The sequence below is a fragment of the Martes martes genome, assembly GCF_963455335.1.
Source record: "Martes martes genome assembly, chromosome: 15".
NCBI lineage: Eukaryota > Metazoa > Chordata > Mammalia > Carnivora > Mustelidae > Martes > Martes martes.
The window spans coordinates 59,510,516-59,571,463 of record NC_137903.1 but is presented as its reverse complement, the minus strand read 5'-3'; the positions used below and the strand labels follow the sequence as shown (position 1 = coordinate 59,571,463).

General features: G+C 48.2%; 2 protein-coding genes across 2 annotated transcripts; one reads left to right on the top strand and one right to left on the bottom strand.

Moving 5' to 3' along the window:
• Positions 1-487: 487 nt before the first annotated feature.
• DESI2 (desumoylating isopeptidase 2) lies at positions 488-43,962 on the top strand. The gene is made up of 5 exons (XM_080824738.1): positions 488-757; positions 28,915-28,987; positions 31,516-31,609; positions 33,893-34,034; positions 40,499-43,962. The coding sequence occupies exons 1-5, from the start codon at positions 716-718 to the stop codon at positions 40,730-40,732; spliced, it is 585 nt and encodes a 194-aa protein (XP_080680864.1). The 5' UTR covers positions 488-715; the 3' UTR covers positions 40,733-43,962.
• A 16,618-nt stretch (positions 43,963-60,580) lies between these two features.
• LOC308355960 (uncharacterized protein C1orf202) lies at positions 60,581-60,928 on the bottom strand (the record flags this gene model as incomplete). Its single annotated transcript, XM_080824511.1, has 1 exon — positions 60,581-60,928. One exon carries the CDS (start codon positions 60,926-60,928, stop codon positions 60,581-60,583), a length of 348 nt encoding a protein of 115 aa, XP_080680637.1.
• Between the last annotated feature and the right edge of the window lie 20 nt (positions 60,929-60,948).

Sequence of the window (60,948 nt, the reverse complement as noted above, 5' to 3'; positions counted from 1 at the left end):
CACGGGCTCAATGCGACAGAAACTAACAGCGGCACCGACGAAGAAGGGTTGAAGGTAGAGGACTTCACCTGCTGCCAAGGGCGCACCGCAGAGGACCGGCGCGGATCCCGAGCACTGCATGCTGGGAGCTGTAGTCTCCCGAGGAGGCCTGGTGCGGTAAGGAGTTGGGGCCCCCGCGGCATGCTGGGAGCCGTAGTCGTGGAAACTCGGCCTCCGCGCTTCCAGCCGCGAGCTGGGGAGTGGGGAAGGAGGTCGGGGGGGGGGGTCCCTCACTGCATGCCGGGAATTGTAGTATTTCTAGGACCCCGCTCCTGCAGCGTGGAGAGGCGCCATTTTAGGTCCCGAGGTGCGGCCGCGCGGAGCCAGAGCGCAGGCGGGCTCAGCCCCGGCGCCGGGCCGGCCCCGCCCCCGGGGCGCCTGGCGCCCGCCCCCCACCCCGCTCAGGCCCCGCCTTTCCCCACGTGTCCGCTGCCGAGGGGAGGCGCCTGAGCCGGAGCGGGCCCGCCAGCGGTCCGGCCCCGTCGGCGCAGAGGGTCCTGTCGGCGGCGCCCGGGAGCGGCCCGGCTCCCCGATGCTCCCGCGCCGGCTGCCGCGGGCCGGGCTGTGCGCGTAGTGCCCGGCTCCGGCCCCCTGAAGTGCCCGCGGGGGTGGGAGCGGCCTCGGCCCCGTGGAGACGGAGCGGCTGGAGGACGAGGCGGCGGCCGCGGGGAGGAGGATGGGGGCTAACCAGTTAGTGGTGCTCAACGTGTACGACATGGTGAGTGCGGCCCAGGCCGGCAGCCTCCGGCCGCTCGGCGCGGGGCTCGGACCCCCGGCCCCCGGCCCCTGCGCTTCCTGCCTCGCGTCTCCGCCTCCAGCTTAGTTCTCGGGGTGGGGGAGGGGAGCGGGAGGCTGTTGGAATCCTCGCGCACGTCGGCGGGCGGGCAGCGCTGCCCGGTCCGCCCGAGGGCTCCCGCTCGGGCTCGGGGCTCCTGGAGCCCCGGCGGTGGCCCCCGCGCGGCCCGGAGCCTGCGCCGGGCCCGACCCCCGGGCGGCGGATCGGCGTCCTTCGGGCGAGGCTTCCGTCGGGGGGTCCGACCGCCCTCTCCTGCCGCCCGGACGCCGGGCCGCCCCGTCCCCGAGCGCCGGTTCTCCCAGCCGCACACCTCTTCCTGCCCGAGACTTCAGAACTCCCAAGCCCTTCCAAGTCCCGAAAGTCCCATCTGGCGGTGCCGGTGCTAGAATCCCGTCCAAGGTGAACGGGAGCCAGCACCCCTTTGCCTCCAGGGCAACCTCGTTAACGCGAACGAGGCTCCCGTTTAGCAAGGCCAGCTGAATTCTGTGGGGGTCCTGGTGGGGCTCCTTCGCTGGCCTCTGAAGACCACTCTCCAGGTGATGCAACAGGTACCTGACGTGACCGCAGGAGAGGGAAGGGGAGAGCTTGTTCGTGAGGTCCCCTAACTTTGCAGGACGGCCAGCCCCCGGAACCGAGTCCCAGGACTGCTTTGTTAGAGTCGGCGGCTGAAGTTCCCGGTAGGGGATGGTCGTGGCGGTTAAGATGCGAGCTTGGATTTGTTTGCTTTCCCTTGATGCGTTTTTGCTTTGTGAAAGAGTCGCCTCTGCCTTCGAGGTGCGAAATCTCTTGGCAGAGGAGGAAGTCCTCATCGTTTTTGTTGGCTTAAAGATGCAGAAGAGCCGAAATGCTAGATGTCAGAAGTCATGGTTCTCACTCGCAGATCTGAACTTTTCATTCCCTGGCCCTGCGTCTGCATTTCTAAATTTACCCTGTCACCTCTTGGGTAGAGAGGAGCTCCCGTGTCCTAATCTGGGAATTATGTCGGGATGGGCAAGAGACTGCTGGGGACTTGAGGTGAGGTCTCCGTTGAGGTGGGTTCTGGGTTTGGAGGTAGAAGGAGGTAGGTTGACACGCTGAGGAAAGTGAAACATGCAGAAAAAATTAGAGGCGAGCGGGAGGGCCTAGAAAAGCAGGGCACTTGGTAAGGTCTTTGGCCTAGGTCACTGGTTAGAAATCATTCTCTAGATGTTAACTTCTTAAGGTACTGGATGCCTTTATTGTTCAAGACTTTTTACTGCCTTTTTACTGTTTCATTGCCTGTCTCCACCCCCGTGATGTGCATTTGGTTTCTTGTTTATTCATGAAGACTATTACAAAATATCTCACAGCATATTTTCTTTTGAGAGCACAGTATGTTTTTTTCTTCTGGGTCACTCAACCCCTCTATAAATTAGGGTTATGCGATGGCCAGAGGGTCGTAGACTAAAATCTGAAAGTAGAGGTAGAGAGAAGTTTGGCTTTTTAAAATAAAACTGCCAGTGCATTCTTTGGCATGTAATGGGCTTCCTTACACTTCAGGGACTCTCGGAATCACAAAAAGCATTGCTAATTGTGGTGACTGTAGGAAAAGCTAGAGATGATATTGGTGTGCCGGGTCCTGGAATGAGGTTATCCACATATTCCCAGTTTACGGGCACACGTACACCAGTATATTTCAAAGGGAGGAGTGTTCTGAAAGATGTTAAAGATATTAACTTGTCTTTTAATAAAGATCGTATTCCTTACATCACTTTTGTAAAGTAGGTACTTTACAGAGGAGGCAGGTAAAGAAAGGGGTAAATTAAACCTGCCCAGGTAACTAAAAATAGGATCTAGAATTTCTGGATTCCAGTCTGATTCATTATCTCCTCTACTGAATAATTTCTGTGTTTATTTCTTATCAATTGCTTTTTCCTAGCAATAGGAAATAATTGAATATTATTCAATTGGTAAATAATTGAATTATTAGACTTCTAACAAACTTGCCCTTGCATGTTCTCTGGAGGGCTTTCAGGCTGTGGCTGTTTCGTGTCACTAATTCAGCAGCCTGCAATTATTATGACCTTGGAGAAGTCACAAAAATGATTGAATTATCCTTTTTCCTTTGAGGAATTGAGACTGTCATAGAGGAGGTACAACCGTAGTAACAATTCGGAACAAAGTAGCATGATTTTGATGACGGAATGGCAGAAGAGGATGTGAAGGAGGAGACCACATGTGGGTTGTAGAATTAGGGATTTCGGAGGGGTACCAGGACCTCTACTGGCAGAGACCGGTCAGCAGGAACAGTGGCGGGAGGAGAGCGCAGGTGGGACTGGGAAACAGCTGGTCCCCTATAACTAGTGTAGCCTGCGTGAAAGAGACAAAAAGGACAGTTTGATTAGAACTTTATTCGTTTGGGGCTGGGACAAGGGCTGAGGGGGGGCTGGTCTCTGAACCAGGGGAACCATCTAAAGTTTTCATGGTAGGGAGCAGGGTGATCAGAGTTCGTTTTTGAATGAAGACCAGTGTGTTGAGGTAGAAGATCATATCTTTGAAACTGCTCTTTCTCAAGTTGTCTTGGTTTTGAAACGGTTCTGCTTGATGTCAAGGTCAAATCTCTTTTATCTTTGATTGTACTGCTCATGCATCATAGGTGCCTTTGATGGGGATCGCTGTTGTCTGTGCAGGCCTCGTCTAGCAGAGTCCATCCAGACTAGACTTTGCAAACATCAAAATCAACCCCTGTTTTTCACTCATAATCAGTTTATAGAGACCCTCTGCCTTGTATCCTTGTGACTCTCTGGGAGACTGTCACCTGCTCCAGCTCGCACTGCATTTTTCCTGTTCCCTAGATGGGGAATTGCTGATCATTTCTCTTCTTCCAGAACTGCTGCATGTAAGAAAGAAATCGTATCAGGGTCACCTGTATTAACTTCTTCTCATGGAGGGATAGGATAATCCTTAAAAGGTTACTTAATCTTACACAGTGCAGCTAAATTATTGCTTGCTGCTTTCTCAGTGATTATGTTCCTCTTTGTACTTTGGGGTAATCTGCTGCCAATAAAACATGGCCTGGGTTATTTCCGGGTCCTGGAATGAGGTTATTCATAGGTTCCTAGTTTATGGGCACACATAAAGCAGGTGATTCAGCCGGGGGTCAGGTGCCGGGCCAGTGTCTGGTGTAGGCTCTCTCCCACGAGGGCTTCGTTTGCCAGAGTCCCCGAGTTTGTGCCATTTCGGATCATCTTGGCCACTAATGAATTTTTACAAAATACCAACATGCAGTAGCACGATAATACTTGTAGATTCATTCAGTAAGCTGCTTTCTTCCTATTTTCAAATAGTATCTGTACATCTTCAGAGCCTTAATAGAAAAAAAAAAAAAAACAAAACACTAAGACTCTTCAAATAAGGAAGTTTGGGTCTGTATTTCTTTTGACCATCCCGCTTCTGTCTGAGTCCTCTAAGAGCATGTGAGGGCACACGCATGTGACCTGACTTCGCATGCATCTGTGGTCTAATTCAGACTTTTTAAATGAGTTCCAGGTGCATCTACATACACCCTTCACCTAAATCAGCGTGCGGCATGCTCCCTTCCCTTCCCTTCCCAGCTCAGACCTCACCCCTTTACTCGACCCAGCACTGCCCACCCCCAATCTTGGATTATAATTTTGTCTTGGATGACAAAATTCTGGCTTGGTTTCCCAAGCCAGAATGCTGGGAGGAAAACCACTGCTTCTTCTGTATTACGAGCCCATTAGAGTCCAGTCCCCAGGCCCTGCTGCTCGTAGTTTGGTTGATATTGTCTGAAAGCATTAGCTTGACCATCAGTAGCTTAAGCTGGAGGGATACTCCTCTTGACTCCAGAGATAAATGATCCCGGGTTAGTTCAGCAGCTCAGCGGGGGGGCACCAAGGACTGAGACTTTGCATCCTTCGTGCTGCTGTCTGTCCCTTCCCTGTTGGCTTTTGTTCTGGTTTGTCCCCTCCTAGTTGGGAAATGACCATCCCGGCACCAAACAGAATGTCCTCCAGCAGGGTGTGAGGGAAGACAGAGGCGAGCCTTTTTCTCCTTTTCATAGAAAATAATTTGCCAGAGCCACCCTCCCCTCCCGAGGAATGGTCTGGAGTGGGCTCACCTGTGGCTGTGGAAGCGGAGAGAGGGGCCTAGCTGGCTTTCCTGGCCCGCCTGGTGAGCTGCGGCAAGGAAGGCAGGGAGTTGGAAATGGCAGTTAGCTGGAAGCCTGTGATGTCTGTCACATATTTTACCTTCTGAGTATTCCTTAAATTGGGGGCCTCATGCTCGTTTCCACTGTTGCATCTTAAGTTCGGGTTCTCGTTATCTCTGTAGGTATAACAGCCTTCTCCTGGTTGCGGTCTCTGGTCTTCATTTGAATCTCTCTCCTCTTCTGTTACCAAAGCAATCTCCTGACATGTGAATGATTGTGCCATTCCTCGGCTTCACATTCACCTGCGAGGTAGAGGCTAATGCCCCTGATGATGTGACCCCTACCTGACTATTAGAGGCCGACCTCCTACTGGTCCCCCGCTGGTTCCCACCCCAGCATAGACGCTTTATGCTCACATGATGGGATTGTTTAGTTATGTGAACAGGCTGTACTCTAGTAGTTCATGCCACAGTATCTTTACTCCTGCTGGTCTCGCCTGGAATGTTCTGTCCAGCGGCCACCTCCCACTCCTCCTGCCTGTAGCTTAGCCCACGGTCGGCAGACTCGAGTGAACTTCTGTGCCCTCTTTGTACTTTCCACGTACCTTGCAACGGATGTGTTACAGTTCCCTGCTTCCCACCAGACCAGGTTCCTTGACAGCAGTTTCTAGAACAGGATCTGTCGTGAGAACGTGTTCCATAAACATTTACCAAGTGGATGGGATTTCCAGTAGGCGGTTTTATTAGGAATGGCGCCAGTACTGAGAAATGGCTCAGGAAGGTCTTCAGATATCCCTTCTCTTTGGGCCCCATACCTATTTCAGCATTTGTCCCCCTACTTGTACTTAGTGTATTTCTGGATTTTAGCTTTTGATCAAACGAGGGGGGTGGGGATCGCGGGAAGGGGATGGGGAAAACATCACATATTCTTCTTCGACATAGTTTTTTTATTTTTTCAAACACTGTGGGCCTAGACTGAGGAAATGGGTGTTAATCGGGTTATCTTGTGAGGCGGGGGAGCGTGGACTCCTTGAGAGGCCCTGCTCGCCTCCGTGTTCCTTCCCGCGCTGCCCCCTGCGGACACCCTGCTTGCTGCAGTGACGGTCACTTGACAACTCTGAGGGACAAACCAAGAACAAGTAGTCCCTCCTCGAAACACAGTCTTTCTGAAAACATCGTCAGAATCTTAACGAGGAGTAACCAGTTAACGGGAGCTCGTCCTCATTCCCTCGGACCTGACGTTCTTCTGCTGCCTCGGCCGGCGCCCTTCGCCGCTTGACCCGGGACCCGTGAGTCCCTGAGTCTGGCCGAGGGAACGACAGCCCTGAGTCTGCCCCCCACGTTACCCGTGGCATTCTCTTTTCTTTGTCCCCGTTTAGTAGAGATGAGAAAAGAATTCAGTCTCTCTAGGTGTTTGCTTTCTATTGCTGCAGTAACAAATTGCCAAGATTTTAGGCGTTCAGAGCAGGGCACATGGGGTGGGCCTCGTGTGGGTCACGGGTGCGGGCGGGCCCCGCTGGCTCCTCTGCTCGGGCGCTCACACGCCGGAGATCCCCGAAGTGGCCGGCAGCCGGGGACCGGGCGGCCAGACCCGCCACCAGGCCCACCCAGAGGGTTGCCGGGACTTCGGTGCTTGTGGTTGTAGGGCCGTGGTGGGCCCAGTCCTTGCCGGCCGGCAGCGGGGAGCCCTTCTCAGCTGCTTAAAGCCTCTTGCCTGCCGGGTCTTCAAGCCAGCGGCGGCGCCTGGAGTCCGCCCTCTCACCTGCCACGCCTCCGCCTTCCCTTCTGCTGCGCCTCTTCCGCCTCCATCCAGAGGGACTTCTCCGCTCCTGATAGCTCGTGTCATTAAAGGGGACCCATGAGGATATGCCAGGGTAATAAGCTCCCTGTCTTCAGGTGTCTCTGGCTTATACGTCTGCAAAGACCCTTTGCCATGATTCACAGTGACCGATTCACAAGTTCTGGAAACGAGGGTATAGAGCCCTCGCGGAGTCATGTTCCATATCACACCATCTAGGAACGGTATTCTGTAAACCCAGAAATACCTTTCCGCCGTCCTTTGACTCGGCATGGAGTAAGTATTAACTCAATAACTTCAAGTGGAAGACTTGAAGTATTCAAAAAATAAAGCGTGGAGGGGTGCCCAGCTGGCCCAGTCAGAGGAGCGTGCGACTGCTTGGACTTGGGATCGAGAGTTCGAGCCCCGTGTGGGGTATAGGAATTACTTAAATAAGTAGAGTTTAAAAATAAAGCATGGAAACCTTTTGTGAGTGGCATGTTGGTGACCGCAGACCCTTCAAACCGCGGTGGTGTTTGTTCTGTCCGCCCTGACGTCACATCTGTGCTCAAGTTCACAGAATAGAATTCAGTGAAACTTGTAAATTAAATACTATTAAATACCAAGGAGAGCCGAACGTTGTAGGTGAATTCTTCCATTAAATAGATGTTCTTTTAAAACAGGACATACCTTTACTTTTCATTTGTTGACTGATTTTCTACAAGATTGTTTACATTCCAAAGCAGCAACTTCGTTCCAAGTCTCACCCAGTTGGTGAATAGAATGTAAAGGGAAGATGGCCAAAATAAATCATCGTAAACTATAAGAAAGGCAGAAAAATAATAGAGGGAGATGAGACACATGAAAATAACTTGTAAGTTTCAATTAATCTGAAATGGACTTGGGTATATGACTGTGACCGGCCTCCCAAAACAATAACTTAAAAACTGATTGACCCCCCCCCCCGTCATTTGAAATAAAAATCTTTGCTCACTAAATTAGGATGGCATCCTTGTCGTAACACTAAATTCTTGCCCGTACAGAATTGGTGAGTCTCATTCCTACACTATTTTTATTATAATTTCATGGCATATCTTTGTATATGGCTGGGCCAGTTTCCTTTCATTCTTTTTCCTGAGTTTTTTTTTAGCTGTTACTCATTTCCTTTTCTGGGCTCTCTGAAAAATTCCATACATTGTCACTTTGTTGTTGGTTGTTGTTTTAATTGTATTAAAATACACCTAGAAGTTACCGCCTTGACCGTTGATGGCCGTGTAGTTCAGTAGCGTACACTCACAGTGCTGTGCAGCCAATCTCCGGGGCGTTTTCATCCTGCGAAACCTGAAAACTCTGTATTCGTTAATCCCCACCCACCCACCCAGTTACCGCCATTCTACTTTGTGTCTATAAATTTGGCTAGACACCTCGCAGAAGGGAAATCCGGTAGTGCTCATCTCTTCATAGCTGACTGACTTCCCTTGGCGTAGTTTCCCCAAGGTTTATCCGTGTTGTAGCACGTGCCGGTGTTCCCTTCCTTTTCACAGCTGAATGATGTTTCGCTGTATGCATGTGTACCCACCCCATTGTTTATCCGTTCATGTGTCAGCGGACATCGGAGTCGCTCCCACCTTTTGGCGAATGGGAGTAATCATGCTGTGGACGTAAGTGTGCAAAGATCTGCTCACGTCCCTGCTTTCAGTTCTTGTGGGTGTATGCCCCGCAGTCTGTAGATTGTTGTTGTTGCTTTAATCGGAATCACACTGGGTCTTGTGCAGTTTAAGGTAACTTGGGAAGAACTGACATCTTTCCTGTTTCCATATTCTTTTCTTCCGCAATGACGAAAATGGGTTTGTTTGGGGTTTTTTTGCTCTTTGAAATTTTTAATCCAGAAAATGCAAATAGTTAATATATGCAAATAGTTAAATAGGTTCATTCCAAGCCCATCTATGTGAGCCATCTATTAACAGAATAAACTGAAAAAGTAAGTAAAATATTCTCCATCATTTCCCCATAAACATCTTTGTCACAGACATCTTTGCTGCCAACATTTTTGCCGCAAGAGTAATTGACTGTAAGGCAATTTGCAAAAAAAAAAAAAAAAAATCACAAAAAAATAAAAGAGGTACTTTCATTTGAAAGGACATAATCATGAAAAATGAGTAACAAAATTAAAGGACTTTATTGCGAAATACAACATATTTGAATGCATTTGTGCAAACAACTGATTTGATCTTGTGGATCGTACCAGGCACTTGTCTTCGAAGTCTTCAGTTTGTAGCAGTGCGCTTCACTTTACTTTTCTTTCCTTTTTTCCTTTTCTCTTTTCTTTTCTTTTTTCTCTTCTCTTTACTTTTTTCTTCTCTTTTCTTTTCTTTTTTTGGCACGTTGATTCATCGTACTCAGCATCACAATTTTGCTTCTTTCACTAAAGTTTCTTCCTGCATTGAGAGAGGTCTCAGTTGCCAGATACCGGGATGCACATGTGGAACTGAGCCTTGCGTGGCATTGTGCAAGCCTCCTACACTGCTGGTTTTTTGCCTTGGCGTGTTGTCACGTGTTCGTTGACAGACCTTCCGAAGTTCTCTGGGAAGCATGAAAGACCGCCAGTGCTGTGATGTGTTTGTGACTGAGCTTTGTTATCACGGTAACTGCGATGTTCTCATGTGCTAGCGCAGTACAGTGTGCAGTCTGGCTTTACACTCTGTATTTCACACTTCCAGTAGGTTCCATCACCGTATTTTTTATCAAGTCGATATATATATAGTTGTTACCAGCCACTGTTTGAAGAGCGCCACGTCTACGTGTCAATGTAGAGATCGCTAGCTAAGATTTATCAAACCTAAAAATAGGAGCTTTGTTAATGGAGAAATAATTGACAACTAGCTTCGGTACGTTAATCCTGCCCAGGGCACCCCATGCGCCCTTGGAGTAATGAAGCCAGACTGTCATCCAGTTATTTTATCTTCCACGGCCAAGATGCGTGCAGCAAAACTACGAGACATGAGTGAAGAATAATACGGTATGTTAAGTGGCATTAGGGCTAAACAGGAAAATAAACAGAGGAGGGGTAGGAGAGTGTAGGTGAGGATGGTGTAGTTTAATTTCTACTCCAGTTTCCACTAGAGTGGTCCAGAAAGACCCCACCAAGAAGGCATTCCTGAAAGGTGAAGGGGTACACCACGTGGCTGTGTAGGGAGAGAATGTTCCAGGCAGAGGGTATGCAAGTACAAAGGGTAAGTCAGGCCACGTGCCTCCTAAGCAAATCGTACAGCAAGAAGCAAGAGAGGTTTTGAGGGGAACTTCCGATGTTCTCAGGTTCATGAGGATCATTGAAAAGAGAGCAGGCAATACCAAAGAAGGAGCACCCCGAGATGGGGATAGTTTCCACAGAGCTGAAGAGCAACATTGCCTTATTGAAAACTATACCAGGAGATTGAAAACTAAGGAGAAAATAGCAAGATTAAGAAAATCTGTGAGCACTCTGAGTAGAAGGGGCAATGTGAGGCTCTCAGAGGATCGAGTGCCAGGCAGAATTTGCTACAAGTTGGGTACTTTCGTGGAATTTGAGAAACAAAACAAGGGAAGGGAACACAGGGGACGGGAAGAGAAAATAAGATAAAGATGAGAAGACAAACTCTGAGAGACTCTTAACTCTAGGAAACAAACAGCGTTGCTGGAGGGGAAGGGGGGGAGGGGACGGGGTAACTGGGTGATGGGCATTAAGGAGGGCACTTGATGGAATGAGCATTGGGTGTTCTATGCAACTAATAAATCACTAATCTCTATCCCTAAAACTAATAATACATGTATGATAACTAAATTGAATGTAAATTTTTTTAAAAAAATTTTAAGTCAAAAAAAGGAACATTCAGCCAAAGCCTGGTTTAACTTTTAAGTGTTAAGGATAAAGTAGAAGGTCCTACAAATACACACAGGCAAAAAAGTTACTCCAGTGGACAAAATCAAGCTAACTTTTTTTCATGACACCAAAGCCTACATAAAATGGAGCCTTGTCTACAGAGGGAAAGGGCAAACATTTCTATCTGAATGCTGTGGCTTCTTAAGTTCTCACTCGTGCAAAAGGACCTAGAGAGTATCAGGCACCTTTTGGGAAGCTGAAAATGACTCAGACCTTGAGAATGGAGTGATGACAGGGTGAAAGAAAAGTCTGGGGGCTCCACTTCTCATTTAGCAATGCTCTCTCCTATTATATGTATATATATTACATAATATATAATTATATTATCTATAATGCTATGTATGGTTCCAGTGCCAGTGTCCAGAATTGCTGTTCACAGAGAACATGATGTTAAGAGGATTAAGTCCCAGATTATGTTGCCCAAATCTTTGGTGAGAGGGAGGAGGTAAGTCAGCAGATGCAATTGGTCTGGGTTGGTATTGGAAAATTGTATGTGTACAGTTTTTTTTCATATAAATGTAAGTATTGTTGGAGTAAAGTTACATCTAGAGGCAAAACAGCAGAAAGAACACAGTTCATACAGTGTAAGAGAGAAAACAAAAAGGAAAATGTGGAATGAAGGCAAGTAGGACCAAATACAGAGATCATGAAATGACCGTAAATACATTAAATCCCCCTCGTAAGTTTCTTAAGCATATTTGCCTTCCAGAAATTTCAAATCCCACGTGGTCAAAACTGTTGTTGTCTTAGGACCTTTCTGGTTTCTGTCAGCCCTGGAGAGGCTTTCCCTGGTCTAAAATTACAGAAATAGGCTCCGTGTTTATTCCCAAGTGGAAAGCCAATTATCCCAACACTGTTGATTGAATGATCTGGAGGCTCATACCACAGTCATCCTAAACTAAGTTACCATGGATCTAGGAGTCTAACTTCTTGACTTGCTGGGCCAGCTATGTATTTAGCTGCCTCTTCCTGCTCCATTACCAGATGTGTAACTGCAGCACTCCAGCACGTTTTGATACTGGTGACGGAAGACTCTCTTTCTCTCTTTTGGAATTTTATGTCTCTCACACGTTAATTTTTCAAGTAAAATTTAAAATCAGTTTGTCAAAAAAAACTCACTGAAATTTTAAGTGCAATAACATTAAATTCACGAATGATTTTGGAGGAGAATTGACAGGTGTTAGAATATCAAGTCTCCCCATAATATAAGGACTAAGCTTGAGTGATTACAACATGCGAGCCCTTGCCCCATATTATTATCCCCTTTTAAGATGATGACACAGGTTTACCTGAAGAACCTGCTCAGAATCACGCCGTAAGTGGTGGCGCACAGTCTGGAACCACGAGCTCTGACAGTGAAGTCTGTGCCCTTAACCACCACATTATAGTTCTCCTCCTCCTCCCATCCCTGGAAGGTGCTGTTTCTCTATTAATTTGTCCTAATCTCACTGCCTCTCCCACCCCTCTGCCAAACTAACTTCCACTCTGTGCTTTCTGGAACTCATGAGTGGGCAGTAGGAAAAAAATCCCCTATATCTGTGATTATTTCTGGGATGGTTAATTTTATGTGTCAGCTTGACGAGGCCCAGCTAGTCCCCAGGCTTTAGTCAAACATTAGTCTAGATGTTGCTGTGAAGGCATCTTTCAGATGCGATTAGCATTTTTTAAAGTTTTTATTTAAATTCCAGTTAGTTAACATGTAGTATACTGTTGATTTCAGGAGTAGAATTTAGTGATTCATCACTTACATGTAACACCCAGTGCTAATCACAACAAATGGCCTCCTTAGTCCCCATCACCCGTTAGCCCATCCCCCCATCTCCCCTCCAGCAACCCTCAGTTTGTTCTCTGTAGTTAAGAGTCTCTTCATTTAAGTCAGTAGACTTTGAGTAAAGCAGATTATCTTCCATGTTGTGGGTGGGCCTCATCCAGTCAGTTGAAGACCCCAAGAAAATACTGAGGTCCCCTAAGAAGGAAGGAATTCGGCCTCCAGAGGAGCTGCCACATCAACTCTTCCTGGGTCTCCAGCCTGCCAGCTGGCCTTGCCAACTTTATGCTTGGCACCCCCGGAAGTCGTTTGAGCTGGTGCCTTAAAATAATCACTCCCTTACTATACCCTCATCTGAGTTAGAGTCTGTAGTCTGCCATCATGGTGTGTGCTCTGCCCTACCTCCTGTTAGTGGAGTGGGAGTCACTGCGTGCCCCTCCGAGGTCAGACCTCCCATGGTGTGCTAGATCCCAGCCCTGCGCCGCCCGCCGGGGCAAGGACTCCTCGCTCAGAAATTGGCCTTCCAGTTGGGATGCGCTTATGCTGCAGTCGGTGCACGTCCTCCTTTTCGAACTGAGTGGAGTTCCTTCCACATTATCCCCACTGGCCCTCCACCATCGTGTACCCCGCCCTCCAGCCCCAGGGTGTCTTTTTAATCAGCTTCTTTAGAAGCGTGTCACTTTCAGAAGGCTAGCAAGGAAGCACGCCGGAGCTGTGGGGTTTGAGGCCCCTTCATCCGTTCCAGTTGCTGTTTTCTGTGGGTATAAACAGTAATTCAGCAGTACACCTGTTGGTTCCTTACTCTACATGAGCTTGAGGGCAGAGACAGGGTCTTACTCTTTATTCCCAGAACTTGGTACTTTGTAATGACTTTTAAAAGGTGTGTTGGGTTCCCCTAGGACCTGTCATCCTGAAATGGTTCCCTTCTCCACTGTGTCATCTCGCTCGCAGCTGCTGCTCCCCTCGAGGGACCTGCTGCTCTGCGGTCCTGACGGACCTCCCTAGCCTGTCAGGTGGCACATGAGAGCCCCAGACACCTGCACTGGTTCGAAACAAGAGTATCGATGTGACAAAGAGCCACGACTAAGGCTTGGGACAGCCAGCCCTCCCTGGTCAGGCCTGCCATCTGCCGTCTGGAATCTGTTTTTCTAAGTAGTGTGTGCAGTTCTTTGTCTTTGTGGCGGAGTCTGGAATTAGCCCGCATGGATTTGTATCCCGCCTCCTGCTTTTTAACTGTGTGACCTAGGAAAGTTCCCTGCTAAATAGAGGGTTCCTTGCTGGAACGGAGATCATAGGGTATCAAGTCCGTAGGGTTGTACGATCTTGAGGCAACTTACATGAAATGCGCAGAATGGGACGGGGCCCATGATAAGCTCTAGAAAGTGTTAGCAGCGTGTTAGCATAGTTGTTGCCAGAGTATAGGAGCGAAATGAGCTGTCTGTTTGCACAGTCACGACACCTGAGTAACCCGATTTGTGGAGTTTCCTCTGTGGATCAACAGGAGTGTTCTCCTTCAGGGAACAAAGTGCCGCCCAAACTGAGGCATTAGAAGCAGGCTGTTGGATGTTTGACATTTGCTCTAAAATCTCCATCGTAGTGTATGCGTTAACACTGGGGTTAATTACATAAAGCCTTTTTTCCCCCCTTGAATGTTGGCATTGACAGCTGATCTTTAGCCTTTTGGCCAGATGAACTTAAGGGAACTATTTCTAAGCCTTTAAACATTGATGGAAATTGTGAAAATAAACAACTCAGCCTGAGACTGGTTTGTGTACCATAGCCTAGTTATAATTTCTAGCTCATTGTCCAGCAAAAAGTTACAGGAACCACCAGATAAAGAATTTTACACGTTAGTTGTTTCCTCCGGTTCTCAGTATAATCTGTTGCGCGTACTCTCGTTTCCTAAACGGTATGAAAGGAGTGGTCCACTTGGAGTACGGTTGCAATGCTCGTTTCCAAAAGGACCGTATCTTCTAGATTTTTCCCTCTCCTTTCAGATGTGAAGGTCAGCTCCCAGAATAGGAGGTCTCTATGTTACTAAATTAGCGACCGGGTGGACACATTATATGGCATTTAGGCAAAGACTGGGTCTGTGGTGGTGCCCGGGGGGTCACCGTAACTTTACACTTCAGGAAAAATGATGACTTAGTAGTCATGGTCTCCATCTTACTGTGAGGTTGTTCAGGAAGCTTCAAGATCGTGTAAAGAAAAGCAAGAGCATGTGGGACTCTCTGCTGGAGGTAGATAGAGCCCTGTGGTAGGAAAACGGTAGGTGGAGACTGTGAAACCCGGGCTCCGTTTGGGTTTCAGCCCCTCGTCATGTGACTGTAGCCAAATGGCTTGCCAGAACGTCCCTAAAGCGATTTATGTATTTTACATGCACTCTTGTCATTATGAAAGACAGAGTAAGTGAAAGTATGTTGTAGGGTAACTCATTCAAAAAATGAGTTTTTAATTTACTATATATATACATATTTCTGTTTAAACACTAAGTTGTGACTGTTTTCATTCTTAATGAGTTCCTTACGGACAAGGACTGTGAGTTAATCATCCTTGTATCCCTGGCGCCCAGCAGTCCCTGACACATAGGAGGGGTGCCCGCATGTTATTAAATCAGACTTGTCTGACTCGCTTTATTTATAGCTTTGCTGTAAGCAAACATTTTAAATGAGATTTAAACTGAGGTGCAGTTTAGGGGGGGACCCTTCTAGAACGGTGGTTCTCAATTTTATCCTGGACCGACTCAGAAATACATTTTACATAATGCAATTATACACACGTAACAGAGATCAAATGTTCAGGAAACACCCTTGCTCTGGATCATGTCCTCTGATTAGTTCTGTTCCATTATATTTCATTCATATATTTCATCCATTATATTTCATTCATATATATCATTCGTAAGGCTGGTAACAACATCCCAAAAAGATTTTGGGATCCTCTAAACAGGTTGTAGCCTACAGTTGAAGACACCTGTCGAGAACGCAAGCTCCATGAAAACAAGAACTTCGTGTTTGCTTCTTCATTGCCAGTGCTTGGCACGTAGTAGGTGTTCAGTAAATATTGCTTGAGTCGTAAAAGAATGGAGGTGCTCTTTTCCATGGGCCACAGTTAAAAACAAGGTAAAGGAAGAGCATGACAAACTCCTTGCTGCAGTGCTTCGGTTCATCAAGCTTTCGAGTAGTCTGCTAGGTCCTAGGCAGCACGAAGGATCCAGAATTCAAGAAGGCTCAGTCTCAGGCCTCGTTCAGTTTAGAGCGCAGTCCAGGGGGATGGTCAGGTAGACGTAAGCCATACAAGAAGTTTTCAGATTTTACCGAAATATCTGACACCAGCCATAGGTACAACCAAAGCCAACGCCGGATAGGGAGGTTTTACCAAGAACTTGGTTTTCTGCTGCACATGTGGTATCAGGACCCAGTACCTCGCCCATCGATTTCTCATCACCAGAAGAGTCTAACTGTAGGTTCTGTAAAATAGGTTTAATCTGAAATACATTCAAAGGGCATTTGGTTCGCCAGCGATTTGACTTTTAAAAATCAATTCTCCTTTAAATAACTTTCCAGTTCAGTGATCCTGTGTCTAGTTTCTGGTGGGTCCTAAAATAGGGTCCTTTGAGAAGCACGATGATTTGTTTTCAAAATTGGAGGAGGAAACCTTAGCTTCATACGAAATACAGAGCATCGCATTTTCCTTGGTTTTCCGTTATCGCGCACGTGTGTAGGTGTGCGTACTCACCCTCGGGAGCCCAGGGCAGTCCTTAGGAGCTTTTGAGTCTCGAAGGACAGTCCTTAGGAAGGCCAGCCATGGGCTCACCTTAAAATTTATCAAAACTGGGACTCAGGAATAAAAAAGGGTGAACAGTTACGCAGAAACACATGTGAACTGGGACCGTCCCAGGCAATTGGAAGCACCCGTGCCCGAACTTTAGTGCACGTGCGTATGTTTGATCGCATTGTCTCAAAAAGGGAATAAACTTGACGGCACGTTTACAAACCTTGAAACACTATTAACTAAAAAATACTGGCAAACCTTTTGTAATCAGGAGAGATCACTTCCAGAGATTGCGGCTTAATACCCAACGTTATCAACAACTTACACATGATGTATAATGAAAATGTTTTTGTTATATAAAGTTTTGTCCCCCCCAAGACCTACAAAGTGAGTGATGTGCTTATTTTAGATAATATTCTCTGGTAATGAAAAGATTGGACATTTTCTTAAAAACAGTAATGGAGTAGGGTCTCCGTGTGGTGCCATCTTTCTTACAGCCTCAACACAAAGTAACAGATAGCCCCGGATGCGTATGGATTCATCTGGAAAAGATACTAGACTGTCTCCGCTCGTTTAGTGAGTTTCTATTGACTCTGTGTTATGATTAGCTCGATGCTAAGGCTCTATAGATAGCAATTTAATATGATTTACTATTAAATAGCATTTGCTGTAAAATTATCTGGGACTCAACCCAGTGGTGCCAAAAAGACCTCCGGAGCTGATTCCACAGTGTGAACAGCGAGGACAGTTTTCCGTGAGTCTGCCCTCTAGTAATTACCCCATAGCCTCCACTGCTCACCGTTTATTTTTAATTCTTAACTCCGTAATTGAAATGCCTTCTCTTTTCCCTAAGCACCTTTTTGTGGGAAGTAAGTAAAACACTTGCTTTAATCCATATGAACACTGGCCCTAGGATTTTTAGGGGAAACGGTCACACTTCATACTGAGATCAGTTTAAGGGAGTCAGGCCCAGGACCTAAGTGGTTATATTAAATGTTTTAAGTTCCAGACTAGAAAGATCGCATTTATTGTCATTGCTGCCTTCAAACAGGAAACTTAAAATTTTATTAAGTTGATAAGGCAAATCACTGACTGAAATGAAGTTTAATGGAAGTTCTCTACCAGAAGAATAATGTAACATTTTAATATAGGACTATAATATGCGGCAGTGAAGTCACTTCTGTAAACACTGCTTTAAAGTAATAAATGGAAATACCGAGGCCAGTTTTTTGCATTAAGGCAAAATCAAGTTCAAAAGTAATTATAGTTTATGCCTTTGTTGCCTTCCCACATATTTTAAGATAATTTTTCTCTGAAGTGTGTTCTTTTACTTTATGTTAATACTTAAAGTGCTTTGAAAAGCCTTGTAAACTCGAGTGGCAGGGTTTGGTGTCAAAAGAGGTTAAGTGTGGGTTAGTGATCCTTCCCTGCTTACCGAGGAAGTGCAAGGCCTTAAGGTCCTCGTGCCACAGTCAGCTCCGCGGCGCCTTGCTCTCACTCGAGTAGCTGTCGTCCCGCCGCCTCGCTGAACAGAGACCTTTTACTCAAATCGGTGCTTCTCAAGAACATAAATAATTGCTTGCCAGAGTCTTAAAGTAGAATCCAATTAATTCTGCCATTGTTTGCCATTCAGTTTAATGAGTCACTGCTCTTGATCATTTGACATCAACTTCCAGAGAATTAAAAGAGAGCTAGAGCTAACCTGCTTATTTACATGTGCATTCCCACTATGTGAAACAGAAGTATTAGGGAAGGATCATGTAGGTCGGTAAATGTATGTGTTCGCTACTCCTAACGCGGCTACCACGGGCCAGACGAGTGTTCTAAGTCTGTAGATATTCAGTTAATTCTGAAGTAGTCCCCTGGGGTAGAGGCTGTGTCTCATCCCCATTTCATAATGGGGTTGTGCAGGTTGTGCAGCTTGCAAAGAGTGAAGCCAGAATTTGAACCCAGGCATGCTGGCTCCAGGACCTGAATTGGAATCAGACACTTTCTGAGACCGATCGGGTACCTTAAGCAGGCGTGTGTGCATGTACAAGAAGAAACCGAGGCAAAGCGCTCCAGTCTCCCGACCCTCGGCCCACTGTCTTGTCCGCTGTAATTGACGTGCTTTAGCTCGGGTGAGTTGTCATACTTGGATCAGCCTTTTTTTTAATCAGAGCCATGATCTCGGAAGGAAAGTTGAATATAATAGAAGCCAGGTCCTTGTGATCTAACCCGGAACCGAGGAACACTGTGGGCTTCCCTGTTAGACGCCGAGGGAAAGAGCCTTCGAGTAAGCAGACCAAATGACAGCCTCCTGTACATGATTTAGGTGGGCGGTTCTGCGGCCGTGTCGCGGTGACTCTGCTGTTGGGTCGTGGTTTGAGAGCGGATTTTGTGGTAGCGCCCGGCGTGTTTACTGTTTTTCTTTGGTATGGTAGGAAGGGCTTGAGAGCAATCAAACAGTAAGTTAACTTTCAAATGCAGACATCTGATTTCTCCTGGAAGCGCTGAGGGACTCCCTTTCTCAGCACGGGGTAAACTTGGATATCCAGGCACCTGCAGTGGACCTGCCCCTGAGGTTCCGTGTCACACAGCCTGGCCTCTGGTGGCCGGCCCTGGTGTCATGCCCTAGAGGAGCCACGGTTCTCGAACTAACCCCCGGAGTGCTAGTCGACCTCTTAGGCTTGTGCCAGGCTCCAGGAATGGGAGCCGGCTTCTCCAGCTCAAGCCAAAGGCCTTGGGGTAACACCGTTCTGCATTATCCCATTTCTCCCAAGTGTGTCATTGTAGACTCTGGCGTCTGCTACTGTTCAGACAACAAAATCAGCGAAGACGTTCTCCGGCAACAATTCACAGAAGTCGCACTACCATCCCGTCGCGTCTAATTCGGCAGCTTGTTCTGTTTGTTTGTTTTGCGCGTGTGCGTGTTCTTGGCTGGGATTTCATGTTGCAGATTTAGATTTTTTTTTTTTTTCTCTTCGAAGAGTCCGTGTTTCACGGTGTTCTGCAAAAGCAGGAATTCCCACATCGGCTCGAGAAGCCCTGTTGAGCTTTGTAGGGAGGTTTTCACTGCAGACATGCCATGTGAAATGTGTCCACGGCAGTAAATACTTGCCCAAAGTAAAGCCAAGGAGTGGCAAGCGTTGGAGAAGCGCTGAGAAGCACTACTGTTAATTTCAACCACCTTGAGCTCAGAACGGATAGCCGTTAAGTCACCAGCAGGGAAGTCTGACAACTGAGACCGTTCAGTAAAAGGCTTAGCTTCTCCAGAGGGTGTCGTCTGTTTCCAGTTACCTGATCGAATCCCCACTTAAAACAGGCACCATCCCCGTTGTCTGCAAAGCCTGGGCGGGACTTTGAGGCCAAAAGACTTGCCGGGCGAGGCAGCTGACCTTGAATTAAGCGCCCCGCTTCCACCAGCAGCCTGGCCAGTTTTTCAAGATAGAGCCTTTCAGGCATGTGCTCTAATAATAGAGCAAGGAAGCCCGAACAGGAGCAGAAACATTTGGAGGGCATCTCTCTCTATGACCGGTGTTCCCTGGAAGGCTTTACCATCTTTTCTTCTGAATTCAGGGGAAAAAAAAAATCGCACCAAAGAAAAAAACATCGAATCTACTTCATAGCGTAAATTCTGAAAGTTTTGGCAGCAGCGTGCTGCTCTTCATATGTTCATTCTGGTAGCTGACCAGAATACATCTGTTTAGAGTGGGTTTTTTCTGTTCTTGATGTGTTATTTGTTTATAGCCTGGTTTCTACATGTTTTGGAAAGCAGCTGTCTGGACTTAGGAATGCAGTCTATAACTTGAGAAGTAACCCATTTAAAGGTTTTTGACTGGGGATAAGAGTTCAAGAACTAATTAGACCATCTTTTCTGTTATTTTAAAATGTTTTAAGGTCACTGGTATATTTTTAACTGGTGTTTGTTTGTTTGTTTGTTTTTGGTCAAAAGTCCCACATTCATAATCTGTTTGTTTTCTTTCACTCCTAGTAAAGTTTATATTAGACCATTTGTTAGACTAAGAACAGGGAAATGGAACCTTTTTCCTCATGAATTTCTTGGTTTTCATTTTGTTAACATAGGGAAAACTTCCCTATAATGCCAGCTTACCTTCCCTCCCCTCCCAAGAAGCTAAGTGTGTATTGTATTTAAAGGAAGACTTATCCTTGGGGGACACGTTATTTATAGAACCGTTTGCGTTTAAGTTTGCCAACTATAAAATAATAGGCTTTCTGCCATTTGACACAAGTTAGTACATCCTTTATTTCTATTCCTAGCCTTTTTAAAACGGGTTTTTAATTCACATACCATACAGTTCACCCTGTGTACAATTCAGTGGACATGTGAACTCATGTGTTCTTTACTCTGAGAACGCATTTACTACCGTGGACACATTTCCACATGTGTTCACTGAGTTCTACAACCATCATCACAGACCATGTTAGAAATTTGTCTTCACCCTAAAAAGGAAACCCCATCCCATCAGCAGTCACTTCCATTTCCCTGCAAACCTCCCATTTGTAGATAACTACTAATATCCTGTTTTTTAGATTTACCTATTCTAGGCATTTCATGGAAACGAAATCCTACAGTAGGTGGTCTTTTCTGACCTGGCATAATGTTTTCAAGGGCCATTCATGTCATCACATGCATCAGTGCTCAGTTCCTTTTACTGAGAAATATTACATTGTGTGGAAACACCACACCCTGTTCACTCATCAGTTGACAGACATTTAGGGTGTTCCCATTGGTTGGCTATTAGAAATAATACTGCTGGGAAGGTTTTAATCGTTTTCAGATGCAGAACTATATTCTTTTGTTCAATTTATCCCTAAATATTTTTTTGATAGAACTGTAAATGGAATTTTCTTTTTTTTTACATTTTTTTAATTTTTTTATTAACATATAATGTATTATTAGCCCCAGGGATACAGGTCTGTGAATTGCCAGGTTTACACACTTCACAGCACTCATCATAGCACATACCTTCTCCAGTGTAAATGGAATTTTCTTAATTTCATCTCTGTATTGTTCATTGCTGGTATAGAGAAATGCAGTTGATGTTTTAGGTATTCATCCTGTACCCTGCAGCCTTGATGAACTTGTTTATTAGTTTTTAATAGGTCATTAGTGGACTTGCAGTAATTTTCTATATGCAGGAGTACACCATCTGCAAGTAGAGATCATTTTACTTCTTCTTTTCCAATCTGGGTGTCTTTTGTTTCTTTTTCTTCTCTAATTGACTGGGCTGGAAATTCCAGTACAGTGCCTTGGAAGGGGCAAGAGCAGACATCGTTGTTTTGTTCCTGATCCGAAAGGGAAAGAAGGCATTGTATCTTTCACCATTAAGTATGACTTTACACTTGATCTTAGCCAAAAGGCCAAGCTGTGGGTTTTCATAGATGCCCTTTATCAGACTGAGGAAGTTTCCTTATATTCCTAGTCTGTTAAGTGTTTATATCATGAAAGAGTGTTGGATTTTGTCAAGTGCTTGTCTGCATCTAAGGAGATGATCCTGTAGATCTTGTCCTTTATTCTGTTGGTATGGTATACTACCAATATGGTATATTATATGAATTGATTTTTTTGATATTAAACCCACCTTCCATTCCTGGAATAGATCTCACTTGCTTTTTATATGTTGCTGGATTCAATTTTCTAGTATTTTGTTGAGGATTTTTGAGTCTATATTCATAAGAGATGTTGGTCTGTAGTTTCCTCAGGATGTCTGTCTGGTTTCGGTGTCAAATTATTGGGAAATGTTCCCTTCTGTCTTTTGGAGTAGTTTGTGAAGAATTGGTACTGGTTATTGTTTAAATATTTGGTGGAAGGGCACCTGGGTGGCTCAGTCAGTTAAGCATCTGACTCTTAATTTCAGCTCCAGTCATGATCTCAGGGTTGTGGGATCCAGCCCTGCATCGGGCTCTACGCTTGGTGGGGAGTCTGCTTCTCTCTCTCTTTCTCTCTCTCTCTCTCTCTCCCCTTCCACCCCCCCCCCCGCCTCTCTTCCCTCTCATGCATGCACTCTCTCTCCCCCTAAAATAAATAATATTTTAAAAATTAAATGTTTGGTGGAATTCACCAAAATGGTTTGGTCACAGTCTTTTATTTGTGGGTGGTTTAAATTACTAATCTGTTCTCTTTCATTCTCATTGATTATAGATCAATTCAGATTTTTTATTTCTTCTTGAGTCAGTTCTGGGAGTTTGTGTCTTTTCAGGAATTTGTTCATTCCATCTGTTATCTAATTATTGGTATATGGTTGTTTGTAGCATTCCTTATAATCCTTTTTTTTCTGTAAGGTCCATAAAGCTGTCTGTTCATAGATTTCTAACTAATAAGTAGTTACCTTAATCTCACAAAGAAATTAACTCTAAATTTGGGGCTTTCTAGGGATGGAAAATACAAAGAAACATGATAATCAAAGGACTGTTGAGCCCTTCATTGTTACCGCTAACAGTGAATATGTAGCATCACCATTAATTCCTGCCTGGCCCAGAATATTAAGACAAAAGCCTTTGCTGGGGGGAAAAATGATGTTAGGAGAGGTAGGCTTCTGCTGTCTAATACTAACCAAAGGAATCTCTCTGGGTGAGGATAGCCTTTCCTTAGCAACTTCTAAGCTTCCTAAAACCTGAACAAAACACTTGACCTGATTGTCCAACTTTGCATCTGAGAATGGAAGTAGATGCTGGCGCTTGAAAAGCTACCAAGTATTCGTTTTTCACTGTAGTGCATCAGCATTTCATGAGAAGTCTTATATAGATCAGGTCTCATTATAGTGAATTCCAAAGGACCAGCCAAATTTCTGGATAGTACATTTCTCTCTCATTTTTAAGTTTCTCTAATTTTACAGATTTTCCATCTCAAAAAATGTGTCACAACATACCCTTTTCTTTTTTAGAATGTAAAATCTTGAATACAGGGAGATTTCAGACTCTAAAGTAGTAGCGTACATACCCAGGCGACTAAAAGAATGGCAACTAAGCATGGGAGAGATCGTGATCTTCATTCGTGGAAGGACAGAAAAGAAAAGATTTCTGAGTTCAGGATCCCCACTCCGGCAAATGCATTCCCGTCGTCACCCTGGCCAAAAGTCACTGCTTATATATGATTTTTAGTTTCATGAAAACCTTTCTGTCTCCTGAGAAAACATTTAGATTCCCATTATAGAAATTTATTATAAAAGCACTTTTGGAAAACTAGTGTGCAACTAAAAGATAAATTGTTAAAATTAAGTGCTATTAGACATTAAATGGAGAAAAATGCTCAGTTTACTAAGAGTTTAAAGCCATTTGATTATTGCAGACAAACCATTTTGGATGATTTTCTTTTTGGAAAAGATGGATTCTTTTTGGAAAACATTCTATATTTTGGAAGAGAAGCTCACACTATAAAAAGAGAAAAGGTCACCTTTAAATGAGAGCTGTCTGCATTCAGAACAAAAGCTGTCGGTGCTGTTGTTAAGGAAATCAGCAGTATACAGACCAAATTATTGGTTGCAAACAGTATAAACAATGGAATTTTTCAAACGGAAAAGACAGTTTAAGTCGAAGAGAAGTTGGCTGCCAGGGGAACCACTGACTGGAAAGAAACTAGCAAAATTTTTATGCAGACTAGCATGATCACCTTGTGGGATTTTCTGCTTCCTCCTCTGAAAAGGGAGAGAAAGTAGGAGGGTAGCAAGAAACATGGAAAAGCATCTCTTCTGCTGTAAGGAGACGAGAACTAGATCATTCTCCTCAGTTTCCCCTAACTTTTTACTTTGAAAATGTTTATGACTTAAAAAAACAAAACAAAACAAAAAACTTGGGATGCCTGGGTGGCTCAGTCAGTTAAGCGGCTGCCTTGGGCTCAGCTCATGATCCACTGGGATCCACTCCCACATCGGGCTCCCTGCTCAGCGGCGGGGGGGGGGGGGGGGGGGGGTCTGCTTCTCCTGCCTGCTCTACCTGCAGCTGCCCCGCTTGTGCTCTCTCTGACAAATAAATAAAAATAAATAAAATCTTAAAAAAAAAACTTGAAAGAAGAGTACAATGTGTATGCTCTTCCCCTAGATTCACCAGTTTTTAACTATATTTGCTTTCTCGTACCCTCTCCTACGCACACAGTCACTTTCACACCCATGCAGAAAATAAGTCACAAATGTTATAGCATTTCATCTCTAAATACTTCAACATGTATTTCCTAATAAGACATTCTCTGCCTAATCACAATACTGTTATCACACCCAGGAAATTTTCCATTACTGTTTCCCCTAATAATGTCTTAGGGAGAGGGTGATTTAACCTAATATAGTCAAGGTTCCTTCATTGCATTTAATTGTCATAATTTTTTTTCATTTTCTTTAAAGAATAGCCACCCTTCTTTTGACTTTTATGTCATTATTTCTTTAAGAGACCAGGTTACTTTTCTTATAGAAAGCCCCACAGTCCAGTTACTGATTTTTTTTTCTTAGGATTATATTCTATTAAACATACCTGACAAAACTAACAAAGGAAATGTTGTGGCCTTTCTGTTTTATCACATCGGGAGGTACATAACATCAGTTTGTCCAGCTGTCAGTGATACTGTGTTTAGTCATCTACGTAAGGTGATAGTTACCGTATTTTTTTCATATTTTCAAAGATACCTTTTTGGGGGCGCCTGGGTGGCTCAGTGGGTTAAGCCTCTGCCTTCGGCTCGGGTCATGATCTCAGGGTCCTGGGATCGAGCCCCACATGGGGCTCTCTGCTCAGCAGGGAGCCTGCTTCCCCCTCTCTCTGCCTGCCTCTCTGCCTACTTGTAATCTCTCTCTCTCTCTGTCAAATAAATAAATAAAAATTTTTAAAAGATTTTTTTTCCTTATAATATAGAGAAATGTGGGGTTCAGTACTTTGAGACCAAGTGAACATTATTCTCCTTTTTCTCTAAGATCAGGAACAAAACCAGGATGCCCCCCTTACCACTTTTACTCAACATCATATTGGGATTCCTGGCCATGGCAATTACGCAAGAAAGAGAAATAAAAGGCATGCAGATTGGAGAGGAAGAAGCAAAACTGTCACTACTTATGGATGACATGATACCATATATGGAAAACTCCACCTGTTTTAAAACTGTTAGAATTCAGTCCAGTTGCTGGATGCAAAATTAATATATAAAAATCAGTTTCTAATACACTAATGAAGTATCAGAAAGAAAAATCAAGAAAACATCCCATTTACAATGGCATCAAAAAGAATAAAGTACCCAGGAATAAATTTAACCAAAGAGGTGAAAGACCTGTACACTCGAAACTATAATACATTCGTGAAAAAAATTGGAGAAATAGCAAGATTTTGTCCTCAAAGGACTGAAAGAATTAATAACGTTAAGATGTCCATTCTACCCAAAGTAATCTACAGATTCAGTGCAACCCATATTAAAATTCCAGTGACATTGTCCACAGACCTAGAAATAATTCTAAAATCTGTATGAAACCACAAAAGACCCTGAACAGCCAAACCCATCTTGAGAAAGAAGGAGAAAGCCAGAGATACCGCTCTCCTTTATTTCAAACTATACTACAAAGCTACAGTAATCAAACAGTATGGTATTGGCATAAAAACAGACACATACATCATCAGAACTGAATAGAGCTCACAGACTTAAACCCATGTATTTTTGGTCAGTTGATTTACAACAAAGGAGGCAAGAATAGAGATAGGGAAAGGACAGTCTCTTTAACAAATGGTGTTGGGAAAACTGGACAGCTACATGCAAACAAATGAAACTGGACCACTGTTTTATACCAGATACAAAATCAACTCAAAATGGGTTAAAGACTTGATTGTAAGACCTCAAATTATGAAACTCCTCAAAGAAAACATAGGCAGTGATAAGTTCCTTGATACTGGCCTTACTGTTTTTTTGGATCTGACTTCCAAGTTATAAAGTAAATAAGTCATTGGGATGTATTGTAGCATGCAGGAATATAGTCCGTAGCATAGTATTAACATTGTAAGGTGATAGATAGGAACTAGACTTATAGTGGTGACCATTTCACAATGTATGTAGATATCAAATCACTGTATTCTACACCTGAAACCAATATTACATTGTATGTCAGTTATACTTCAATAAATGTAATTTTTTTTCAAATATTTCAGATAAAAGTGAAAGTAGCCCTTTCTACTACTCTACTCACTCCCCTGCTATGTCTGCACCCCTTTCCCAAACTGTTAACAGTTTGGTCTATATCCCTCAAACTTTCTTTTGCTGTAGTCAGTGTAGTAAAATACTACAGTTTTGTAGTATGTTTCCATGTTAGCACAAAATATACACAAAGGGCATATTTATTTATCAGTTTTGCAAATATGCGATCACATGACAGATACGGTATCATAATTGGTGTTTTACCTTATATGTCTTAGGGATCTTTTTATGTCCATATGTATCAAGTTATACATAGCTACTCTTTTAGTAGCTGTATGATAGTTCATAATACAGATTTACCATAATTTATTTAACCATTCCATTACCGATATCTGTGTTGTTTCTAGGTTTTCAGTATTATAGACAACAGTTAATATCCCAGAAAATGTCATTGCATATGTTCAAGTATTTCTGTAGAATAGATTCCCAAGAAGTATAATGGTTGATTAACTGTTACTGATTCACACTTCGGCGGGAGCTTCCTCACACCCTTACCAACACCAGCAATATTTAGCAATATTTTTTATATTTGCCAGTCTGATGGATTAAAAAAAAGAATGGTAGCTTACTGTTTTCATTAGTATTTTTCTGTGTACTAGTGAGAATGATAGTTCTTGTTTGTTAGCCACTAATTTCTTCCATGATTGCTCACTTGTCTATGGGTTTGTTCGTTTTCAGATTTTTATTTATTTGAAAGAGAGACAGAGATAGAGCACATGAGTAGGGAGGAAAGGGAAAAGCAGGCTCCACAGAGATCAAGGAGCCTGATGTGGGGCTCGATCCCCGGGATCATGACTTGAGCCAAAGGCAGACCTTAACTGACTGAGCCACCCAGGCGCCCCATAGGAGTTATTTTAATGGAGCTTTTGTGTATGGTATCCCTTGCTGTCTGAATTTTTGCTGCCTAAACTGTAGAATTAAGTAGATTGGATAAAGTCTTGAGAAATCCCTTTCTGTATGTACCCTCACTACAATACCCAAAATCAAATCAATTCCGATAATATCCCTAACTTGCCATCCAAATTCAGGCTGTCCTAAATCAGGAACCAAATAGAATCTGGTAGAGAGCGAGACATATTATCATTCTCATCTTTTCTCCCTGTGTCTTGTTCATCCTTTGATGTTGTGCATGTGGTTTTACACAATAAGAAATTTGAAGTTTTTGTTGACTATCTGTGGTTTTCCTATAAAAATTCTAGGTTTTGCTTTACTTAGGTCTTTTCCCATCTAAGAATTTTTTTATCTATTTTCTTCTCTATGATTATTTTTAGACACACCAGAATTTTTAGATGCATGAAACATATTTTTATGCGTGAGTTTTGTCAACACCTTTTTAATAGTTTAAACTTTAACATTGTTCCTAAACACCATCTTGATCATATACCAGATTCTTACACGTGCAAGGATCTGTTCTAAAGCAGTACCGTCCTGTGAATGAGTGTATTGATATTTAGATGAGAAAGTTCCTTGTTCTCTTTCAAATATTTCTTGTTTATTATTGCTTAATTTTTCTTCCAAGTACATTTGGGACAGAATAAATTGACTTTATCCATTTTTGCTTCCTCCAGCAATGTATGCGAACACGCACTTCCCAAAGTCTGGAAAACTGGCTAGGGATCTGGAACCAAGGCTAAGACTTGAATAAACCCAGAAACATTAAAGCCAAATTACCTATCCTCTCATCTAGAAGAAACTTAATGGGTTTGTAACACTGTTAAGTGTTGCCTAAGTGTTTGTTTAATGAGCTATTGACTCATTTACTGCCTTCTTCTAGCTAAACCCTCTCCAGTCCTCCTGGCACCCCTCCACATTCGCCCCCAGATACCCACATCGTGATGCTTGGTGCGCCCTCTTAGCTCTTCCAGACATTTCTCCCCATCCCCCTCCATTCTACCGCACCCCCTACATTTTCTATCTGGGGAAACCTCATTTGTTCCTAAAAACCCAATTCAGATACTGCCTTTTCTGGGAATGTTTACTACATGTCAGTGGTAAGATTGTGGTAGCCTTTTGTGCCTCGTATTATTTGTTCTTGTATTATCGTTATCGAACTTTGAGCTGAATCAGGACATACATGCCATATATATGTCTTATATGTCTTTTTCAAACGTTTTTGAAAAAATACAATAGCCCAGTCCTCGGGGAGCTCACCAGAGAATGAAAGGGAAGGCTTAAGATAGAAAAAAAAAGATATGAAAGCATATGCTATGTGTGATTTTTTTTTTTTTTTTAATCACGGGAGAGCTCTTAGATCCATTTTTTCCCACAAGCTGACCAGGTTTAGACTTTATGGCATATGCTCTAAGCCTTTACAACTTGAGGCAGTCATTTTGACCCAGGAAGGTATTTCACGTGGGATGTCTTACAAGCAGAAGCACAGAGATAGGACTGAATGAGCCATTATTGTTGAGTTCGGGGGCCAGAAGGAAAAATACTAAGAAATGAAGCTAGAAGGGCCTCACTATTCCATGCAGGATGCGGGGCGGTAGTTTCCTATCATGTGGAGTCAAGTGGTAAGTGGACAGATATTCTGAATCTCTTCTTTTTTTCCTAGTACTGGATGAACGAATACACCTCGTCCATCGGGATCGGCGTTTTTCATTCGGGCATTGAAGTGTACGGCAGAGGTATGTGTACACACCATCTAAGTAGACTTTCTGAAGATTGTTTTCTTTTAAAGGACTTGCAGTTCGTGTCTGTAGCGCTTCCTGTTTTTTTCAGCTGCTTCCATACATTACTGTGGAAAGGAGAACAAAATGTCCCCACATTCGTTTACACTGTATTTTGAGAAAATGCCCAAAGTTGAATGTATTTGGGGAGAAAGTACATGACCGTACATTCATGTAGTTATCTTTTACTCCAAACGCAGGGTCTTAAAAGATATGTGCCTTTGGGATTGTCTTACCATGACAATCTTGTGCCGATGATACTGGAGTTCCTAAAAAAACCTGCGTGTTGAAAACCAGTCATTACGGTTGGAGAGGCGTTGGTGCTAGAGTGTCAAACTTGAAATAACCAATTTCCTGAGGGAATTTCAGTATTAAATTTGTTTTTATAGACCTGCAAGTGTGTCATTTCAAAGTTTAAAAATATCACAGAGCAAATCCCACCCTTGATTACATCTAGCTTTTTGCTCAGGAATGATGGCCTTGGTCACTAACTCAGCCCTTTTAGTCTTCTGGGTCCTTTATTACGATAAATATGACAGGAGCCACTCAAGCCAAGCAGCTTGTTATCAACAGCTTTTTCCTTGGTTCTGATTCCCACTGTTGGTGCAGGGTAATTTCCTCCAGACCAAGCCATAAGTGGTAATGGTCTGCATGACGCAGAGCACATTGCCAGTTCCAGCAGGGCTGTAAGACCGTATTATTTGCATCATAAACTCACCCTGTAGCAGAAATGTCTTTTATTTGCCTCAGCCGGGCGGTCTCTGTACCAGACCTGCAAGAACACGTGATGGCAGCCTGCCCCGAGCCGCCCGTGGAGGTTGCAGACCAGCTTCCGTGAACACGAGCACAAGGCTCACGTACCCCAGCGTGTCGGGGGCATTGGTACTGTCCCCTCCTGACGCTCCACATTAGCTGCCCCTGGCTGCGGCGCGTAGCATAGAAGATGTTTGCTATGGAGGTCCGCCCCGTGAGCTCCGTCTTACTGGAAAGGCTGCATCTACCAAGTAATCCCCCAGAGCCAGGAGGCTCCTGCCCGAAGGGTTAGCGGTGAGATTGTCGCTGCGGGCAGCATCGTCGTCTGTGGGTTTACTTCCCCTGTTTGATCTGGCTTCTACCAAAGTTGTGTGTGTTGCTTTTTAACTGAATTTCTGTGGTGTGTTCCAGTCTTTTAAGTGCCATCCAATTCTGAGCCACATGACCATGCCGCTGTGACATAGAGAAGGACATGGGGACAAGTGGCACTTGCTCCATTCTGCAAACAAAGAAGCCCAAGCTCAGCTCTGCTGAAGGTCCTGCTGCCGATCAGTAGGACGGGGACTTGAACCCGAGTGTTCCTGCCCACTAGTCCAGTACCCTCGCACCTGTCTAATCACTGCGCCCCTCCGTAAAGTGATTTAGGAATAATTGGAAACACGGTCCAAGCATGTTCAGGGAGGCTTAGTCAAGCTAAGGTCAATATCTTGCTGAAAGTGGAATGACACTTCTGGAATAAATGGCTGACCACTTTTCTTACTGGAATTGAGGAAGTAAAAAAAAAAAAATCTAAACATTACCTTTCCACGTCTAACGTGATTATAGTGTTTTATAAAATCCTGTCGTTAAGATCATTTTGACTGTTTCAAAATTGAATGCCAGGCACTTTATTTCTTATCCACGTCCTTGCTTTTTCTCTGGAAGGTCTGGATCAAAAGGAAACTTGGTGTCTGCCTTGTTCATTGACCTTTGACGATTATATTTAGCAAATGGTAAGCGAGGAGATTCATTTAAACATTTGTGATTTTGAAAATAAGTCCACCACGATCTGAGTATCTCCTCCCAGGGATTTTAGTTCCTTCCTTATCTGAAAGCACTGTCTGCTTCTGTTCTGGATCAGAGCTGATTTCTCGTGAGCCTATAGCACGCGCCGGCCCCTCCTGGCTCAGAGGTGTGCTGTGGAGAGTGTGTGTGTAGGTGTATGTGTCGATGTGGCAGCTTCTTTTTTTCTTGAATGAGGGGAATGGAATTCAGTTTTTCAGGCTTGCTAATGTTTCAGTCTTACTCAAAGATAAACCAACAGTCTTCAGCCCAGGAGCTGTGCAAAATCATTGTTATTAGACAGCTTTTCCGGTAAAGTACAAGTTTAACATGTGACCGCTTTAATTTAGAAAAGGACAACACTCGGAACAGACCACCCACTTGGTTCGGCACAGTCACTAGGCAGAGAGACCGCACTCCCCCGTGGTAGTCGCTCTGCTCTCACCAGTGTGCACGAGATACGTGGACAAATCAGGATCACTTCCGAGTGTCTTTCGTTAGTGGTTTCGGGCCTTTTAAATCAACTGTTGTGTACAAGTAACAGCCGAATGAGATGTTTGTGAAAGTATTGATAACCTCCAAAATATTTAGATGGTATCATTATCCTCCTCATCATTTATTAAAGCTAATACAGCATTTCTGATTAAGTTTTATGTGATAAATACTAAAAATCATGGGTTTTCTCTTTTCAGAATTTGCTTATGGTGGCCATCCTTACCCCTTTTCTGGAATATTTGAAATTTCCCCAGGAAATGCTTCTGAACTAGGAGAAACATTTAAATTTAAGTAAGTAGGGAGGATAATTTTTATTATGCTATCTTAGGTGCCAAAGCATGTTTACAAGCATACAAAATTCATTCTGGAGACAAAAATCTAGGAAGTTAAAATGTTTCTTTAACGGTGTTGTAGTTGCTGACTATTTAAAACTGAATCTGTCTGAAATTGTATAAAGATGGGAATCGGCCCTATGAAATGCCTGACGTAACCTAGTCTGTTACTTGTATTCAGGACCCACGTAAGTTCCCTTTGAAAACGTTCTTACCTTGGTAGGACTTGGGTTCTGCTTTAGAAGACGTTTGTATGTAGCGATGGTTTCCCCTCGACCTCCCATGTGGGGGGAGAGGGAACACAGTTATAGGTGTCTGTATCGTTCGGGTGGTAGCTGCCCTTGTGGTGAGCAGAGCATATGGGGTTGTTGACTCTGCGTACACCTGAAACTACTCTGACATTGGGTGTCAAATAAAGTTTAAAATTAGGCTCTCATGACCTGAACCAAAAGCAGATGCTTAACGACTGAGCCCACCCAGGCGCCCCTGGGGCTACACGTTTTTATCACTACGAAGTTCATCAATACATGAAGAGAAAAGAAATGGTGGGCAGGATTTTTTTTTTTCTGGTTTTTTTTGGGGGGGGGGGTTGTTTTTTTTTAAAGATTTTATTTATTTATTTGACAGATAGAGATCACAAGCAGGCAGAGAGGGAGAGGGGAAAGGAGGCTCCCCCCCAGCAGAGAGCCCGATGCGGGGCTCGATCCCAGGACCCTGGGACCATGACCTGAGCCGAAGGCAGAGCCCTTAACCCACTGAGCCACCCAGGAGCCCCTTTTTTTTTCTGTTTAAGAGAGAGCGGAAGAGCGCAAGCAGGGGCAGGGAGGGGCAAAGGGACAGAGAATCCCAAGCAGGCTCCTCACTCACTGTGGAGCCTGACACAGGACTCGATCTCACAACCTGAGCTGAAATCAAGAGTCAGGACCCTTAACTGACTGGGCTACCCAGGTGCCCCATTCAGTAGGATTTTTTTTTTAATCTTTTCATTTTTCCCAATGAAATGGACACTGTTTATACATTCGAAATAACTGAACAGTTGGTTAGCTGAGAAACTGTTAGTAAGGTGTGTGTATATCACGTGTTTGGATACACCAAAATACTCTGGAGCCTTATGAGTAGTCAGCAATACTGAGAATTTGAATGCTTGATAATCCAATTTCCATTTTTTATGAAGGTTTGTGTTTGAAGAGCTATTTAGAACCTTCGGTTCAAAGAGCTTTAAAGAAGCTTTTGGGCCTGTGATCATTAATTTGCCAAGTGAAAAGTGGTAAAATGAGGTTGTAACCTTGAAATTCAGGATAGGACTCCATTTTTCCTTTTTTTTTAAGATTTTTATTTATTCATTTGACAGAGAGAGCACAAGCCAGGGGGAGGGGCAGTGGGACAGGAAGAAGCAGGCTCCCCGCTGAGCAGGGAGCCCGATGCGGGACTCAGTCCCAGGACCCTGGGATCATGACCTGAGCCAAAAGCAGACGCTTAACGACTGAGCCCCCCAGGCACCCCACTAAGAAGTTCATCGGTTTTCTTGGCCGGGCACAGATTGGCTATAATGCTATCCTGAGTCTATTCCTTAGGTGTCCCTTTTAACAGGACTACTAAATGAAAGGATTTTCTAAGTATTTTCAGTTTTCTTGGATGCCTAACTTGTATGTGACTAAAATTCTGCTTTCTATTGCATAATGTCTGTTGCAAGTCCGGGGTAGTAGCTGGGAGTCAGGTGGCGGGCGGTTATTTTTTAATTGGTGGGGTTGGTTGATTGCTTGGTTTTGATTCCTCTCACGGTGGCACAGAAGCAGATGACGTAAAAGACGATTTCTGAACATGACTGTGGCCAGCCCTCTGGTGGCTGGCATAATTGAGCGGGAAAATTTGCGGCATGGATCTGGTTCTCTGATAACCTGATGGCTCATACAGGCCTTGGAAAATAATGTGTTGCCGCATTTTTAATACACGACACACTGCTCCATCAAGAAAACGACCGGGTTTGCGTCTGTGTGATTCAGAAGTAGCGCACCTCGGAGTTTATTGTAGGAAAGTCGAGACTCCACAGAACTTTTAAAAAGTATCTCATTGACCCTGTAGTCGTGTTGTTTGTTGTGGCTTTGTTAGGCCAATCACAGTATTCCCGGGAATAAGCCAGTCTTTGAACGTGCCCTTTAGAAATACCTAAGAGATGCTTAATACTTTAGAAATACTTAAGACTCACACGATCGTGTTTCTTTCCTCCTCCTTTTTCTTCAAGAGAAGCTGTAGTGTTAGGGAGCACGGACTTCCTGGAGGACGACATCGAGAAGATCGTGGAGGAGCTGGGCAAGGAGTACAAGGGCAACGCCTACCACCTCATGCACAAGAACTGCAATCACTTCTCCTCGGCGCTGTCGGAGGTGAGTGCCGCTTTCTCCGCAGATCCTTTGAGCGAAAAACGGCCCCGGCGTCCTCGCCGTCCGCTGTTCACAGCCGCCTGCCTGTCTTCTGTGCTTTCCCAGGCCTTCGGGTCGGGGGGAGCGTGGCGCCCTGTGTCCTATAGGAATGAGTGAGCTCCCCGGGGTCCGCGGCTTCCGAGTGGGCGCAGTTTCCGACCGTGCCCCCCGACCACGCCACGGCCGCGGGGAGAGGGCGCACCGATGACCCACGATCGTCTCCTCGGCTCCCGATTCCTTTTCTTACAGCCTGGAACTTGCTCTTGAAAGAAAGCAATGCCTGAGCGACGGCTGCCTCTCAGCCACGAGATTCTTCTTTCTGTGTTTCAGTTCCGGTGTGAAGTTTTCTCCCCCGGCTCTGAAAATTATTCATAAGTCGTTCGTGTTGCCACTCTGGAAATTTCGTTCTGCCGGCTTACACACGGGCATGCACTTGCCTTGGGAGTGTTTGAGTCCCAAGTGGGAGATCAGAGCTAGATCAGAATCGTGGGACCTGAACACAGGAAACGGAGGGAAGAAATCACAAGATTAGGAAATAAGGTCGGGCAGATTAACGGGCACTCGAAGAGCTTCCCAGGTCGCCGACCCTGGGCGGCCGGAGGCAGGGGCAGCGCCAGGCCCCGCAGGACCGGACGATGGGCAGGACAGATGGAGCCGCCGCCTCGGTGGCCTGTGCATGGGTGCCCGGCTCCCTGGCCCTCTCCCCTGCCCTCGCAGCTGCCACAGCTCGGCTCTCGGACAGGCCCATGGTGGGGATGCTGTGCTGCTTGGAGGACGCGTCCCGCGCCCGCCGCACGGAGGGTCCCGCCACGGTGCACCGAGTCGGCGTCTTCATGTTCGCATGATCCCTGACGGTTCGCCCGGGTGTGGAAGCCGGAGAGGCAGCACCGGTCTTGTAGACACGCCGACACTGTCAAGGTGACCTGGTTGCCTTTCGGGAACGAGAGAAGGTGGTTCAGATCCTTCTTGACCCTGCTTGTCCCCTCATCCGGGGACCCATAGGGATCCGTAAATGTTAAAATTGGCGGAGACAGTAGCAAGCACCCAATCCAGTCGCCTCGTGTGACAGGGCGGCTGTGCCCTCATCTGAGGTCTGGAGGAGCAGTTGGGCTGTCATCCGTTGTCGCAGGGGAAGCAGCCTACACGGTCAGGAACGGCCGATCCGGCCCCAGGAGGCCCGGCGTCTGGATCCCCCGGCTGTGTCAGCCAGGCTGCCGACGTCAGGGGGACCAAGTGTGGCCCAGGTGATACCCAGATCTGTCCTCTCCTCCCGGCAAGAAGAGAAAAGCCCCCCAAATCCCCAAAGTTGGGTTTGGAGGCGGCCGAAAGTGCTAAACCTTTTGTGTTGCTCTCTCCTCCTCGTGGGAGGGAGTGTGGTTAAAAGGTTTCCAGGCCTGAGCCAAGTAGGAAGGGGGACAGGGGGGACACCACACTGACTCTCTCGCTGCTGCCCACATCCCTGCTCCCCACCCCCCGTCCCAGCTGGGATCTCCCCGGACGGCTGTCACCTCTGTCTAAGGTTACTGCTGAGAGACTGTGAGTAACTTCGTAATGAGGAAGGAAAAGGGGAATTTTTTAATGCCTTTGTATTTTGTGATTATTATATCTATGGATTCGATGTAGGATAGGAATTGGTATAAAACTTTCTCTATGCAAGTAATTTCATAGAAGGTACAGGGAATGCTTTGAAGAGAAAGTGTTAGTGGGACACAACTTCCTTGCTTTTTGCTGCTCTAGAATGGATGGAGTTTTAAGTCTTTTGATAATGAAAGGAGAATGTTTTCTCCACAGCTGAGATTTTTACTATGATTTTTGCATATTATGGCCTCTGGAAAAAGGGAGATGACATAAAAGAGACCATTTCCAGGGGGACTTCAAAGTATTAAAAAGCAGTTTTCAGATACTAATGAGGTCTTGTAAAATCAGATGTCTGACCCATCGAGGCTGCTGATGATCCGGCCCGATGTGCACATTTTGTAGCAGGTTTTAAGAAAAGGGCTTAGGGAATACTCGCATGTTGCTTGAACTTGGAAACATGGCTTCCTGGCCTCGCGGCATCTTGACCTCACTCCTGCTGAAGAAAAGCCCCGGCCTTTTTTTTTTTTTTTTTTTTTTAATCCTGAATTCACAATCCTAATTGGCTGGGCTTGATTCATAGACTGAAACACGGTGCCGTCTGCTACACTGAGAGGTGGAGGCTCAGGGAACAGGACTTGTCCCTTGGGACCACTGCAGGTCAGGACACTGTCCTCGGACCCCTACATCGTGAAAGTTAGGGACGCTGACCGGCCGGCCTGGCTTCCTTCCAGGTGCCCCCAGGAAGGGCTTTTTCCTGCTGGGACCGGCTGCGTCGAGTTGCTCATCGGCTCTGCATTTCCAATACGGGGACTGATTGAATCCGTAACCAGTGATTCTTGCCAAAACTGCAAGTGGGGGGAAAGCCCGTCACCGCGACTGTGAGCCCCTGCTGCTCCCGACGCCCCCCTCCCCGGGGTGCTTCAGGGCGGCTCCGGCCACAACTGGTGCAGTTGGGGGCTGGCAGCCGGACCGCCCTCCTCCCGCAGACACGGGCCGACTTCTCTAGGCTGTTTGCTAGGTAAGTGGTCAGGGTAGAGGGAGTGGCTGTATGAACCCATTTTGAAATTTTCTGAAAACTCGGGATTTTATCCTGACGAATCCCTAAACATGATATGGCCGTCTAGTTCAGGTACATAAAGATATTTCCAGTAAGAACTCTTTGTCCCTCCTGTGCACGTCCTTTTCAGATCAGAAAGAGGGCTGGATGAGAGCAGGGGCAATTATAAAAAGTAAAGTTAGGGTTACTAAACGGCACACGCTGATTTTGTAACAAGAACAAACAGAAGCCCCAAATCGCAGCCCCTCAGGAGGAGAGACGGGGGGCGGCCGTAATAACCTTTCTTTTTCAACACTGCGCCTTCCCTTGTCCTAAAGAAAAACATTACACTCGGCCTGTCTGAGCGCTGCGAGGACTTGGAGTCCCACCAGGCTGCCGCCCTGTTCCTACACCTGCCACACACGCCGCCGCATGCGGCTTCCACGCCTCGAGGCCCACGACCCGCTGTCGCGGACACCAGCTGTTTGGATCCGACCGTCTCTAGGCAGACCCTCTGAAACCAAGATCCAGCTGGTTTTCCAGGCTCGATCGGAAGCCCTTGGGCAGAAGCCTCGTCTTCTCGTGCGTTCGGTGGCTGGAGCACAAGAGCGCAGACCGGGCGGCTTCTCCACAGCAGACCTTTGTTTCTTACCGTTCTGGAGGCCAGGGGCCCGAGACCAAGGCTCTGGCAGATTCGGCGACTGGTGAGGTGTCGTGGGTCACAGGCGGGAGAGGTGAGGGGGCACTCAGATCCCTGGTTGGCGCACTAATCTGTGCCCCAGCTTCGAGGGGACAGAAATCTTCGGTCTAGAGCAACGCCCTTGGTGCTCACTCCCAGAGACAAAGTGCATTGGGTGGAGACCTTTTAACCCAGACTGCCTGACCCGTGTGCCCTGCTTGGGGTGCCCTGACATCATAAACTGACTGTTCTAGGGGTACCCGCGTGCCCTCAGGGGTTTTACTTTTTGTGTGTGTTCCATGTCATGACATTGCCTCAGCCCCGAAAACCTCTCAGGCTGACTTCAGGTTACTGACCAGAGTCGCACACGTCCTGAATGATGCGTCCGACCGGGTAAAGATGGTTCGTAGCAAAACTGAAGGTGGGCGCCACCCAGCTTTCTAAAATGAACCTTGATGCTTAGTGGGATTTGTTTTAACTGGCTTAAGGCCAGGAACCCTAAAGTGTATAACCAAAATCAATACTTCAGGTTCAGTGAAAGAGAGAAGTTCTCCGTCTCGTAAGAGAAACGCTGTGAACAGACTGGACGACCTAAGAAAAGACAGACAAATTCCTAGAAACATTATCTTCTGAGGCTGAATTATAAGGAATAGAAAGTCTGGCTAGACCTGTTACTACTAAGGAGATTGCATCAAAAACCTCCCAGCAGACAAAAGTCTAAGACCCGACAGCTTGACTGGTGAATTTTACCGAACATTCAAGGATTTAATACCTAATCTCCAACTTTTCCCCAAAAAAGAAAGAGGAGGGAACACTTCCAAACTCCTCCTATGAGGCCAGCAACACCCTGATACCAAAACCGGACAAGGACGCCACAAAAAAGGAAAATCACAGGCCAACATCTCGGATGAACAGAGATACAGAAACCCTCAACACAACATAGCAAGCCAAAGCCAGCACTACGTTAAGAGGATTCTACACCAGGATCGGGTGGGACTTTTCCCAGGGACGCAAGGGTGGTTCCACATTTGCAGATCAGTCAGTGTGATACGCCACCTTAAAGTGAAAAATAAAAATCATATGATCATCTCAGTAGGTCCAGAAAAGCATTCGACAAAATTCAACATCCGCTTACGATAATTTTCTCTCAGTGAAGTGGGTAGAGCGGGAACTACCTCACCACAATAAAGGCCGAAGGCGACAGGCCCACAGTGCCCGTCGTACACGGTGGGGAAAGATCCAGAACAAGACAGGGGCGGCCGCCATTCCACACGGCGCTGTACCAGCTCTCCCTGGGCGTCTGTCTCTTCGCCCCTAGCGAGTGTGTGTCGGGGGGAGGATTTCTACAAGGGGAATTACTGGTTGAAGTAATTTTGCTCCGTAAACCACCACCTACCGCAAGAAGTGTGTTTTACATCTGGATGCAGCAGGTACACGCGTGTACGTGTAATGCATTTAGTGTCACAACTGGCCCTCCTCTTTCAAACTTCGAGTCAGGATGCTGAATGACTCACAGATGGACTCGAAGTTTCGAACGTTGGCTTGGCAGAGGACCAGCACACTTCTGAGAGGGTCAGGGTGGGGGCCTGGTCACAGACTGGACTCCGCCCCGGAGAACTCAGCCCACGGGTGTGGCCGTGTCCCAGCACAATCCACCTACCAGAACAGGAGCCTGTCTTTGTCCCTACGGTGTTTTGGGCTGATCAGGCCACACCACCGGGCCTTGGGAGGAAGGTAGCTCATCGAGTAGAACCAGGACTTGGGAAGTAGTTTGGAGGAAGGGAATTGTCAGCGGTGGCGGTCTGCTAACCCGCACAGTGCTCGCCTCACCTCTGTGTTTCCACCTGCAGCTGGGCGGGTGCCCCTCCCCGGCGCGTCTCGGCTCTAAAATACAACATAAAACTTGTTTGCGTGGGTTTGTGACGGTAGAGAGACGGGAGTGGTATCCTATAAGGTCACAGCTTGGCTTTCCCCCAGATCAAGTTCACGGACACATTTCTCACATATTTGTTTTTTAAAGATTCTATTTGAAAGAGCACAAGCAGAGGGGCAGAGGGAGAAGGAGAAGCAGACTCAGTCCCCACTGAGCTGGGAGCCTGACGTGGGGCTCAGTCCCAGGACCCCGAGATCGTGACCCGTGCTGAAGGCAGCCGCTTCACTAACTGAGCCACCCAGGCACCTCTCTCCAATAACTTTAAGTACTGTCTCTCTCTCTCTCTGTGCTGCCTGGCGGGTGATCGAATTTGGTCAGAACGATGCCACCACTTCCCTAAGTGGGACTTGCCCTGTGGTTAAGTCAGAGACATTGTATGTCAGGGAAATGTAACGTTTGTCAGGTAAGGCTACCCCTTCGGAGAGAGAAGTTACCTCGCTTAATTACAGGTGCTGGTTTGTTTATATTTTAGTGATGTTTGGACATAGGATACTTTGACACCTTTTCCTGAATCATCAACTAAGATAAGATGTCCGGATCCTGGCCTGTGACTGTGACGTGACTGGAGGCGAAACTGCCAGGGGGCGGGACAGGGGACGGGGGGCTTGGGCTCAGGACGCCCAGCATTGCCTGCAGACAGGCCAGACGGTTAAGAAAGAGTCAAGTTCGTTGTGGAAGACCCGATTCTCGCTCTCTGAAATAGGTAGCCCGTGGCTTGTGGCTGCGGAGTCTTAAGGACAGGGCCAGAGCGGGACGTGGGCAGAGCCACACGCTGTCAGCCAGAGGGACCCCCCCGGCCCCACGTCTGCCCCCGCCACCCCCAGCGGAGTCTGCAGACGACAGGCAGCCGGGCATGCTGGCCTTGTCCTGAGCACGGCCCCGCTCCCGCCCCGGACTCCCGAAGCCAGGGCTGCGTCTGGGGAGATGGGCTTTCTCAGCTGATGCGAGCGCCTGGGGAGACGTGGGGCAGGGACAGAAGTCCACGGGGTAGAGAGAGATGCAGAAAGTGATCTCCTCGAACGAGGCTCCGCAGAGAGGGGGGGATGGGGCTGCCGGGAGGGCCCAGGCTCCCAAGGCAGGTGCCGCGTGTCCCCAGAGGCCCAGGTGCAAGGTTTCTGGGCCCCCCCCCGCCCCGCTCCCTGGCACGCAGCCAGGCCCACCTCATCCTTCTCACCTAACCCGACACCCTTTGTCGTCCGCAGATCCTCTGCGGGAAGGAGATCCCTCGCTGGATCAACCGACTGGCCTACTTCAGCTCCTGCATTCCCTTCCTCCAGAGTTGCCTCCCCAAGGAGTGGCTCACGCCCGCGGCCCTGCAGTCCAGCGTCAGCCAGGAGCTGCAGGACGAACTGGAGGAGGCTGAGGACGCCGCCGCGTCCGCCTCCGTGGCCAGCGCCGCGGCCGGCCCCAGGCCCGGGCGCCACACCAAACTCTAAGCGTCTCCAAAGCCCCCCGCCCCCCCCCCCCGAGCTGTCTCGGACAGGGGACGGTCAGCTAGAGAAAAGTACAAGAGCACGCGTCCTCTGGACATTCTGTATGCAAAGATGGCTCTCCCCCCCCATCCCAGTTTTTCAGCTCAGGATTATATTTGTAATCAAAAGAATCACTCGGCGCAGGAGGGAGAACTTTGTATGAAGCCGCCCTCTGGTTTTTTTTACCCACTTGTAAATTTGGATTTCCTTCTGTTTTATACGAGCTCTGTTCAGTTATGTTTACAGTATTTTGTATCGCTGTTTACAAATCGTGCGTGGACTCCTGCCACCGTGGAAGAAGGAAACGGTCGCGGCCCCGGCGGGCGAGGCAGGCCCGCTCTGTAGCCTCCCGACGGCAGCCGGAGCTGTGGCGGGGCCCCCAGGCACGCGACAGGTCCTGGAGCAGCCCCAGTCACCGTCCCCTGCTCACGAATGGTCTTTTAGGTTCGTGTTTGGTTTTGTCCACGTTCAGGACGCAGAGGGGAAGGAGCACCCGGGGTCGAGGGCCGCGGCTCGCAGCCCCGCAAGGGAGCGCGCTCCCCGGGCCCCCCCAGATCCAGGCCGGGGAGGTTGGGGAGGGCGAGAGGGGGGCGCTTGCATCCCAGATACCGGTCCAGCTCAGCAGGTGGGCCCCTTCCCGTGTCCGCCCGGCTCGGACGCCTCTGATTCTGTCGTTAAGGTCGTTTTCGTTGAAGATTCCCTTGCTGGTCACTGAGGAGTATTTTTGCACACGCGCTGGGGGCCTCACCTTCATTTTCGTACATCCGCTACCCTCCCCGCCCCGGGCTACGACGACAGGGTGGGAAGGTCCAAGCGACAGCCTTCTGAGTGGCCGTGTGAGGTGACATGCAGCTGCTTTCTTACTGGTCGGGCCTCCTGTTACACGAGACCTCGAGAACCAGGGGCTGAAGTGACACTGTCCAGCGAGCGACTCCGCCGTCCCGCGGTCTCACCTACCATTCCCGACCGAGCGCGTCGTCGGAGGCCGCCGGCTCGCGATGGGAGTCGCGTCCCCTCATCATAGGAAACCGAGTCTCGTTGATTTTTTGTTGGAAGATATTCGTGTGTCTTAAAAGTCATCTTCTTCTGTTCTCTCAGATGCGTCTCTTACAGAACCTGCTCTGAGGGAGAACTTGTCCGCCGCGGACGAGTCCACATTAGCCAGGACTCCGTGTGCGCAGGCTACTCCCCGGGTGACCCCTGGACGTAAGAGCCGAGTCATTATGTGTCAGATTCAGTTTTTCTGCCTTAAGAATGAATGTCCTACGTAGAATATTGGATGCGGCGTAGAAGTTAATCCGAGGCCGTGACTTCAGCTCTATCGAGACGGTTAGTTTCAAAGGCACCTCCTCTCACGGAAACTTCTCGATCGGGCTGTTGGCTAGAGCGCTTTGTGAAGACACGTACCTTTCAGTAAAGGACATTTTTAACTTTTCCATCGGCTGATTTTGATTCATTTTTCTCAACTGAAGCACACGCTGTTCCTAGGGAAACCAAACCTTGGGTTAGAAGCTTTGACCTGAGGAAAATGAAGCCACTTAACCTAATCTACGCTTCTGACTGTTCCGTTTCTGGAGAGGAAAGCCTCGGCCCATCTACCCTCGGTTCTTCAGGGGGTGCAGAGCGCTCGTTTCAGAGACGCGGCCGAAGGAGGAAAGGAGTATGTGGTCTTTGTGAGAAGTGGACTTGGTTCAGGCCTCAAAAGGAGATTTAGAATCAAACACTAAGACTCTGGCCAGGTGTGTGTGCCCTCAGAGGAGAGCCCTAACGCCAGAAGCCAGGGTAGTGGAAAGTGTCGGAGACAGTTTGCTTGGGATTTTTTTAAATACGGTGGTGGGTGACGGTTGTTTCCGGTCCATTCCGGTGGACGTGATTTTAGTCTGCGCTGCTGCCCCGCATGAAGGAGCGGCCGCCCGTTAGACCCCTCTAGGTGAACGCCAGGGACATCCCATCAGTGCTTAGCCGGAGTCCAGCGACTCAGCACACAAATGATTTCTCCATCGTCCTGTTGTATTTACTTTCATCTGCAGCATTTGGGGTGAAAAATAGCGTGAAGGGACCTGGTAGAAATAGATAGTGGCCTGAGGCCGCTCCTCATAGTAGCAGTCAGCAGCTAAAATTCTGGGTGCGAGATTGCTTGCCATCCAGTGGTACTTGAGGTTGGAGAAGAAAGAAACGTCTTTACTTTGGAAATTCATTTAAACCAGTTCCCCTCTGTAGTTCAAAGTTGAGGTTGGGCTTAATGGACTAGCACTTAACCAGCTCTTCCTTGCCCCTGCCGGGGAAGATTTGTGTCCTCAGCCTGATCTCTGTTCAGAAAAATCCACGTCCATTAGGGTACGTGTGACGTGGCGGAGTCAGAGATGCTCTTTGTAGTGGGAACCAAGCGAAACACATTTCTCATGGTGGGTTGGACAGTGACAGACTGGGGGTGGGGGGGGGTCAGAGCTGCTGGTTTCTGTTGGTTTTCAGTGCCCTTGCTTGGGTCGGTCGGTTCGTTTTGTCAACCCTAAGAAGGGGGCATCGGCTTTGGAAAGTGGCCTCTGGAACCGTAGGAGGTGGCGCGGAGAGAGGCTCCGCCGGAGGCCTGTCCGCAGCCAGCCAGCCGCCGTCTGATCCCAGCAATAGCTCACAGCTCCCTTCACCAGCATCTGTACAGAGCAGAGGGGCCCGGGGTTCGCCGATGGGCGCCATCGTGCGCGCCAGAAGAGTCCACGCTACACGCGCTGCGGGACCCCGCGTCCATGGCTTCTCTCCATCACGAAACGGGTAGAAACACACTCACTGCTTCAGGGCTCGAATCTGTGTTGTCTTCTTTTGGCTCCGTTTCTGCAAGATACTCGGTCGTTTCGATCCGTGCTGTATTTCCTTTGGGTTTTTTTCCGCAAGCTGGCCACGCTGCCACGGCGTACCCTTCCCTTCCGTTCGGTCTTAGGGTGCAGCTCAGTCCTCAGACTCGCCTTGTCTACGCAGTCCATACACATCTTCACTGTTCGAGAGGTGTTACAGCTGTTAAAGAATCTTCATGAACCTGAAGATCATTTCTTGTGAAGTTGAATGCAAATGTACTGTCATTCATAGTGTTTATATATATAAAAAAAAAAAAATACCAGGAATTTCACTTTTGCTACCTTGATATAGCATTGGGCTATCACGTTAACAACATTGAAATACATTGATTTATTAAAAAATACTTTTATAAGAAATGTTTCCTAGTGCTTTCTGGCTACAGCTGTGATGCGGTGGGCGGTGACTCTTAGAACCCCAGGCTCCCATGTGCTCTGTGGATGCGGTCGGCCCTCTGGTCTGAACCCACGCGCTGACTCACGTGCTTGCCGTCAAGCCCAGGTCCACGGGCCAAGTCCTTAGCTCCCAGAGAGCATGGCCACACTCCTCACAGCGGCAGCGGGTGTCAGCCCCCCGGCTCCCGGGCCATGAGAGCAGGCTGAGACGGGAGACACATCCTCTCTGCTGTCCGCCCAGAGTGCAGGGGGGTGGCCCGCAGAGGGAGAGCCCCCGCTGCGCATGCGGACTCCGTTCCCCATAAACCTGTTCCGCTTCTGTCTAGCACATCCAGCATGGCCCTGCCCTTCTCCGCTGGCTTTTTTGTACCTAGCCGAGTAGCATTTCCCTCCACTAACTCAAAAACTCTTAAGTACTATTAAATAACTGCTGGCGGCCCCCTCCCTGCTAAAAAGGAATGACGGACAGACATGTGTTCTCCCCTCAAGCACGGGGACCGAAGGGAACCTCCCCCACCCCCCACCCCATCTGAGTAGGTTCCTAACAGCCTCCAACAAGTTGGTCCCAAACTCAGATCTGGTCAAGCAGCTGGTCTTGCCTACAGAGAAGATCCCAAATACACTGAGAGACAATAGCTCCTTTTCCCAGTTACCCTCCCCAAGTTCTCACCACCCAGACCCTGACCTTGTTCTGAGTTTGCGGAAATCTGTGCTAATAAAGATGAATGGCTTCGGCTGTACTTCCAAGAGGTAACTTGGATGCAGGCAGCTACCCATTTCCTTACAGATTCTGAGCCCAGAGAACTGCCAAGCCCTCTCAGACTGGTCCTTTTGAACCTTTCCCCCAAAAAGAACATCCTCCCCAAGAAGATCGCACCTTGACCCTACCCTGGGCAGTGGGCATGGTTTCCTTCTTGTCAAGGCCAAGGAGGGAAGCTAACGGGAGTTAAGAAGGGCCTTCTCCCAACTTGGTCATGCAGGCATTCTTTTCCGGAGGCTGGACGGGCATACCTGTACCCTGCAGCCGTGTCCCGATGGGGAGGGCTCCGTGGCCCCAATCTGGAACGTTCCATTCCCATGCTGTTGAGTGCAGTAGAGCCCTCTACCCGGAGCTCCTCTGTGGCCCCCTCGTTCAGGAGCAGTTGCCTGTTTCCACCAAACGCTTCTGGCTCCTCGGCCGCCCCAGCTAGGGGAGCCAGTGGCTACCACGCTCGCGTCCTCACCCCCTAACCCCCAGTGATCGGTGGGAGCTAGTGCCTGAGCAACCTTCAGATGCTCCAGAAGCTGCCACCATACAGAGGGAGCCCAACAGGCTGGCCTAGCTTTGCGGACAGGTGGACCCGGGAATATGGTTGGCAAAGCCAGAAACCAGACCCCTCGGGTGGAGAGTGTTACGACCCACTCTGCTGGCTCTGCTGGGAAAGGGATATGCCCTGGGCAGGGCAGTGAAAAATTAGACAAGGAGAAGCTACTCCGTCCTCCCAGGGCCCTGTCTATGTGATGATCCACCCAAATGGGGACTGGGGTTTGGGGGTCACCAAACCGAAGCAAGAAAGACTAAGGCAAGCAGGGCTGCCGGACTCAGCCCTCATCAAAGGCAGAAGGACCCTCCCGCCTCCTGCTTCCCCCCAACCCAGGGTCAGTGAGTGGGCGCGTTGGAGAGGCCCTCACAGAGGCCCCTGGCGGGCAGCCGCAGCCGACAATCCACAGAAGACCAGCGTCCCTGCAGAAAAAGTCACTTTGCATCTGAAAGGTCAGTGGATTTTGTGGACCAGACAAAAGAGAAAAGGGAAGTGGTCTTACTGTAGCCCTGCTGTGTGCACCTCGGGTCTGTGCGGGACCCGGTCCTCTGCGCCACCGACCATACCGAGCCTGCGCGGCCACTTGGGCCCCTCCCACTGGGACTCCCAGTCCGCCCCAGGCAAGCACCCCCAAGACCCTCCACTTCTTCAAATGCCCTCTGCTTCCTCTGGAGCGCAGCTGTCCCCTGCAGGTGCGCACCCCCGGACTGCGGCGCCCCCACCTGCCATTACTGCTTCCACCCCTCCTCCTCCTCCCTCCCGAAGCACCAGCTCCGCTGAGCCCGAGTTCCCTGGTGCTCCCAGCAGCACCCTCGGTGCCGCCGTCTGCTCTCCCTCCTCCTGCCTGTCTTCCCCTCCACCGCATTCCTGTCCTCATTCATTTGCAGGGACTCCAGTCACACAGATGTCCCACCCTGTACCCTGGCCCTGTGTTTCTCCCCTGGGTCTCTGTTGCCACTGGGGTGGGACAATGCCTCCTGCAAGACAGTCCTGCCCCATCCACGGTCATTGCCACGTCAAAGGTCCCCACACATCTTGCCCCCAGGGGTAGGCGGGGGGTCCCTGGTTGAGAACCAGGGTCAGGGTCTCTGCCCCACTTCACCGGCGCTCCAACCTTGACCGTGTCCCCACCGAGACGGACCCTCTTCTAAATCTTTGCCTTGAGCATCTCCGCCCACCGGCCCGCATGGCTCAGGCGCTCCAGGTAACACCGTACCCCCGTCACTTCAGATGTCCCCCGTGTCCTCACACACGTCAGCTGAGACCCTCCCTGTGTGCTTCCTCCAACAGAGACGGCGGAGGCAGCTGCCCCTGTATTAGGAAACCCAGTGCTCCCTCCTCTGTGCGTCTCCTTTACTTTCACACAGAACATCCATGTCCCACACGTCTGGTCACCCCATGTTGGGGGGAAGGTCCCCACCCATGCAATTCTGTGTGATGCCAGTGGGATGTCCAGTGATTGAACTCTGTTGTGATGCTGTGGTCTACCTGGGGGTGGTGTCAGCCCCCCGGTCAGGGCTCGGGTGCCGGTCACAAGTAGTAGCTCCCAGGTGACCACAGCCTCTGTCCGACTCGGCGACCGATCAGAGGTTCCCTTCCTTGAGTCCAGCTGATTTGCTGGAGCAGCTGACAGAACTCAGGGAATCACTTGCTTAGGTTTACCGTTGACTAAAGGACATGATGGAGAACGAGATGAACAGCCAGATGGAGAGATACATAGGGCGAATCTGGGAGAGTCCCGAGCATGGGAAATCTGTCCCCGTGGAGCTAGAGTGCGTCACCCTCTCGCCCGTGGAAGTATCCACCCGGCCCCCACCCCCCACCCAGAGGCTCTCCCAACCCCGGCCCCCACCCCCCACCCAGAGGCTCTCCCAACCCCGGCCCCCACCCCCCACCCAGAGGCTCTCCCAACCCTGTGCCTTCGGGATTTCTACGGAGGATTCTTTCGGCAAGCAGGACCGATCTCCACCCCCATTTTCAGCCCCTCCCCCTCCTGCGTAAGTGGGGGTGAGGAGGGGTGCGAATTCCAAGCTTCTGATCATGGCTTGGCCTTTCAGCCGACCAGCCCCGGTCCAGGAGCCCACGCAGAGTCACCTCCGGAGAACGGGAGTTGCTCCTTGTGTCTCACCACGTCGGAACGGACAGGGGTTTCAGGCGCCCCGTGTCGGGAACCAGGGGCAAAGCCCGCTGTATCTGTCTTCTATTAACTCACAACCTCCAATTTCCCAATCTACAAACTCACCTGAATTTGTAATCGGAGTCATTGTCCCTGTCACAGTGGGAGAAGGTCTCTTACCGTGTCCAAAGACCAGTCCCTCCCTCCCCACTGGGTCCCGGGCTCCCCCATCTGCCAGGCACTTGCCCCAACACGTCCCCCCGCTCCCCCCCCCACCCCGAGCTCTGTCCTCATCGTCCGTTTGCTTTTCTTTGTGGTTTTTTTACACCCACGTATTCATCCCTAGACGGCATGTCACTTGGTTTTACTTACTTTAAAACGTTATACAGATGGAACCCCGCTGAGAATGTCTTCCTGTGAATTTTTTAAATTCCATCTCTTTTTTGAATTCGTGCTCACGAGTGCGTGTAGTGATAATCCATTCGTTTTCATTGCTGTATCGTATTCTGTCGTATAAATATACCACGATTTTATTTATCGATTCGACTCTTTTTTTTTTTTAAGATTTTATTTATTTATTTATTTATTTGACAGACAGAGATCACAAGTAGGCAGAGAGAGAGAAATAGGGGGAAGCTGGCTCCCCACTGAGCAGAGAGCCCGACGCGGGGCTCGATCCCGGGACCCCGGGATCATGACCTGAGCCGAAGGCAGAGGCTTTAACCCACTGAGCCACCCAGGCGCCCTTATCGATTCGACTCTTAATGGCTATCTGGGGCATTTCCGGTTTACTGCCCTTACGAGCGAAGCTTCTGTGACTCTAATAATGCGTGTCTCCTGCTGCTCGTGGATAGATGTCTCCCTGAATGGAATCACAAGGTTGTAGGGCGTGTTCCTGCCCAATTTGATTCGTGTAGAAGAAACAAGGCCCTCTTCTTATTACCCTTTTATTAAATAAAATCCTCTCTCCGCCTGCTAACCAAACAGAGCTCCATAGCCTAGCTATTTTCTAATAATGTTATATAATGAAATTTCAGATCCTGGCCTTTTAAAAATTTTTTTCTTTTTTTCGTTATTTTTTTTTTAAGATTTTATTTATTTATTTGACAGACAGAGATCACAAGCAGGCAGAGAGGCAGGCAGAGAGAGAGAGGAAGGGAAGCAGGCTCCCCGCTAAGCAGAAAGCCCGACGTGGGGCTTGATCCCAGGACCCTGGGATCATGACCTGAGCCGAAAGCAGAGGCTTTAACCCACTGAGCCGCCCAGGCGCCCCTCTTTTTTTCGTTATTAACTTAAGGAGTCAAGGAGGTGAGAACTGTATCCTACGCCCACCGGGCCGCCAGGAAGGCAATCACTCGAGACACAAAAGCAATTCAAAGAGTCCGAGTGGCGTGGTTGGAAGAAGGTTCTGCAGCAGGTCTGGTTCTAAGTGGACCCGTGTGAACATTCATGGCTGTTTGCTGCTCTGTTGGAGCAGCAGGGTCTCATTCGACGTCCACACTTGAGAAATTGTTGCCGTGTCCAGTGCGGATAAGCCCTAAGCACCGTATGAGTGTAACCTCGGAGGGACGGCTGCATCTGCTAGCACGTTTATTATCTTAGGTGAGAATTCGCTGGCTTACGTACGATGTTGCAAACGGCACGTCAGTCTTCCTCCAGGCGACTTCTCTGCCACATGCGTTTTGGAGAAACCAAAGCCCCTGCTAGAGATCTTGTTTAACAAACCAGCCCAAAGTTCTCCCGTCCTCCTGTCAGCACCGGGTCATCAAAATTATTTTCCCAAGGGGCTGCAACGCTGTCCAGTCCCACCAGCAGAAGATTCTCGTTCCTGACACTCCACACCCTTGCCAATACCTAATACCGACTGACTCTTCGGGGCTGGTCATCAATCTGGCCAGCGGAAATTGGCACCTAGGTGCACTTTCGATCAGCATTTTCCTGATTGTTAGTCGGATTGAGACTCTTAAGGGTCTCTGGGCTAAGTACTTATGTCTCCTTTTCTGTGAAATGTGTCCTACCCTTTGTCTATTTTTCTACTAGGTTACGTGTCTTTTTCTTGCTGATTCGTAGGAAATAGTAACATATTCTGGCTACTCTTCTTTGACGGTTCTGTGTCTTACAGATATATTCTCCCAGCTGGAGACTTCTTCTTTCATTACCTTTCAGGTGTGTTTGGAGAAACCGAAGTTCTTTTTAAAGTAGTCAGAAATACGGGGCGCCTGGGTGGCTCAGTGGGTTAAAGCCTCTGCCTTCGCTCAGGTCATGATCCCAGGGTCCTGGGATCAAGCCCCGCATCTGGCTCTCTGTTCAGCAGGGAGCCTGCTGCCTCCTCTCTCTCTGCCTGCCTCTCTGCCTGCTTGTGATCTCTGTCTGTCCAATAAATAAATAAAATCTTAAAAAAAAAAAAAAGTAGTCAGAAATAGGGGTGCCTGCATGGCTCAGTCATTAAGTGTCTGACTTCAGCTCAGGTCATGATCCCAGCATCCTGGGATGGAGCCCTGCACCGGGCCCTGCTTCGGGCTCCCTGCTCGGCTGGAAGCCTGCTTCTCCCTCTCCCACTCCCCCTGCTTGTATTCCCTCTCTCGCTGTCTCTCTCTGTGAAATAAATAAATAAAAATCTTAAAAAAAAAAAAAAAAAGCAGCCAGAAATATCAGTAATGTTCTCTATGGTAAATATTTTTTGTATCTTAAGATATTCATCTCTCCCCTTAGATCCTCAAGATATTTTCCTACATTTTCTTCTAAATATTTTAATGTTTCCTTTGCGCAGCTAAGTCTTCAATCCATCCAGAATTGTATGTTGTATGTGTGTAAGTGAGGTAGAGATCGATCTTTTTTTTTTTTTTCCGTATGGATAACTGTTCGCCTTAACGCAATACACCAAATAGCCTGTCAATCACCCCCCAGTTCACCATCCCCATTTCCTGTTAACCAGGTTTCTGTGCACAGATGAGCCTCCTTCTGGGCACTCTCTAGTCCCGCTGGGCTATTTACTATCTCCAGACTCATGATACGCTCTCCTAACTGCTAAGATTTATAATAAGCCCCAGTATGTAGAAAAGCAAGTCTCCCCACTGCTACAGGAGTGCTTTGGTTAGTCGTGGGCTTTTTCCATATAAATTTCAGAATCAGCTTCACAAGTTACACACACACATACACACCCTATTGAAATTCCATTGAATTTATAGATCAGCTTGTAAAGAACCAACATCTGAAAGACATTGAGTCTATCCAAGAACATGATACATCGCTCCATATACCCTGATTTTTAATGACCCTCAAAAAGGTTTATAGTTTTCTCCATAAAGGCCTTTCATATATTTTGTTAGATTTATGCCTCAATTCCTTACATTTTTTGGTACAGTAAATATCTTTTATCTCTTAATTATAGTTTCAGACCCATTGTTCCTCATATGTATGAATGCAATTGACTTTTTTCCATTTTTTAAAAAAAATTGATTTTTTTTTAAAGATTTTAAGTAATGTCTACACCCAATGTTGGGCTGGAATTTACAACCCCCGAGATCAAGAGTCACATGTTCTACCAACCATGCCAGCCAGGTGCCCTGAAAGACTCTCTTGTTTTGTTTTAGAGAGTGTGAGCGATGGGGAGGGGCAGGGGAGAGTCTTAAGTGGGCTCCGTGCTTAGCACAAAGCCCAACGCGGGGCTCGATCCCAGGACCCTGAGATCACAACCTGAGCCAGTAACAAGAGTCAGATGCTCAACCGACTGAGCCCTCACAGCTCCCCCCGCCCAGCTGCTCTGTAGGCTACCTGATGAGTCAGCTGTGGCCACCTCGACAGAGGGAACATGACCTCAAACATCTTCAGTCTCTTTAGCCACCCTGGGTGTCCTCAGCTCTGGTCCTCGCAGCCTCCCCTCGCAGCGGGGCCAGCTGATGTGGCAGAGACTAAGAGGATGGGATTCTCCGTGAGGTTAATGGCGCCTAAGCCTCGAGCCCCGCACCCCCAGATCTTCAGCATTCAGGTGGGGAACGGAATCCAGATGGCTTCCCTGATGAACAGGGGGTCTTCCTGGGTTCAGGAGGCTGGTCCTTGTGCCCTGCCTGTCCCCTCCCTGTGTGTGGTACCCGGCTCATCCTTCTGGCTGGGGCTCGTAGGTTTTACAAAGACTCCATACACCGTGTCATTTGGACATCTCAGCTGGGTCTGCGAGCTCGGCTTCTGGCTTGGGGTGGCCAGCTTGGGGTGCGCTTGGAGCCACCACCGTGCCAAGGTGGCCCTTCCTCTCCCACATGCTGATTTGCAAAAGGGCGCTTTGGAGCAAGAGACAGCCTTGAGTTAGTGACCCTCCCCGGCCGCTGGTGCATGGCGGGGGGGGGGGGGGGGGGGATGGGGCAGGGCATGATGTTTACACATCATCCAAGTCCCCATGGAGCCGGAAGGAGAAAAGGAATTAGAATAAATGACACTAGAGTCTTGGAGCTTTCTGGGTCTTTCGATTTTGTTTTGTTTTTCAAGATCGCTGTAGGCAGTTTCCCCGAAACGTTTGCGTGGAAAAGCGGATTCCTGCTCAGCACCTGGCTTCCTTCCCCGCCTGGACTCTGGAGCTGGACCAGCGAGGGGCTTGAAGCTGGCGCTTCGGGAGCTGGATGGAGAGTCCCGTTTGCCGGTGCAAACAGGAGAAGACAGCATGACCGGCTGGACAAGTTCACGTCCCCTCTCAGTGCCCCTTTCCTCCTCTGGGTCTGGCCTCAGGGGCCGTGGCAGACGCAGGCACAGCCCAGGAGACGGGGCTGGGAGAGAGAAGAGGAGGCTCCCAGCGGTGCCCGCCTGGCAGCTCTTACCCTTCTGCACGCTCCCCGAACTGTGAACCCAAGAATCACCTGGAAGCTTAAAACACAGATTCCCACAGGCATCGCCTCCAAATCGGCGGAGTCAGCAGACCCGGATGGGGCCCGGGAATATGCATTTCTATCCTGCTCCCCAGGGGATTCTAACTTGGGTCGGCCAACCATACTTAAACAGGCACACCGGCTTAAGGAGGGGTGAGAGGGGGAGAGCAAGAAACACCACCTCTTTATCCCTCATCTTCCTTTCACCTCTAAAATTTTCTCCTTAGGGAACTGGGGGTCCCCAAAGCTCCAGTTTTATTCGGACATTCAACTCCCTGGACCGTATTCCCCAGGCTGGAGGTAAAGCCGGATGGTGCCGGCCGTGAACGGTAACACATTTCCCTTCCGGCCATTGCGACAGGAGGAGAGCCAGCTGGAGGGATAGAGAAGGTTTTCTCCTCCTACGAAGAAGATTGCAAGATGCTATGCTCTTCTTTTCGGACTGTTATACCTGGAAGGCGCGTGGGGGCTGCCGAGGCCAGTTTGCATCCAATAGCCTAAAGGCAGAGCCTTGCACCAAGGATAGGCAGAGCGTGAATAAAGCACAGACTTGGGGCTTTGACGCTCTGCTGAGCTGATCATCCAAACCTGGAACCGGTCTCCCTAGGGATTTCTTATAATGTGAGATAATGTCCCTATTTGTATGCTACTTTGATTTGACTTTCTTATGTCGCTGCCAAAAGCATCCCGACTCATCCATCTAAAAGGGCCCAGGGCTCGATCTGGCTTTGTGCATGGCTTTCTCCTACCGAGGCTCCTAAGAGGTGCCAGACCTGATTTCTCTGCATTTCTTAGCTCCACCTCCTCGAGACAGGCCCTCTCCTTGCGATGTCACTGTAGCCGCAGCTGGTATCAGGGTACAGGTCTCTTGTTTGGAGCCAACAGAAAAGAGCCTGTGTCCCAAGGTCCTCAGGTCTATCTTGACTAGACCCACCAGGGAAACTTTCCCGTCCCTGAACTCAACAGTAGCCACAAAATCGAATCTGCGAATTGGCTTCAGATAGGCTCTCCACTAGGGCTGCATATTAGAATTAACTGAAGGGGGGCGCCTGAGTGGCTCAGTGGGTTAAAGCCTCTGCCTTCAGCTCAGGTCATGATCCCGGGGTCCTGGGATTGAGCCCTGCATCAGGATCTCTGCTCAGCGGGGAGCCTGCTTCCTCCTCTCTCTCTCTCTGCCTGCCTCTCTGCCTACTTGTGATCTTTGTCTGTCAAATAAATAAATAAAATCTTAAAAAAAAAAAGAATTAACTGAAGGGTCTTAATGCGTATGAAACTAATCTCAAAAGTCTAGATACTGTACGATTCTCATTATGTGACATGGTAGAAAAGGCAAACTTACAGCAATAGTAAAAGCAACAACAACAGTGGAACAGGGGCTGTCAGAGATCTGTGGGGAGGAAGGGATGAATAGGAGGAGCACAGAAAATTCTTCTTTTTTAAAATATTTATTTAAATAATCTCTACACCCAGTGTGGGGCTCGAAATCATGACCCTGAGATCAAGCGTTGCATACTCTTCCAATGTCGCCAGCCAGGCAACCCACTCTTCTTTTTAATCTCCCCTTTTTAAGTATTTAAATATCAGAAAGCTTTTTTTTTTTTAAGATTTTACTTATGTATTTGAGAGAGACAGAGTAGGGATGGAGATATCATCCGAGAGCACCACCGGGGGGTGGGGCGAAGGAGAGGCAGACTGTCCGCAGAGCAGGGAGCCCGACGTGGGTCTCGATCCCAGGACTCCGAGATCATGACCTGGGCTGAAGGCAGATGCTTGACTGAGTCCTCCAGGCGCCCTTGAATATCCGAAAGTTTTTAAGACAGTGAACTACTCTGGATGATAGCAGGCTGAAGGATACATGTCACTGTACTGTACTTTCCACTCAGTTCTGTGGCTCTGTACTTTCCACTCAGTTCTGCCAAGAACCTAAACCTGCTCTAAAAAATAAAGTCTACTGGGGTTCCAGAGTGGCTCAGTCGGTTAAGTACCTGTCTTAACCGTCAGGATCCCAGGGTGCTGGGATCGAGTCCCACATCGGAGGCTGCTTCTCCCTCTCCCTCTGCTTCTCCCCCATACTCATGCTCTCTCGCTCTCTCTAACCTCTCTCTCTCGCCCTACCCATAACAATTAAACCAGAATCTCTGGGCGCGGAATCTGTGTGCAGCCAGGATTGGGGACCACTGGTAAAGCCAGCTGGAACCCATCCCTGGACCCGGGAGTAGGGTCAACCTTTTGCAAGCTAATGGCTGAGACTGGGGGAGAGGGACGGTTCCAAAAAGAAACGTGGGATACTCTTACCAAGCAGCTTGAGAAATGACTGCTCGGTGCCAAACAAGCGTGGTGTACCCATGAGAGCCGAACGCCACTGTCAAGGACAACGTGCCCAGCTGGATTCCTATCCCAGGAGCTCACAGCTCTGGGATTTAAAAAGACCGTGTTCCTCCCTTTCCCGTCGCTGCGGACAGGCTTCTGTTTTGAATATGGAGATAAGCATCTCTGCCTCAGCTGCACATTTCCTTCCCAGGTGAGAGAATGAGTCTTAACATTCTTCCCACCTCCTGCCACCCCCAGAGCCCCTGAGGGTGAAGGCGGAGACTAGGAGTCAAAGTCTAGGGCTCTGCTAGGAAAACAGAATAGTGAGTGGATCTGACTGCCCTTTCCAGGGACTCGACATGGGGCACAGGCTTCTTATTAGTCCGATTCTGAAATGAAACCCCAGTTGCGGCGTCCAGTTTGATACCACTTCTCAGTGTCCGGAGACCCGTCCGTAATCGAAAAAGGTGACCATTAAGCAACGGCGCCCAGCCTCTGCAGGCTGGGGTCAAAGAGCTCGTTCCATTTGTGCAGAAGTGACCGGGCTTTTTAAGGGGGAGCAAGCGGGGGGGGGGGCCTCAAGTGAAGAAAGACAAAGGGTTGGCCAGTGGAAATGTGATCCGGCCGGTCAAGTCTGCGAGCTGACCCTCCTGGCAGTTAGGAGTCTCTCCTCCCACACAGTCTGGGAGGCTGAGCCCGGGGCTCCCACAGATTTCATTTCAAAGGAATGGCTCTCAGGCCCTTGAGAAAGGGACGGGTCAGTCTGAGGAGCTATACAGACATCTCAAAGGGACAGAAGAGCAATTCACACTTGTAATCCCATTTTAGTACAAGTTCTAAGAAAGGGAGGTCAAGGGCCTGTCTTCAGGTGTTGGCTAGAACAAACAGCAAATTCTTCCCACGGCCCTGAGGTTTTCCAGACGGGAACTCCCAGGAGGGCTGCTTTGTCCCCGGGGGGGCCCCAGCCTTAGGGACAGGCCAGGAGCTGAGTTCAAGGTTTCAAGTCTCCAAATACACATCAGTAGGGAGGAAGTAAAACTTTCACCATTTGCAGATGACATTTTACTCCATATAGAAAACTTGAAAGACTCCACCCAAAAAACTGCTAGAACTGCTTGAATTCAGTCAAGTCACAGGATATAAATTCTACGCACAGAATTCTGTTGCATTTCTGTACACCAGCACTGAAGCTGCAGAAGGAAAAATTAAGACAATTCCATTCCCAGTTGCAGCCAGTATAATAAGACACCTAGGAATAAACCTAACCAAAGAGGTCAAAGACCTGTACTCTGAAAACAACAGAACACTCATGACAGAAAGTGAACGTGACACAAAGACATGGAAAGACATTGCATGCCCATGCGTTAGAAGAATATTGTCCAAATGTCTGTGCTGTCCAAAGCAATCTGCACATTTAACGCCATTCCTATCAAAATACCAAGAGCGTTTTTCACAGAACTAGAACAAACAGTCCTAAAACGGATATGGACCCAAAAAGGACCCAAAATAGCCAAAGCAATCTTGACAAAGAAAAGCAAAGCCGGAGGCATCGCAATTCCGGACTTTGAGTTATATTACAAAGCTGTAGTGATCAAAACAGTATGGTAAAGGCACCAAAAGAGACACATAGCTCAATGGAAAAGAACAGAAAACCCAGAAAGAAACTCACAAGTATTTGGCCAATTCGTCTTTGGCAAAGCAGGAAAGAACATCCAATGGGAAAAGACCGTCTCTTCAACAACGGTGTTGAGAACAGTGGTCAGCAACATGCAAAAGAATGAAATTGGACCACTTTCTTACCCCATGCACAAGAATAAATTCAAAATGGACTAAAGAACTAAATGTGAGACCTGAAACCATAAAATCCTAGAAGAGAGCACAGCCAGTAATGTCTCTAACATCGGCCATAGCAACATTTTTCTAGACATGTGTCCTGAGGCCAGGGAAACAAAAGAAAAAATAAACTATTGGGACTCAAAATAAAAAAGATTTCGCACAGGGAGGGAAGTAATCAACAAAACTAAAAGGCAACCTATGGAACGGGGGAACAGATGTGTAAGTGACTTATCTGATAAAGGGTTAGTATGCAAAATATCTGAAGACCTTATAACCCCAACACCTGAAAAACAAATAATCCAATTAAAAATTAATTTTAATCCAATTAAAAGACACGAAGGGACATTTCTCCAAAGAAAACATACAGATGGCCAACAGACACTTCAAAACGTGCTCCTCACCACTCACCGTCAGGGAAATGCAAATCAGGACTACAGTGAGAATTCGCCTCACACCTGTCAGAACCGCTAAAATCAACAACGCAAGAAACAACAGGTGTTGGTGAGGATGTGGAGAAATGGGACGACTCGGGCAGTGTTGGTGGGAATGAAACCCGTGCAGCCACTGTGGAGAACAATACGGAGGTTCCTCAAAATGTTAAAAATAGAATTACCCTACAATCCAGGAATTTCACTACTGGATATTTATCCAAAGAGTACAAGAACACGAATTTAAAGGGATACATGCATCCCTATGTGTGTAGCAGCATCATTTACAATAGCCAAGATATGGAAGCAGCCCAAGTGTCCATGGATAACGAACACGATGACAGGTCTCCAGAGGGGAGGTGGGTGGGGGATGGGTGAACTCGGTGATGGGGATGGAGGGCACCTGCTGTGATGAGCACTGGGTGATGTATGGAAGTGTGGACTCACTACATTGATCACCTGAAGTTAATATGTCACTGTTATGTTAACTAACTGGAATTAAAAGTAAAAAAAAAAAAAATAAGCCTGTCATGGTGGTTTATCACAAATAGTGTACGATTCCATTTATATGAGAGAGTCAAATTCAGAGAGACAAAAAGCAGAATAGTGTTGCCAGGTTTTCAGGGAAGCGAGGGCAGGGAAAATCATTGTTTAATGGGCACAGAATTTCACTTTTGCAAAATGGAAAGAGTTCTGGACTGGGTGATGTTGACAGCTACGAAACATGAACGTGCGTAATACCACTGAATGCAGAAAGAGTTAAGATGGTAAATGTTATGTGTATTTTACTACAATTAAAAATAATTTTTAAAAAATGATTCAACTCATGTAGTAGTGGTCAGAAATATATTGTATAAAGGCAAAGTAAGATCTACCTGAACCTGTGTAAATCAGACTGGGGTGGGGGCATCTTAAATCTCACCGCGCTCCCTTCCCAGGCATGCCTAGTCCTCTGTATATTCCTTGGAGCCCCTGGCAGAGTGACGCTTCTGGAACACTGAGCACATTGGCCTATTCACAGAGCTGAGGCTCCTCCTCTTGGGCTCACCAGTGGTGACCCAAATATACAGCGCCCCACCCCTTCTCTTTTAGAGGGTAAAGCAATTCACTATCTGGAACTCTCTTTTCCAAGAACCCCGAGCACTCTGGATCATCCCAGTAAGACCCAGTCCCACCACAAGCTGCCCTCTTTGCTGGCCGCCACCGCCCAGAGCTCAGAGTGTGGGACTGCTCAGAAGGCTGAGGTCCTTGCCCAGGGACACATGGAGGGTTTGGGGATTGCACCAGAAGACCACCCAAAATGGCTGGCTAATGAAAAACTGCATTTCTTGTTATGGGCTTCCTGCCTGGAAGAGGATGGAGATAAGAGGAAGAACGAGTCACATGCTGGTTGGACTCCAGCCCCAGAAGACCAGAAGTACAAATAGTCACCATGAAATAGTCAAGTTCCTGAGCAGAGGGAGTGGGGTCCCTAATGGGGTGTTCACGGGCAGATACTCCTTCCCAACCCCGGGAGGGAGCGTGAGCACCCAAAGGCCATTGTTTCTGCTGAATCTGGTCTTTGATAGGAGATATCGACCCACGGCCCAGCAAATCTAGGCAAAGCCACCCCTCTCTTGGCCTGGGAGGGATCCATGATGGCCCATGGCCAGGAGGCTCTGATCACAGGCAGGCAGCATTACCAAAAACACGCGGCATTGGGCGGATACCAGAGGACGCCCATTACACCACCACAGTGATTCTCTGACACACGGACATTTGTGCCCCGTGCCTGTACATAGAGTTGGTGTGTGTGTTCGTGGAGATGAACCCAGCACTGTCTAGACCAATTTCCCTTGCCTCCTGAAAAGGAAAGTATGGTGGGTTAGTGAACGGTCAGTCAAAACAAAAAGGCAAAGCCACAGCCAAATCATGGCTCGGACAGAACTCACAGCGCATTAATGCGGCTCTTGCTTTTCTGAAAGGAGCCCAGGAAACACGCGTATTACACAACAGCACCCACTTTCCCGGGTCGGAGGATTCAGTGATTTGGTATCTTCTTCGAGGGGTTTCTCCTTTTTTGTTCTGATTTTTTGTTTTAAGATTTTATTTATTTGAGGGATGAGGGATTCAATCCTAGGACTCTGGGATCATGACTTGAACCCAAAGACAGACACCCAACAGACTGAGCCACCCAGGCACTGGTTTCTCCATTTCTAAGTCCCTCACCTTGAACCTCTCCAAGCAAGGACATTTTCACTGGGCTGCTTCCTACAGAACAGGTTTTAATTCAGGCTTCTTGGGATCCTTGTCTAATCGGCTAGAGAGAAGCCGGGGTAGGGGTGTGGGGGGTGAGGATTGCTTTCCCTACACACAGGGAGGCTGGCTACGTGGCTCAACGGCTTTCCCCTTGAAAACTCATCCCCTTATCGCAGCCCTACGGAATAATTCAAGCTGTGGGGGCAAGGGCAGGAATGAAGAGGTCAGTGAAGTTCAAAACGCACCTGACCTCAATTACAGAGACCTGTCCCCTGCTTTCTGACCCCTGCCTCGCTTTCCCTGCCCTTCTCAGGCCTGCCCACTGGTCTCTCACTACAATGCACCGGACAGGGGTGGTGATCCTCGGCACTTCCCTTCCTTGAAGGGAGTGACTTCCTAGGTCAAGGGCACCAGGAGACCCCTGTGAGGGATCAGGAGCTCAGGGGCCACTTGCGCATCAAGCAGAGAGCCTCTAGACCCATTGCTGGCTGCTCCTGGCTTGCTAGTTGAAAGGGCTGCTTTGGGCAGGGTAGAGGGGGCATGGGGGGAGGGAGGGCCGCAGGTGTGGACAGTGATCTGGGAATAGCTCCCAGGAGAGGCCAGCATGACAGTTTAATAAGTACCCTGACTGCCTTCTTTCTTTTCAGAAAGTGCTCCGAGCACTTTTGCTTCTAATATTTGACTTCCATCCTCACGAGCCTGTGGAGAGTATCATTAGCTGGCTTTTATTGATGAGGCACAGGAAGAAATTAAAGACCCATCCAGGGGTCCCCCAGATTCCTCCTCGCCCTGTGCTCTTTTATCTCCAAGGCTGGTTTTCAAAGTCCCTGCAGGCAAACCCCAAACCTTGGTTCTAATGTTGGCTCGGGTCAGAGCTCACAAATGCCTGGAAACAAAAGATAAAAGCAGAGTTGGAGCACTTGGATGTGGCGTGAGGAGCTCAGCAATCCGCTTACACAGGCGTATTCTTAATCCACAGACTGACGACAACTGCCGCTCTCACCCCTTCCCCTTCGGGGGTGTCCTGCCGCGAGGGAGCAGCAGAGAGGGGTGTGGGGCTCCCGGAGGGTGCGAGGCCCAGGGCGGGGGGCAGAGGAACTGGGGGGCTGGTGCTTGGGAAGGTGCAGGGCCCCAGGGGGGTACGAAGCCCCTGGAGGAGACAAGGGTCCAGTGGGGTACGGGCCCCCCGCCAGCTCCTCCAGGGCTTCCCACCGCCTCGAGGCCTGAGGCCCTGCAGCCTGGAGACACGAAGGACAAAGGACGGGCCCTTCCCGTCGGTTAGGGTTAGGGTTAGGGTTAGGGTTGGGGTTAGACCGCGCGGAGGACGCCCAGCCCCAAAGAGCCCGCGCGGTCTTCCATTCACAGGACGTCGGGTTTATTTTTCATTCTCGCCTTCGTCAAACCAAACCAAACCGATGCTCTGGGGCGCCCGGGCTGGGGGGGGGGGGGCGGGGGAGGCCCGGGGTCCCGGCGGCCGCCCGCGGCCTAGTCGCCGCCCGGCGCGCGCTCCAGCACCAGCAGCGGGATCTCCTCCAGCCGCTCGGAGCGCTCGCCGCGCCGCAGGTAGCGCCTCCTCCACGCCGCCAGCCGCTGCAGCAGCCTCTGCAGGCGCGGGTGGGCCCACAGGCCGCGCTCCGGAGCCGCCCGGCCCCGCGCGCGCTTGGCCTTCCTCCTGCGCCCGCCGCGGGCCGCGCCCCGCCGGAACAGCCGCCGCCAGCACCAGCAGCCCGCGCCGCCGTCGCCCGCGTCCCCGCGCTTCGGGCGCGCCGCACCCTCCGCCAGCCCGTGCTGCGCGCCCCCGCGCCGGGCCCCGCCGGGCCGCACGTCCGCCATGCCGGGCCCTCGCCGCCGCT

Excerpts from the sequence above, each read along its gene's own strand:
- DESI2 (XM_080824738.1), top strand. The coding sequence starts at position 716 with ATGGGGGCTAACCAGTTAGTGGTGCTCAACGTGTACGACATG. Across the intron at positions 758-28,914 it reads TGCTCAACGTGTACGACATG|TACTGGATGAACGAATACAC; the intron begins GTGAGTGCGGCC and ends TTTTTTTCCTAG. Across the intron at positions 28,988-31,515 it reads CATTGAAGTGTACGGCAGAG|AATTTGCTTATGGTGGCCAT; the intron begins GTATGTGTACAC and ends TTCTCTTTTCAG.